This window comes from Oreochromis niloticus, unplaced genomic scaffold (genome assembly GCF_001858045.2).
Source record: "Oreochromis niloticus isolate F11D_XX unplaced genomic scaffold, O_niloticus_UMD_NMBU tig00000768_pilon, whole genome shotgun sequence".
Classification (NCBI taxonomy): domain Eukaryota; kingdom Metazoa; phylum Chordata; class Actinopteri; order Cichliformes; family Cichlidae; genus Oreochromis; species Oreochromis niloticus.
The window spans coordinates 121806-193894 of NW_020327243.1; the positions used below are offsets into that span (position 1 = coordinate 121806).

Below are 72089 nucleotides of genomic sequence, written 5' to 3' on the forward strand. Positions count from 1 at the left end.
CGCTTTTCTTTATTTGGTGTGTTTCGGATTTAACAGTGAATTTTGAGATTAAACTGACGTTTAAAATGTTTTTATACAAAGAGGAAAGAGAAGGCGCATTTCCACCGAGAGGAGCAGAGTTTGCAACTACATGTTCAAGATGAAGACTGCAACCTGGACAGAAATATTACATCATCTGTTTTTTAATAGTTATTCAACTGTATTCTAAGCACCAGCTGTCTGTTAGTTTTTAGAGTTTACTTAACTAAAAATAAATGAAGTTAACATATAATTTGTGTGATTTTTTTTCCTCTTTTTTTTTTTTTGCTTTTCCGGTCATGTTGTGTTTAACTGTCAAAGGTTTGTTACAAACTATGAAACACATCATGCATGAATGAGCCTAAAGGCAGGAAGGTGTCCTGTAAAACTGAACATGTTAGTAGGACCTCCACATGTATATATTAATGATATATATTAATATATCATTAAATAATTAATGAAATGTGTCAATAATTAATTAATTAATAATTAATAAATTACATGTGTCATAACTATTATTTAATTAATTATTTAATGGTGTATTTGATTAATTCATTAAGCAGTCCTGGCGTTCCATAGTTGTTCACACAAAGGTAAAAACAATATATGCAGTGTTATCTTCATTTTAATGTCAACAAGTATTTGCTGCTCCCAGAGTTTTCTTTAGTGTGGAAATCGCGTCTAAGTGTCTCTTTGGGTGTCAAAGGTTGCTGAGCCCTGGTGTAGGAGGACACCTGCTCTGTGTCTGCTTAAGTATAAGAGCCCTTTGCCTGGTGCACTTAGACGACATTTTAATGAATTACACATGCGTGAGTCCAACACTGTGCAGATTTCAGTATTGAACTACCTTACAATAGTCAGAACAAAGACTTTATAGGGGGGAGACTAGTACAGCCCCTTCTTCTGTTGCTGGGCAGATCCAGTACAGCATACGTCACTCCAAAACCACAAACGTTCAGTTAACTTTGAACACAGTTTTAAAGAACATTGTCTTCGGCTCGACCCCCAGGTGCTTCCCCCAGCTCGTCTTCGCTGTCGCTTATCTCTGGGACATCTGGTGTACTTCCTGGAACAGACTAACACGTACGCACCCCAACTTTGCAGTTATAGCAAAACATGATTAAACTCTTACCTATATAAATGAGTCTATCTAATATGTGTGTGTGTGTGGGTGTGTGTGTGCTGTGTACGTGTCATGACCTCTCCTGCACGCCGGCTCAACTTACACCTCTCGTCATCTTCAGACGTAAGGCCTGCGCACATACACAGCTGAACTATGTGTATCTGTATGTGTGTGTATGTGTGTCTCGTCCTTAAATGCTCTCTCTTCTCACCCGTTGCACTTCTGACCTTTCACCAGAACAGAGGCTCCTCCTTACATGTAATAACCCAACTGGAACTATATATGTAATCTACTGAATAAATGATTTAATCAAAAGCCTCTACTAAAAGCTTAATCCAAAGATATAAATGCATAATAAAATACTACAGTTTCATAACCTACTCACAGTACTTGCACTCAGACTCTGCTCTCGGTTTCACTTTTGCAAAGCCTGCAACTTCAAAAACATGTAACTTCCTGTCTTATTTTGGCAAAGAGTGTATTTCCTGTCCCTGCAGTCTACACAGAAACATTTAAGATTATTATATATGAGCATTGAAAAACATTTAAAATTATAGATTCAACTCCACAGTTTAAAGTGGTTCTTCTTGGACCTGTAATAAAAGCCCAATTGGGTGCCAATATGTTTAAACATCTGAATGCACTATCAATATTAATAATTAATGGAATAGTAATAATGATCATAAAAAATAGTAGCAAAATATCCTTTTAATCTCTACAGGGGACCGCTGGACTCTTAGCACCAGCTTTGGGGTCACAGGGTCACACACATACACACACACACATTCCTACACTATGCACAGACTGGTACTCTTTGTTCATACCTGTGTAAGACGTCATATGTTAATGAACTTATGCATATTCATGTAAGCTCAATAAAGAGCAGTGTTACGAGGGAGCAGACGAGAGTGACTGAGGTCAAGTGAAGGAACGGCGCTGTCACAGTTCTCTCCCTCATCAATTGTCTGGTTCCAGCGGTGGCTCTGTGCTAGACGACCCATCACCAGCTTTTTCCAGCTGTTTCCACTGGTTACCAGTACGTCGTAGAATCCACTTCCAGATCTTGTTGTCTTTAAATCTCTGAATGGATTAGCTCCATCTTATCTCTCTTTAACAAAAACAATCCAAGTCGAGCCCTCAGGTCTGCAGATAAGTAGCTTCTGACCAGAACTAGACGTACAAACAGAGGTGAGCTTTATCGATGGCTGCAGCCAAACTCTGGAACAGTCGCCCTTCACATCAGGTCGTCACCAACACTCGACATGTTTAAAACCCGGTTGGAAACACATTTGTACTCTGTAGCTTTCAATTCTGAAGAGTCTTTATAGTAATTACTGTGTATGTTTCCTATTTTATCTCTACTCTGTGCAGCACTTTGGCTCAACCTGTTTTAAATGTGCTGATAAATAAATGTAGATTTCTTTGAATAAAACAGTGGAGCCGAGCTTTGAGCTCAGTGTGTAACAGTGTGTGTATGAGAGCCATGTAATGTCCATGTGTGCATGCTGACTGTGCTGCTCTGACCCCTCCTCCTTTCAGGGTGGAGCCTGCTGGAGTCCGATGGTTGAGACCAGGTCTGAGGAAGTGTAAGTGTGTTTTTAATGGGATTCATGAAAACAAAGCAGCACACATTCAACCATCTTCATCATGTCAGGAGTCATCATCAAAGTGTCAATCAATGAACAGATGATGGATCAATAACTGCAGCTGGATTGTGTTTGTTCTCTCCATCAGATTCCTGTCAACTCACAATCGACACAAACACAGTGAACACAAAGCTCCAACTGTCTGACAACAACAGGAAGGTGACACATGTGGAGGAGGTTCAGTCATATCCTGATCATCCAGACAGATTTGATGGTTTTTATCCTCAGCTGCTGTGTAGAAATGGTCTGACTGGTCGCTGTTACTGGGAGGTCGAGTGGAGAGGAGACGTTTATATATCAGTGAGTTACAGAAGAATCAGAAGGAAAGGAGGCAGTGACTGTGTGTTTGGGTGGAATGATCAGTCCTGGAGTCTGTGGTGCTCTGATGGTGGTCCTCATTCTGTCAGGCACAATAACATTTCAACATCCATCATCTCCTCCTCCTCCTCCTCCTCCTCCTCCTCTGTCTCTAACAGAGCAGCAGTGTATGTGGACTGTCCTGCTGGCACTCTGTCCTTCTACAGAGTCTCCTCTGACACTCTGATCCACCTCCACACCTTCAACACCACATTCACTCAAACTCTTTATCCTGGGTTTAGGTTAGACTGGTCTCGTGGTGCCTCAGTGTCCCTGTGCTGAGTGTAAACAGTGTCTCCTGTTAGAGAAACACTCTGACTGTTGAACAGTTCAGTCTGTACATGTCTGTCTCTTTCACTCACAAACACGTTTTCAGATTCATGGATTCAATCAGTTGATGTTTGAAACTCTTCTAAATGATTCCTTGTAAACTTCTTCAGTCACAAACAAACAGGAAGTGATGTCACATGTGTTCCTGTCCACACAGCAGAATGAGTCTATTGCTGACAGTGATGTACAAACAGAGTGAGCATTTCTGAGGCCAAAATAAACTGAGTAGTTCACTGAATGAACACTGTGAGCTCAGTTCCTTCATCATTAGTATGGATTATATATGTATATGTATTATATTAGTATCATATATATCAGGTGCTGCTGGTTCCAGTCATTGTGCAAATGTGCTGTTTGTAAGGTTGTAAAGCTGCAGTCAGCTGAGACTGAAGAAGTCACCTGATCAGTGAGCAAAGGTGAAAACGTCCAGATGAACAGAATCAACCTTTTGGGATCAGCCAGCAATGCAGCATCATTGTTGTTCAGGTTCAGAGGTTTGCAGGAATGAACTGATGACCAGAAACAGCTGCAGAGTCCAATCAAATACCAGCTGGAGTTCAGCTGCATTTGAAGAAGTCAAAGAAAAGTAAGGATGGCAAAGGGCGATGTTTTCTTCCAAAGAACTGAAAACATGGTCGACGCCTCATTAGAAGAATCATCTGGACATTTGTGAGGAACTCTAACCAAGAAAGCAACACAAGAAAGCAACGTCACACAGATCCAACAGACAGTTTCCATGACTGGAAGTGTTCAGTGTAAAAATGCTACATTGCATTATTGCATCCTCTCACCACAGGAGGCGCTGTTGGCACCACTGATTGCTGATCAGCTGTTCTCTGATGATCTGATTGATCCTGTGAATAACGGGACTCACTGAACTCTGTGACACAGTGAAGATCACAGAGTTTAACATCTGACTGACGTCACACAGACAGAAGAATGAACCAGTGAGGCACAGAACACAGTTACTGGAGATACTGGATCAGCTCCATGTGAACCTCTGATGGAGAAGCTGCTGACCCAGAGAAACATCAGGACATGACAGGCAGCTGCACTGATCTAACAACATGTAGCAGAGCTGATCTATGTTAGAGGATCTATGACAGCAGCTGAAAGTCCAACACTGGATACCAGCTGAGCCTGTGCTGAGTGTTACAGGAAAAGAAACACTGACACTGGTAGACACAGTGATGCTGACTGGGGCACAGAGCTGAATGATGCAGCATCAGGACACTGTTTCAGTCTGACTGACAGAGAAACCTGTAGCTGCATCTACATGTGAGGCAGAGGCCACACAAGCAGCTTTCTATGTTTCACAGTGACTGAGATCTTCAGTGGGGGTGGACATGCTCCTGTACAGACCTCTGAGGAGAACCAAGGTGCAGTCAAAGAGTCCAGTCTGTCCTCACAGATGTCAACATGTGGTTTCATCAGGTCTGCTGTCAGCTAGCAGGCTCACATCAGAATCACTGTTCCTGAAAAACACAGTCTGTGTGACATCATCAGTCAGCTGATCGTCCCAGATCTGAATGGTTTCTGTCTCTACTGAGGAAGTCAGAGAATCTCACTGAGGTGTGGATCAGGTCTGAGTGAGCTGTGGGGGGACAGCTTTAAACAGTCCACAGGTCTCACGTCCTGCTCAGTCTGGTCGCAGATACCTCGTATTGTTCCAGATGTGCTGACATCACCAGCAGCAGCAGCAGCACAGCTGTGTGATACGATGAATCTCAGTTATTGATCCAACACACAGTAAATACAAAGATCAGGATTTATGAGAGTAATCATTATGAGTCTGAACACATGATCACTGAATGTTAGTCTCCACAATAATAAGCTAACACAAGCAAACACAGCTTTCAGCTCTTATTTTGAAACTTCTTTAGAGAGCTGTGATGTGAGCGTGCCTGGCTCTGAGGCACTTGGGTCAGCCTCTGTTGTTTAGAAGTGTTACAGACTGTGAATGACACAGACCTGTCAGTTTCATGTTTGTCTGTAACACAGCTCAGGGGCTCCATGCTGAACGCATCCATCCAGTGTTATTGATCCAGGACTAATACCAGCATTGGGATCAATACTACAATCACATGTGTCCACGTGATGGATTTGACCAGCTTTATTCATTAATGATCAATCAACTTATTTACTGCATCTGAGTCCAGCTTCATTTAAATGATCCAACCATGAAAATGACATCAGTCCTACAGAAGCACTTAATGCTAACAGGAAGTCATTGATTAAGGTGGAATAACACAGAGAGACACAACCACTCACAGTTAACCTGACCCCACTAACTGCATGTGTTTGGACTGTGGGAGGAAGCCGGAGTACCGGAGAGGACGCACACAAACACGGGAGAACATGAAGCACTGAAACAAAGATGGTGGATTTGACCGAGGGACCAGGCGCGTAATTTCCAGGGGGGTTACGGGGGTCATGACCCCCAATAATCAGATCCAGCCAATATAATTTCATCATTCCAGTTTATAAAATTATGAATTATCTTGATTTTCTTTAAACGTTTCAATTATTATCAGCAAAATAGTTTCATGTTTAATCATCTAGTAATGTAACCCCGCCTCCTTCGCTGCATACTTGGTATTACCCAACCAGCTTTCTCTACCAAACCTTCACTGTTTGCTGTATGTTTGTTAGCGCAGTCGCTGGTGCCAGAGGATGCCAGTGACTTCAGTCTGAGGGTTTGAAGTTTCCATGTCTGTGTGATGTGAAGGCTGCTGGTTAAACTGGGACTCACTGTTTAAAGCACTGAGTGCTCATAGAGAGATGCTCCATGAGTCCCAGTACAGACTACAAACATGGTGGAAACTTAGCTTTGATATCCACACACTCTGCACGTCTGTGAGTAACTGTGATGAAGATGTGCAGAGATCTGTGTACAAACAGGAGAAAGACTGTAAAGACTCTGTGCTTCTAACAGCCTCTGTTAACATATGTGAGGCTGTTTGTTGTTGTTGCCATGGAGCTTTTCACTGTTTGGGTCAGCAGGTCATGTGATCAGGTTTGTTCTGCTGGACGATGGTTCAGTGTCAGGGTTTGTTTGCATTCATCAATAAATATCTAAATAAATCAAAGACTCCATGTTTGTTCTTTCATCATGTGACCTCTGCTCATCCATCTCTGTGTGTATCAGGATACATTTAGTTCATAATACACAGAAAAATCAGAGTTATTACCTGTAATAAATGTGAAAGATTCCTGCAGTGATAACCAGGCAGGACTGAAACACATCCAAGCTCACAGCTGTCACCACGGTAACAGCAGCGTCCATCCACAGGTGAGGGGAGGAGCAAAAAGAGGGACTTTCACCATTTTATACTAAAAACACTCAACTAATGTTTCTAATATGAAACAAATAAGCCCACATTAATGTGAGCATTTATTAAATAATAATAATGATGATTTCCTCCTGATCTCATTTCCATAGCAGAGAAAACTGTGGTGTATATTGAGGTGGAGGGTGTGGTCTATGGCTCAGGTGTAGAGTGAGGGTGGGGTGCACCACAGCAGCATGCTGGGACTGCTGAGGGTGGAGGAGGGAGTGATGATGACATCAGAGCAAAGCAGTCAGCAGCACAGAGACGAGTGAACACACAGTCTGTTCATCTTTGCATAGATACAATATATAGCACAATATTGAATGACAGAGACACGCTGTGTGAGCTTCCACAGATACACTGACGTCAGCATCCAGAGTCCTCCTGCTGCTCCCCCCTCAGAGCCCCGTGATCAGCACCAACACATTCAGTTAGATGACAGAGTCCAGCTGCAGCTAGAATCAGCTCTGTGAACAACAGCACAGCGTCAGTGTTTCACACTCAGTGAAAGGAGGAAACACCAGAAGAACACCATGTGTGCTACGTTTCCCAGGACACACTACAAACTGCACAAATACAGCACGTGGAAGGACCTGGAGCTGCATTTAAAGAGAAAAGACAGCGTGATGTCCTGTATGGACAGGTGGAAGGAACCAAGTCCTCAGCTGAAACACTCGTGTTTGTCCACAGACAGGAAACACAGCAGGAAACAAAGAAGCTCATGGATAACACACTTCCTGTCAGTCACAATGAGGCTGGAGCCAAACACAGAAAGGTGTTTTTGTCCAGATGAGCCCAGAGAAGAAACACGAGTGTTCACAGACATCAGAAGCTCAGAGAGGTGAAACATGAGGTTGGAGTCCTCGTCAGCATCCAGAAGAGCTGCTGTGAAACCCTGAGTACTCATGACAGACTCTGATGGCACAAACACATCATGATTCAAACATGAAGACAAACATGGAGCTCCTGATCCTCCTGCATGAGAACAAGCTGACATGAGCGCTGTGTCTGAGAGTGTCTCCCTGTGACGGAAGGTCAGGAGGCGTGGTACATCCCCCATCACATGGTGAGCCATAATGGTAAGAACCGCTTGGTTTTCAACTGCTCATTTCAGTACAGAGGACAGAACCTGAACGACTACCTGCTGCCTGGGCCCACCTTAGGTGCGTCTCTTCTGGGAGTTCTATTACGCTTCAGAGAGCATGCAGTTGCAGTGAGTGGGGACATTAAAGGCATGTTCCACCAGGTTTGTCTCTTACCAGAAGATCGTGCCCTGCTCAGATTTGTCTGGCGCGACAGCAGTGACGAGAGCCCTCCAGCAGTCTACGAGTGGCAGGTGCTCCCGTTTGGAACCACGTGTAGCCCCTGCTGTGCCACATTCGCCCTGCAGCGTCACGTCATGGATAACAGCCAGCCAGATGATGACGTGAGACTCTCAGTCGAAAGGTGTTTTTATGTGGACAACTGCCTTCAGAGTTTCCCCACCGTGGAAGAGGCAAGGAACCTTGTAGACAAGTTACGGGCCATTCTAGCCTCAGCAGGGTTTGACCTACGACAGTGGGCCAGCAATGAACGTGACGTCATCAGTCATTTACCAGAAGAGAGCTGCTCTGCTAGTGTGGAGCTATGGCTGGCCCAGAACAAGGTAGATACCCCAGAATCTACCCTGGGATTGAGCTGGCTATTCCACACAGATGTCCTAGGCTACAAGCATCGTCAAGTTCCATATGCAGTCCCCACGATGCGCAATATCTACAAGGTCCTGGCCAGCCAGTACGACCCCCTAGGGTTCATCTTACCCTACACAACCAGAGCGAAGGTAATCATCCGCCATCTTTGGGACAAGCAAAGGGATTGGGACGACCCACATCTACCTCTGGAGCTTATGCAGCAGTGGACAGCCTGGGAGGAAGAGTTGCAGTTTCTGCCTGAAGTTACTCTTCCTCGACCATATGTGCCTAAGCAAGTGGACACCTTCAGCTGTCAGAGAGAGGTACACATATTTTGTGATGCCTCTGAGGAAGCTTATGGCTCAGTAGCTTACCTCCGGACCACTGGCAGAAATGGAGAAGTGCATCTGTCGTTCTTGGTGGCCCGGTCCAGGGTTGTCCCCAAGCGGTTTCACTCTATGCCCCGATTGGAGCTCTGTGCTGCACTCACTGGGGCCCAGCTCTCACAAGTGCTGGAAAGGGAGCTCACCCTTAGAATCGACCAGATGGTCCTATGGTCTGATTCTACAACAGTGCTGACATGGCTGAGGTCTGAATCCTGCCGATTCAAGGTCTTCGTTGGCACTCGTGTAGCCGAGATACAAGAGCTAACAGACAGGCACTCCTGGAGATACGTCGACTCTGGAAGGAATCCAGCCGATGATGTGACACGTGGGAAGAAGCTGAAAGAGCTCGCTGTACCGAATAGATGGAGCCAAGGACCATCCTTCCTCCTTCACAGTTCAGACTCCTGGCCAGAGGATCTCACGGTTGACCAAGCAGATGATGCCGCGGAGCTGCGCAAAGCTGTGTTCTGTGGGACCACTGCAGCTGCTCCATCAGGTCAGCCAACTTCAGATTTGAGCCGCTACAGAACCTGGAGTGAGATGTTAGAGGTTGCAGTGCGGGAGCTACATGGGGCGGCCCAACCAGATGTTCATCCCACTGCTGAGGACTATCGCGAGGCGGAGAGGCTGATCCTACAGAGGGCCCAGATGGATAGTTTTCCGGAGGAGTACAATCTGTTGAAAGTCGGTAAGCCAGTTCCCAGGAGCAGTCGTCTTCTCTCTCTGTCACCCGAGGTGGATGAGACCAGACAGCTCATTTGTGTTGGAGGACGACTTCGTCGATCTGAAGATTTGGCACTGGAGACACTCCATCCGATTATCCTGGACCCAGGCCACCCAGTGACCAAACTCCTGATCCAAGACTTTGACAGCCGCCTCCATCATCCTGGCCCGGAGCGGGTGTTCGCAGAGCTTCGGCGCTCCTACTGGATTCTGCGAGGGCGTGAAGCTGTCCGGCGCTACCAACACCTCTGTGCTGATTGTCAAAGGTGGAGAGCTAGACCTACAGTGCCGAAGATGGCAGACCTGCCAGCAGCCCGGCTACGTCTATATAAACCGGCTTTCTACTCTACGGGAATGGACTGCTTCGGGCCGTTTGAGGTCAAGGTTGGACGGTGTATTGAGAAGAGATGGGGAATCATATTCAAGTGCCTTACCACCAGGGCAGTCCACTTGGATGTTCTTAATACCATTGATGCAGATGCATTCCTGATGGCTCTTCGGCGATTTGTCGCTCGTAGAGGTGCACCTGCCGAGCTGTTTTCAGACCAGGGGACCAACTTCAGGGGAGGTGAGAGGGAACTGCGTGAGACCTTTCTGCAGATGTGCCCGGAACTACAACAGCTTCTAGCACCCCAGAAGATCAGCTTCCGCTTTAATCCTCCAGGTGCCCCACACTTTGGGGGAGCATGGGAAAGGGAGATTCGGTCGGTTAAGTATGCCCTCTATGCTACAGTTGGTGCTCAGTCAGTTCCAGAAGAAGTGCTTCGCACTGTACTCATTGAGGTGGAAGGGATACTCAATAGTAAACCACTGGGGTATGTGTCGTCCGATGCCAGAGATGCAGATCCAGTGACTCCCAATGTTCTTCTGATGGGGCGGCCGGATGGATCGCTACCTCAGATAGTATACCCAGAGAATGAGCTCCTCAGTCGCCGTCGCTGGAAGCATTCCCAGGTGTTGGCTGACCATTTCTGGTCACGTTTCTTCCGTCAGTACATTCCCAGTCTGCAGACTCGCCAGAAGTGGCAATCGACAGCAGCTGATTTGGCTGAGGACTCTGTGGTGATGATCGCTGATCCACAGCTTCCCAGGGCTCTCTGGCCTGTGGGGAGGGTGATTAAAACTCATCCCAGGTCGGTTGACGTGATGGTGAAGGAGAGAGTCTACACTCGGCCGGTTGCCAGACTGGTTGTCCTCCCTGCGCTGCCCTCTGGAGAAGATGAGGACAGCTCTGCGTCAAACTCACCACAACCCTAGAACTTTGTTGCCTTATTGATGAGCAAATGTCTTATATACAATTGGGGGCGGCTGTATAAAAGGCCCCAAAGTTCATAGAATAGTTTACTAGTTTAGTTTATATTTAGTTTATAAGTTTATATAAGTTCATTTAATATTCAGTCTTCTGTCAGTTTGGGCCAGCCCACCTTCTAGTGACATCATCCGGTTAGTAAGGTGGGCAGTTTAATGGCGGATGAGCAGTGTTGGTCTGGAGGGGTTGCGCTGATTCCTGGGGAATGTTATGTGTGCGTAAATGACAAGTGAGTATTGACCTGTGTTGTATCTTGCCTTTGTTTGTGTCAGTACTGTAGTCTGTTTACCATTTAGGAGCTAATGTAGTCCGTAGTCGGAGCGGCAGGCCACGCACGCAACGCGTGAGTTCACCCTCATTTCATATGCTAACCTATGTCGTTAGCTTATCCTGGTTTAGCTTTGTTGACGCACGGCCGCTCGTATGTCCATAACGTCATTCCTGTGTTATCAAACCTTCTCTATATGTTGTATGTGATGCTTGTGATTGTTTACTTTAAAGTAGCAGCGTTTGTAGCAACAATTAGGTACGAGGATTAATAAAATAGCGATCGTAGTTTGACCGGAAGTATGGTGTTCCCGCTTGCCCTTCACAATAAGAGCATTACGGCTGGTTATAATCGGGAAGCTTTTATTTTGTACAACTACCGGAAGTAGTTCCTGTGTACTGACAGTAACTTAACCTCGCACTAATGCGGTTTAGTTGTATAGTGTGAGTAGTTTGAAGTGTATTGTATTGTCTTATTTCTATATATGTGATTATGTTAACTATGTTGGATCATGTTTATATTTGAGTGTTTTACTTGTCTATTCTCTTTATTGATCTTGTATTTCCATTGTTTATTTCTTTTGTAGGAAACCACACACACACACACTCACACCTATGTACACTCGCTGTGTTTACAGCCCCAGGAATTGAGTGGCGACAATAAAGTGCCGCAAACTGAACCTCAAGCTCCCTTCTTCTTTCCTGCTCTGGGACAACTTGGCCTTAAGTGGTGTTCTGGCCGACACACCGGGGTGACCGTAGTGCTCAAAGTTTGAATCAGTGCCACAGCCGTGCCTATCTTTGATATCTCCACTACAAACTGACTGCAGCTACTTTTTGTCCTTTCTGTCAGAAACCTTCATGTGACTCATGAGAGACACGTTTCAGCTGTTTGTGACAGATCAGAGGCCAACAAGTCATTTATAACACTTTCCATCATTGTTTAGCACAAACACATGTTGACACAGCAGCGGGGCCGCAGTGAGAGTCAGAGCCAGGAGATAAAAACTCCTGTTTGACCACAGCCTCACTTTGTTCCTGCAAACACTTCCTGTTGTTGACTGGGTGGAGTCAGGAAGCCAGCGAGGCCCTGCAGGACTGAGACTGCAGACTGGGACGTGCTCTGTGATGGAGATCAACAGCATCACTGACTGTTTCTGTGAGGACACCATCATCCCAGCAGGGCTGTTTCCCAACAACAAGCCTGGACCATCAGAGAGCTGAAGCTGCTGCTGAATGAAAGAAGAGGATCTTCAGGTCTGGAACAAGGACGAGCTGAGAGTGTTAATAACGTTACTAATGTTCAGCTACACTTTACTAGGTCACATCTGTGACACACGTCACTTAAATAAAGAAGGAAATATTGGCTCTGTTTTATCTGCTGGGCCCAAAAGTGACTCCCCGTATTTAAACTGCTATGAATAACTTGTTGGTCTATAATATGTGAAACATAGGTCAAATGTCTCCATCATGAAAGATATCAGGTCATCTTGAGCCACAAAAACATTCCTATCATGAGGTAGAAGCTGGAATCAGTTTGTTGCAGACGTTTATATATCCCATATTTATCCAGTTAAAGTCACATTGAAGTTCAAAAATGTCTTTTCAAGAGTCGTCTGTCCAAGAGGAGCAGAAACAAATATAACAACAGTTATTTAAGCTGTTTTAAAGGCCACAAAGGAGCAGATTGGTTATAATGCAGCTGCTTCAGAGGAATAAAGATGAAACACTGTTTTTATTTCATGTGTAACACCTTTCAATCATGTGTTGACTAAAGTCTATTGACCAGTATAAGTAAAGACATCACACACACACACATGGAAACACTGAAACCTGTTTTTGGTGCAGCAGCGGTCCCAGCTGCTCGCCTTTATCTAGACTGGGTCGGCTGCTTATCTCAATATAATCAATGTTTAAAGTTCTCAGTGTTTCTGTGTTGCTTCGTATAGGATCTCCCAGCATCATCACTGTGCTGTCCAATCATTGTGTGCTAGGTTACCCTTATAGTGCGATGTGTGTTTGCACAAAGAGAAGCATGTGTGTCAAATATAAATAAGCACAGAACAGAAAAAGCTGCCAGTTTCTTCTATTTAGAGTCAAGTTAGTGTTTTGTGTCTTTGTTTGAGGCCTAATGTCAAGCAGAGGTGTGTAACTGCACTGCTCTGTTATATGTGTGAAATGTGTGCTTCAGCATCATCTTCGTCACTGCTGATTCCTTTGTGTCATCATGTGTTGAGAAGAGAGAACAGTTATAACGGAGGAGCAACAGGAAGCCCTGAAATCTGCATCAACAAGGAAGTGTTGGCTCACCAGTGATCCCAGCAGAGCCACTGGTTTGGCTCCAGTTGTTCTAGATTCAGTGATGTTGTTCCTACAGATACATGTTAGCATCTTTATTGTAGTAAAGTCTTGTAATGTGAAGCTAGAAACAAGGCAGGAAACAGCTCCATGATCTGATCTTAATGATGTTGTTTTTATTTCTGTCTTTCAGAACTGGATTGAAACTATCAAAGGTCTAAAAACAGCCTCAACCCTCCCAAAGACAAACTTTACACACGTCATCTTTCAGCTACAATCTTTGTTGCAGGGATCTTCTGCCAAACAAGGCTGAGAGAAGATTTCTTACAGCTGTCATGTTGATGCTGTTTCAATCTTTGGGCAAACACACTCATATATTAGGGCTGATATCAGGGCTGCACAAGTTCTTTGTGATCATGAATAATAGAAGTGTGCCTGTTGAAGATCATGTTTCTACATGATTATATGTCCTGTTATTGTTCTGTATTATATTCAGCTTTCAGCATCCTTTCCCAGCCCCTGTTACACCATCCATACAAAGCCAATCTGACTGTGAGCCAATGTGTTTGATAGTTTGTGTTGGATCAATAGATTTGACAGACTTGGTTCTCATCCAGAGGGAAACAGTCCAAATTCAGATCTAATGAAATGATGGAGGCTGTTTCCTACCACGGTGCTAATGTGTGACTAACAAGGCTCATGGTCTCCAGCAGACAAGCGCCTGGAATGAGGTGAGCTGAGTGTTGCTTTGGTGGGTCTGTGCCCACGTCATGCATCAGGATTCATATTGGCAATAGTTCATATCTCTGTTCTTTAGCCTTCATCACAAAGCTGTGAAGGAAAAACAAACATCTAACAGGATTTGATGGATGCAAAGTCCACTGAGCTCTTTGTCATTTACAAACTTGTCCAACCAACAAGAGCACAGATGAAAAACACAGTGACACTTAAAGGATTTTGCCATATATGAGCATAGATTACTTTCATATAGATTTGCAATGCAGGCTTTTGGTGAGCCGCTGGGTTCTGTCTAATAATCATCTCAGCATTTTACAATAGAATAGCTCTTTATTAGCTCTTCATTTATTGTTATTGGACATGAAACAAGGAAGCTGCGTTTCTCATTGGATGTTAGTTTCATGTTCATCAGGATCATTTTCTAAAGAGCTGATATTTAGACCATTTACTGCACTGGCTGCACATTCTGTCTACATTTCTCTGTATGTGCTGTGTTTGTCTTTCATATTTCTCCATATTGACACAAACAGTGAACAGCAGTAGATCTACTCTTCATCTGTTTTAGGCCCAGTGAAAGATCTGAAGCAGAAATGGTGTCATTAGGAGAAGAAGAACGGCGAGGAGGCAGCAGCTCTTAAAGATGAAACACAGCAACTTAGCCCTGAGCTCAGAGAGCTTCACATGAAAAAAAGGAGCCGCTGATGTTTTGGATTCAACAGCATTTGAAAGGTTGACACAGACACATTTGCACATAGAAAGCTGAATTTGTCATATGCCACAGTGAACTCACTGTTCAGTGTTTTTCAGGAAGCTTCTTAACTGCCTCTGCTGCCAAACAAGCAGCTGATGTCCTTGAGAAGAAGCTGAAGAAGTCTTCAACAACAAATACAGGAAGTGGACTTTCAAATACTAGATTCACTTTAGACTCACACAAGAAATGACTCAACTAGCTGTGTTTGATTGACTCCTTTGACTCTATGAAAGCTCAGTGTGTGTCTGTACACAGACTGTTGTGTTGGACTATTATTCAGTTGTTTTCAAATGTCTGCATCTCAGTGTAGATGAGGCTGGGGGTCATGGGAGGCCACCATAGCAGTCTCTTCAACATCATGACATCATCATAAATGCTGCTGGACTGTCTGATGGGCTGACGGTGAAAAAGCCGTCGGGAAGGAAACAGAAGACATTTCAGAGGCTGCAGCAGATTTCTTTGATTTGGGGCCTTTTTCAGCTTTATTGGACAGAGCAGTGAAGATAAGTGACAGCAAAGCAGAGGGAGAGAGAAAGGGGGCGTGGTCAGAATCAAAGCCAGGCCAGCTGCTCTCCACCTCGTGGCACATGGTCACCTGCTCATCCTAGTGAGCTCCACCAGCAGCCCTTTCACACAGTTTACACTGTCAAACACTGTGTGTGGACCTCAGCTAACAATAGGCTACATTTAAGTCTGGACTACATGCTTTTATATTGAGGCAGATTTTTACCTGTTTTTATTCCATCAGCAGCTCAACATCGTGAGCAGCTTTGACATAAAGACATCAAACTCAAGCTGACTTTAAACTGGATCTACTTTTAATACAGGGGCTCAAAAACAACTAACATCTTTATTATATATCAGGACAGAAAGTCATTTCATCTCAAATGGAAAACAGCTTTATTTGGAATAATCAGCACTATCAACTGGTTTGGGATCTCCACCAGTTTCATGTCTTTACAGCTTCTCCAACAAAGTTCCTGTAAAATCAGCATCTTTATTGGTTTGATAGTGATTGATTATTCAGTCCCAATCTGCTGTCATCTAAAGAACAAAATGATGTTTCTATGAGTCAAAAAGCTCCAGATGTTGTTCACAAAGAAAACAAAGATTAGGAACTTAAACACAAAGTGTTTGGAGCCAAAATGTTCCCAAGCTGCTCTTTTTGAAATGGCAGAGGTACAGTGGTGTCTAACAGCACACTGTGGAAGGCAAACATGTTCTTGTTGGATGAAACTTCATGAATCCTTTGTAGATTTGAGCTTTTGGAGCCTTTCTTTTCTCTTCAGGTGTACAGAGGCTGAGGAGGCAGGTGAAGCAGGTGGAGCTGTTGTAATGCTGGCAGAGGGTGTGTCTTAGTAACTCTGTGAGGTAGAACTGGATCCAACATTGTGGATGTGTTGATGTTGGAGCCATTAAGATTCTCTGCACACTGTAGGATTTCCCTGTGATTCACTGCGGGGGCATTTTGGAGTCTGTCAATGAAACTCTTCATATTTGTGTTTGACACCAGTTTATAGAAACAGACAAATGTGTCATGCTTTTGTTCGGCCTCCACAAATATACACATTTGTTCATTGGTTGGACTTTTTGGAAGGAGACACATTGAAAACCATGTTAATAAGATCTTGTTGTTTCCTGTGGATCCGACACAGAGAGTGGACTTCAGACAGAAAGCGTGGAAGAGATTTTAGAGGCCGTGTGTGGCAACAGGAAGTTTCTGTATGTTTGCTGATCTTACATGTGGAAAACAACACGTGATGTTTGTGAAGTTCTACAATGATCATTGTTCTGACAGCATTTTGAGTGGGAACAGTTCAAACTGAGAGTAGTGGGAGTTATTTACTGATTGAAACGAGCTGAATGTTTCTGTGCACGATGAAGATCAGCAGCTCAGCTGATCAATGAATTGACATCTATCAGTCATTTCATGAGATGAAGTCATCAGCAGACATTTGTTCTAACTGTGTGATAAATGTCAGAACGTCAGGGCTCTGCTTTAGTCACTACTTGATGATCATTGGCTCATTGTTGAATCACGTGGCCCAGTCTGACCTCTGACCCTTTGCTGCAGGTCTTCTGTGTTATCTCCACTTTCATGTCTGATCTTCTGCTGTATCGTCCAAAATAAACATCTGAATCATTTCCAACACTTCAGCAGATCTTTAGTTTGGGCAGTACAGTACAAAATAACACATATTGTACTATACTGCCCACTTCCTGATCTTATTGGATCTGTGTGTGAGGTTGGTGAAGGAAACACATGTTTACTGAGTGAATCGCTGCCATTAGGAACTAGTTTTTATATCACAGCCTAGAAATCACACAGGACCATTTCTGCAAGTGAAAAGTCCTAATTGGAGGAAAATAATTGTGTAGTTTGTGCGACTGTTGTTTGTAAATGAAGAATTGTCCCAACTACATGTGCTGCTGACCTTTGACCTTTTCTTTAGGTGCACAGAGGAGTCTGTGGAAACATCCTGAGGCAGTGCTACAGATGTCTTCAAATAAAGTGGTGTATTATCCATGTTTTCTATGGATCACATCAATATCCTGATCTAACAAGCCCCCTTTTTGTGGATTTTAGAGCCTCTGACTTTTGCTGCGTCTGCGTCTCATTTCAAGCACAAGAGCAAGAAGTGGATGAAGAAATGGGGCGAGTGGGGTCAGTGTGGTGCATGTCAGCTGTGCTCATGCTTTCACAAAGAACATGTGTATTCATTGGCAGCATTAAGCTGCACTTTAGTCTTCATAATAATAAAGTATTCTGACTTTATTATTGTGAATCCTCACAGTCATGTTGCAGCTCTGCTTTGCTTTAAGAAAATGTTCTACCAGGATGTTACTTTCCTAAACGTGTTCTCCAAATGTTCCCAAAGACTTTGTTCTAAGTAGTTCTACATGATGAAACATTCACACTAAGTTTAAGAAGGACACACAAACACCATCTGTCCTTTCATCATGTGTACAAACGTGTTCAGATGTCAAATGTACCGTGAATGGATGCAAATGTGGATCGTTCCAATAAAATGAGACAGTTTTGTAAGTGGATCCCAGTTTGAAGTTCATTGAAACCTATAAGAACATGTTATTCAAAGCAACTTTATCCAACAGGAAGAAGCATCAGGGGAACAGGAAACATTCAAACATGTTTACTGTAAGAACTGCACAAAGGAAGGAAACACAATCCTACACACGACCACTTTAAAATGGACATTTAGCTTTTCAAACATCAGGGAGTGCTGCAATAACAACACTGTGCCCATTCTGATCAGACTGAAAGATTTATAGAGATTTATCCATGTGCTGGAAAAGGATTTGATATCAACATATATGCAGATTAGTAGGAGCATTTTCTTCATATTGATTTAGAGTTCAGTACTAGGAATATGTAGAATTAACATCTGTGTACATGACGAGTGATGAAAACTTTCAAAGGACGTCAGAATTGGTGTCTCTATCTGTGACTGTCCCAGAGGAACCTACCTGAGGGATTATTAAAGATCTGTCTATCTAGAAAGACTTGCATTGATTCACAGTGTACAATTCTTTCTAATCTATTAACATCTTCCTCCAAATCCTGTTTCTGCTGCATCAGAAGGGCTCAAACCTCCTGCTGTTGTCTGCTGGACCATCAATTCTACTTTATGATGATCTTCAAAGATAAAAACGTGAGTTTCTTTGTGAACTCTGTGAAATGATGTTTAGTTTGAACCAATCCTGTGTCAGCTGCAGCCACATCATTGCCACGCATACAAATGGCTGCGTTCCTGTTTAGACCTGCTGGCTGTCAATGGGCTTCATTCCATTTCAGACTGCCGGTGGTCGCTGTGATCTAAACTCAACATGGCTCCTGTGTTAGAAGAGCCTCTGATTTTAAACTTTGCACATTGAATAGTTTCTTTGCAACACTATGGAGCTACCAGCCCAGTATATGTAGCCCACAGTAGATGGAGTTATCAAGCTGCACTGACAAACATCAGGACTCATGTGATCCCTACATGTGGACCTTTCACACATGGATCCAAGTGCAGATTCAACTCTGCATTACATTTGACTTCAGCTGTTACACACTTTCATTTTCTAGCTGTGTCACTTCCTGCTTTGTGGATCAGAGAGTTTATCCATGTCCACAAATGTTTGGCTGCATATTTGTATCATCTATATTTCCAGTCTTCATACAGCCGATATTTCATGTGGACTCCAATCTGCCACCTGCCATCACGTTTTCAGGGTTCATTCAGTGTTGAAATGTAGGACAAACAGCAGCACATGTTCTCTAAATGTTTGCAGTCATTTTAAATGAAGCTGATACTACATGAGACATTTTCCACATTTATTGTCTTTGAACAGAGAATAATAAAGCCATCAAACATATACAGGCTGTGCAAATACAAACTTCTGTGGTGCATTTGATGACCTGCAGAGGAGAACAAGTCGGGCTTTTCAGCCCTAACACAACCTCTTTGTTCTCAATACTACAAAACCTTCAAAGGCTGATATGCAAGTTTGCATGAATCACCAACACAGTTGTGTTTGTTTCTAGTATAGTTATAAATAAGCTGATCAAATATCTGCTGACTGATTAGATCCAGTATCTATTACAGATGAACTGGATATCACAGCATGTTGTTAATCCGTCATATCAAACTAAACAGTGTTGCTGCTGTAAATATCCTCCAATAAAGTCAGATGAGGGCTGCTGTTGCCAGGTAACGATGATGTCACACTGGATCTTCTGATCTTTAGCATCGTAGCGCTCGGAGTCTGATGTTGGCTCATGTGTTGTCAGACACCAACATGACGTTCTACTAGTCAAGGCCTCACCTTAACCCACTGATGCTGATCACACAGACCCACTAATAGAACTGTTTGATCAGGTTTATGCAGCGTCACCATTAATGTCACATTTAATCACATTTACACTACAAGCCCACTACAACCATTATCACCATGTTACATTACATTATACTTGTACATCTGCACTGATTTAAAGCACCATTAGCCTTCAGCTGATCCAAAATGCTGCAGCAAGAGTCCTGACAGGGACTAGAAAGAGAGAGCATATTTATCCCGTTTTGGCTTCTCTTCATTGGCTTCCTGTTAAATCCAGAATTGAATTCAAAATCCTGCTCCTCACATACAAGGTCTTAAATAATCAGGCCCCATCTTATCTTAATGACCTTGTAGTGCCATATCACCCTATTAGAGCACTTCGCTCTCGCTCTGCAGGCTTACTTGTTGTTTCTAGAGTATTTAAAAGTAGAATGGGAGGCAGAGCCTTCAGTTTTCAGGCCCCTCTTCTGTGGAACCAGCTTCCAGTTTGGATTCGGGAGACAGACACTATCTCTACTTTTAAGATTAGGCTTAAAACTTTCCTTTTTGCTAAAGCATATAGGTAGGGCTGGACCAGGTGACCCTGAATCCTCCCTTAGTTATGCTGCAATAGACGTAGGCTGCCGGGGATTCCCATGATGCATTGAGTTTTTCCTTTCCAGTCACCTTTCTCACTCACTATGTGTTAACAGACCTCTCTGCATCGAATCATATCTGTTATTAATCTCTGTCTCTCTTCCACAGCATGTCTTTATCCCGTCTTCCTTCTTTCACCCCAACCGGTCACAGCAGATGGCCCCGCCCCTCCTTGAGCCTGGTTCTGCCAGAGGTTTCTTCCTGTTAAAAGGGAGTTTTTCCTTCCCGCTGTCGCCAAAGTGCTTGCTCATACGGGGTCATGTGATTGTTGGGTTTTTCTCTGTACCTATGAAGCGCCTTGAGGCGACTTTTGTTGTGATTTGGCGCTATATAAATAAAATTGAAATTGAAATTAAAATTAAAATTGAAATATTTTAACCTGATTCATTTTTAACACCTTAACAGTTCATTCCTCAAATCAAACAAGATATCTGACCCTCAAAAAATGTACCAACAAATAATTTTGCAATAAAATATTTATTTTTCAGCTTTTCCAAGTGAAATCAAACAAGTGTATTTAACAGTGAAACCAGAGTGGAAGCAGCTCATATAGAGTCCAACCCAGGCTAAAGTAAGTTGAGCAGAGCAGCATCATCAAAGTGTCGGCTCTCTGAACACGTTGCAAGAACGCCATCTGCAGGACGCTGGAACATCATCATTGCATTATACAGTTTCCTCTCTAACTGGATGCTGCTGTGAACAGGAACAGCTGTGGAACCAGAGTCCTGAGTGTCATCTATTGATGAATGCAGGTCAGTGTGTTGCTGGTGGAGGTGATGAATCAGTGTCTATCTGACGTTGGAGTCACAGCTTTTCTTCAGCTGCTCTGCTCTTCAAATGTAAGACATCCACGGCTCTTCTCTTCAGCTCCGTTGGAATATCACCTTCTTCTGTCTGAAACATATTCATGACAAAAACCTGACAAAACACAAACAGCAGCAGTAACAGTAACTTGTACTTATAAACTCACTGAAAATCCACATTTGAACTCTACCTACTTGTTCATCAAGGCATGAGTACAAGTGCAAGGAGACGTGACAGACATGTTGAAATTGTCCTTATGATGTGAAGACGGTGGACTGTGGTGGCCACTGCAGACTGTTGGACTCCAACCAACTGCGGCTTGAATCACTGAATTTACACCAAGCACTGCAGATATATTTTAAGTCTTCTACGTTTTATAAATAGTGAAAAAAATGCTTTGTGTTGTCGATAGAGACACATTAAAGCAAAATTTGCTAGATGACAATGAACACAGTTAAATCAGTACAATAAGTGTGGAGCCCTTCCTTCAGAACGTGTCTGCGTAGGTTCTCAGTCATCCAAGTTATGGTAGTCTAAGAAGCAACCACAACCTCCCTGCAGAACATTTTGCAAAGTGAAATTTGTTTATTGTCCCATCAACAGTTTACCTGCAGAATCTTCTTTGCAGGAGTGCAATAGAAATATCTTTACTGTGAGGAAGAGACGCAGAAAATACAACGTTTCCCTCTCTGTGACAATGAAAACGTGCTTGTTAATATCAAAAGGCACATCATTATAATGGCCATAATGAATATAAATAACAGCTATAAAACAAGTACCAGGAGATTTTCTTTGAGATTGAGTCGAGCGATCCTTCTTCCTTGATTCATTTCCTGCTCACCGCATGAGCTGACCTCTGACTTCCTGGTCAAGGTCTCTCAGTGTTGACTGGAAAATCAAATCGAACTTGGCCTCAGCAGGCTGGTGACCTCCTCTTTGTCCCATCTCTGAAGGAGCTGCACTTCTATAACAGAAATATGTAGACCTAGATCTGATGACTTCCTCCTCCCAAGACCTGTTTTCTATGAGCCTGGGCCACATAACCCAAAGCACAATCAAGCCAGATATGGCATGCAATCACATAAACAGTGGCATCTATGCCAGGCCTGGCCTGTATCTGGATGACATACGTCTTATGGAAGATGGCTGCTAATGTGCAGACACACAGCTTGGCAGGTCCTGTGCTTTTGCCAAAAAAAACACCTAAAAAACCATCTAAAAACCCCTGGATCTTGACATCAACTTCTCTTTTTGTTTTTATACATTTTTATCTTCTGTGGAGTTCGACATGTCCAAGAAAGCTGGATAATTATACCACTTTCCCAGCCAAATGGAGTCAACATCTTTTGTTCACAAGATTCTTGGATTTTGGTCATGCTAGACCACCCCCAGGTAAACATGAACAATCAAATATACCACAACTGTCGCTGGAGATTCTGAAACTTGTTCTGATGCTACTTTTGGCTGGTGATATAGAACTAAATCCTGGACCTAATTCAAACATCAGTGATTTGGACTGGCTACAACTAATTAGCCTAATTAGCCTATGGGCACAGCTATCTCTGCATTGCTTTCCACCTCAACTAACTGTGCTCCAACCACCATCCCAGTTAGTAAGGCTACACCAGCAGCTAATAGTGTCTACGCCCCTGTTGTCCGGGGCTCCACTTCTGCTGTTTGGGTTTCCACCTCGGTTGCCTGGGCCTCGACCTCAGCTGCCTGGGTTTCAATCTTGGCTGCCTGGGCCTACTCCTCAGCTGCCTACTTCAATGCGGAACAAAGTAACAAGAAGTTTGAGACAGGCTAAAGCAAATTTTTTTATAAATATAATTGAAAGAGCCAAAGGTAATGGTAAAATTATCTGGCAACACATAAATAAATTACTTGGCCGTCATTCAAACAAAAGTAAAAATACAATTGAACTTTATGTAAATAACTCTATTGTTAGAGAGCCTCTATCTATTGCCAGTAACTTAAACACTTTCTTTATTTCATCTGTTAAGGAGATCAGTCAGCGCTTTGACTCAGTCGTATGCTCTGATAATGTGAATGATGTTGGTCAAAATTTGTTCACCATCACTCATATTTCAGACACTCAAGTTGCTAAACTAATTACAGGTTTAAAACAATCAAAAGCACTTGATGTATATGGTATTAACACAAATTTCCTAAAAGAACACATGGATTTGCTTGTACGTCCAACCACTCATGTTTTGAATATGTCTTTTGAACACTCCATTGTTCCAACAGATTGGAAAATTGCTGCAGTTACACCAATTTTCAAAGCAGGTGTGAAGACTGACATGGCTAATTATCGCCCCATAAGCATACTCCCGGTCGTATCTAAAATAGCTGAGAAGTGGGTGGTTAAACTCCTCACTGCTGACCTAGAAAACACCCAACCCTCATTACATCCATTGCAGTTTGGGTTTCGTGCACATCACTCCACAGATACTGCCCTTTGTATGTTAGTGGAGAACTTGAAGAGCTTGCTGGACAAGAGTCCCTGTGTTGGAGCTGTATTTTTAGATCTGAAGAAGGCTTTCGACTCTGTAAACCATCAGATATTATTGTCCAGATTGACTCAGTTTAATATCTCCAGTCAGGCTCTTCAGTGGTTTGCCTCATATCTCTCACACAGGAAACAGTGTGTGGTGTTGGACGGGGTTAAATCTCCCTATTTAGATTGTGATACAGGGGTTCCTCAAGGATCTGTTTGGGGCCCTTATTGTTCTCTCTTTTTATCAATAACTTACCTGAAGTCTGTCCAAATATATTTGCTCAAATGTATGCGGATGATGCAGTTATATATACGCAAGCAAACAGTGTCCAGCAGGTGGCAAAAGATCTTACAGCTGCTTTAGCATTAATGCATAGCTGGCTGGAGGACTCATGCCTAATGTTGAACACCTCAAAAACTGTCTGCATGTATTTTTCCAAACGCCCCTTAAACTTGAAGCAGTCAAACATATTCCTGGATGGAGTAGAGCTTGAATTAGCTCCAGAATTTAAATATCTTGGGGTCATTCTAGACCCAACATTATCCTTCAAGAGTCACATAAATAAAGTGTCCCAGGTGCTTAAATTTAATAATCGAAATTTTAATCATATACGTAATAATTTAAATATTAATGTTGCAAAACTCAATGATCATCTCTCATATGGACTATTGTTTGACGTCCTGGTCACTTGCTTGTCCAACAACACTTAAAACTATTCAAAACATTTATAAAAGAAGTTTAAAACTACTTGACAAAAAACCAACTTCCCACCACCACTGTCATGTGTTAAAAAAACATAAATTGCTGAACTTCAATAACTTAGTGAAACTTAAAAGAGTCTGTTTAATATATAAAGTCTTACACTCCCTTGCTCCACCACCACTAAAGCAGTTCATTAGGCATAAAGAAAGCTCAGACAGGACCACTCGAGCTACAACCCGAGGAGACTTGTTTATGCCTCACAGACGGACAGCATTTGGGCAGAATGTCCTCTCTGTCAAGGGCGGCCATCTGTGGAACAGTCTTCCTCAACCCATCAGAGAATGCTCGACTTTCAATTTGTTTAAGGCAAAGGTTAAAAACTGGTTATGGACAAATCAAGTGTGTGATCATGTATAAGTTGTATAGTTTTAATGTTTTATTTGGGAACAGAATGGTGTGTATGTGTAAGTTTGGTGATAGAGTTTTTATTATGAATGAATGATGAATTGTCATGAATTATTATGTCTATTTTTTATGTTTAAGGACTACAGATGGAAATTAGCCCTTGGCTATAATCTGGCATGTTTACATTCATGTAATTTTTTTTTTTTTTACGTTTATGTTCATTAACATGCACTGTCCTAAATAGAAAGTCAGCCAGCAGTGCCGGCTTGATACCAGATCTGGGCCAGACCTGCTTACTATGTGGGTGTTTGTCTGATAAACACCAAACAGTGTTTTATAAACAGGAAATGTTGTTCTTGTGCCATATAGTAAAAGAAGATACTGACATGTATATGTGAGGACAGCACACACACAGTGTCGTATTTGAAGTTCAGGCTGATGTTCTTGTCCTGGCATCTTTTCACCAGCTCACTCATGACATACACTGGATCTGCTCACCTGTTTTAAAATAAAGATCATGTCAATGGTTTCAAGTCGATAAGAGAAATAATATTTTTGGGACACAGCGCTGCGGCTCATGAATTGGTCGTAACGACCTACTGAGCCTGCTAGCAGGTGCAGGAGGGCCAATCTGAGCCACAGTTATGGGGCTGATAACTGTGTCACAATCGGCTGAGGCAGACTGTGCGGAGGTGTGTGTGTGTTGGACCCAGGTATGGACACAGGCACAGAGACAGAAATATCTATAACAAAAGGTGAGCCTATCTTATGGCTGATACAGAGCAACATAAAGCAGAAAGGGCAGTGGCGAAACTAAACTAGAACCTTGTGCACAGTGCAATACATGAATAACTTAAACATGAACTGCACAACAATGCTGAAAACACTTAACCTGACATGACACGAGGGATGTCACACAGACTACGAGACATGCCAGACGGTGGCCCGTTTCCATCCAACAGGAAAACAGATGTGAGCGCAGCATCAGTGAGAGTCACAGGGCGTCACACACTGATCCATCCTCCTCGTCTTCCACCTTCTGCTGGCCCTGAGGCTACTTTTGTTGTGATTTGGCGCTATATACATAAAATTGAAAGGAATTGAATTAAAGCAGCTGGACTGATGCTCGTGGACATCCATGGAGGAAGAAGCTGCTCCGACACAGATCCACATCTATTCTTTCATTTGAGACACCAAGCTAACAGATGTGATACTGGGAAGTCCACTGGTTCTTAAACATGTCGTTGTGTGGCTGTGGAGAAGGATGAAGGAGTCTGACCTGAGCCAGTGTTTGACATGAACACATCAGCACTGCTGTCAGTGAGCCTAACGACAGCCGTCAGCATCATTTCAGTGTTTCAGTCATAAAAACACTTCCTGTCTCTGTGGTGGTTACAGTGACATCATGCAGTTTGTGTTTTGACCTCCAGAGGGCGACAAATCAGCACAGACAGAGAGCTCCATTCAAACTTTGCTGCCATCAGTAATAATTCTTCAAATATAATCATCAGTGTTTGAACAGTTATGATATCAGGGACAATCTAGACACGTGTGACAATACTGAACATGTCACATGACACACCTTAAACATCATGTGATCCACTCTCAGTCTGCACTTTCATTCATGACTTCAACAGGTTGAAATGAGCTTTGAAGAAACATTCAGTGAAATAAATCTTTCATCACAGGATTCATGTGAGCAGCAGATGAACTTTGTACCAACAACATCTTCAATAACAGAGTCTGAATGAAGCTCAGGTGTTGATGCTGCTCTGGATCTGGAAAGTGTGACTGGATCTATAGACTGGAAACAGAGAAACATGCTGAACATTTGAAGCTTTGCAGCAGAAATGTTCATGTTACAAATACAGCTGATCTGGGATCAGTGTGTTCACACCTGCAGCTGGTTTCATGTCTCCACACGTCAGCATGTGAACTTTACTCTGACTCAGTCTGAGCAGTCAGACGGCAGATTTTTAAAGTTAACACATCAGCACACACAGATCTCTTATCTTTAATCTGTCACCAGTTAAGCACACAGACGGTAATGTGTTGGTTCATCCTCAGCGCTCAATGAAACTGGGACAGTTTTATAGCTAATAAAATCATACTAAACTTAAAAGTATGAGCAGAAAGTGATCAGTCATCAGTGATGGGACTCTGTTCTCCCCTTTAACTGGAAACAGCCAGCATGAGCAGATAAAACCTGTTTGTTCCAATGAAGTCAACATTCAGATTTTACTGAAGTGGAAAAAACAATAATGTTTATGTTTATGTTTATGTTTAAATAATGTTTAAATGTTTGATTTTTTTTGACATTAAATGACATTACAGTGTTTAGCTATTTAATTAATTTTGGTATAAATTCATCTATATGTGCAATCAAAAACATGAAGAGATTATCTAAATGCATTTTAAGATTAATTTGTATTAGTCAGCAGATTCAAATTCAGAACAACAGACTCAAATAACAAGAAGCAAACCTTCATTCAGGCTAAAAACAGTCTTTTTTTTTTGCCATCAGAATTATTGTCTAAAGAAAGAAGCAGTCAGAGCAACTCTCTGCCGAGGCAGCTAATTCTCTGGGGATTGTTTACTTTCACCAGAATACTCTTATATTTCTGATGTATTCTTTGGCTTTACAATACTGTCTTTGAAGAAATAACACATTTTGTGGCCAATGTCATATTTAGAATCTGTATTATTATTTCCTAATGAAAATGCAAACAAAGGCAGTAGAATTTTAAGCATAGTTTTAAATATGAAAAAGCATTTTATGAAAGTTTGACCTTATTTGACCTTAAGGAAGAGGTCAAAGGTCCACAGTAATGTGCCTGTCTTAATAACCTGTGCGTGGCAGTCAGAGTGAAGACCAAAAGTGCAGGACTCGGACACAAAGCGGGAATTACTAACACAATGGTTTAAACAAGGCAGGAACTACAGACTTACTAACTAGTAAGTTAGAAACGCTACTGTGAAAGCTCGTGTCACAGTAGCTTTCACAGTAGTTTGCTGCTACCTTTCAGGCTGCGTTCACACTGCAGGCGAAAGTGCATCAAATCCGATTTTTTTGACCCTATGCGACCCATCTATCTGATCATGGTGTGACAGTGTGAACGGCACAAATCCGATATTTTCAAATCTGATCTGGGTCACTTTCTCTTTTGAAGCAGCGCTCCTCTAAAACAGCAATAAGGATCATTATTAGGTTATTTACATTATTATGTAAATAACAAATTAACTTAAAGCAAAAATTGGGAAACGTAAAGTCTGAAGTCTTTATTTTAAGGCCATCAGTCATACAATATTGTTGCTCTGGGTCTAAACAGAGCGCGTTGTGTGTGCTCTAGCTGAACTTAGGCTACGTTCACACTGCAGGTCTTAATGCTCAATTCCGATTTTTTGATCAAATCCGATTTCTTTGTCTGCTCGTTCACACTACAAATAAAATGCGACAGCAAACGCGCTCTAGTGTGAACGCTCAAAGCGGCCCGCATGCACAAAAGAAGACGTCCTTCAGTCAAAGCTGACACTATCAATAACAGTCAGTCTAAAAAACTAGCAGACCTTCCACTCCACAATTAAAAACAGTAAGACTCCATAGTGTCAGGATAAAGCAACATTAAATTAATGCATAAAAATAACGTTTTTATGAAAACACTGAATAAAATGTTGCTTTCTTGAAAAAGATGATGTACATGTGAAAATAAAGTTATACAAAGTGTCTTTGAATGGCAGAGATGTGTGCACGTACCACAGAGCCATGGCTCACAGCCTGAGTGTCTAAATGAGTCTCACCGGCCTGAACGCTCGCTTGAAGTCGTTAATAATTCTTAACTTGTTGGATCTGCTGCTCACCACAAACCAGCACAAGCATGAATTTGGTCTTTTAACTGTGTTTTTATAAGTGTTACAGCTTCTCCTAGTAATAAAAACCTCCTTTATTTCCATTCATGCTACACAAAGTTGTCAAGCAAATAACAGTTAAATAACAGAAAAGTTTGTTTTTCACTTTTTGCTACAGAAATTTGTGGATTTTTCACGACTACAGTTTAAAAAGCAAAAGGAAAAAACTGCAGTCTGGGCAATGAGCTGTCAGGGCTTTTTTCTATATTTGTACACCTTTATTTCTTACGATTTAAGTACAAAGAGCCGTGCCAACAGATTTCTGTCACAGCAGCTTTTCCTTTATCATGTAGAAAAACAGTTAAATATGTCACTTACACTGACAGAAAGCAGCCCTGGCATTTTTGGTCTAGGTGGCCGATCATGATCGCTCCAAAAATATATCAAAAATAAAATAATACACCATAGTGTGAAAAAGTGTCACACTTAAATGTTTCAGACCATCACATCTAAATATTACACAACAACACAAGTAAACACAGAATGCACTTTGTAAATGAAAATGTTCATTATTAAGATAAATGAACTGTTTGTGTGTCACAGACCAGAAGCTCCTCCAAAGCCAGACTTCATGCCAGCATCCTAAGAAATTCAGCAACAAATGAATTGAGATCAGTGTGGACAGGGTTATAAAGCTACGGGACTCCACCAAACCACAGTGAGAGCCATTATCCACAGATGGAAACCTTCCTCGGAGCGGCCGGGCATCCAGCCACGACGCATCCAAAAGGTCCAAAACAGCCCAGAACAACAAAGAGCTGCACGACCCACTCGCCTCAGTTAAGGTTCATCACAAGGGATAAGTAACAAAGTACAAATACTTTGTACTCTACTGAACTAAAGTAGAATTTTCAGGTATCTGTGCTTTACTGGAGTACTTTTTACTTTTCCTCATTACATTCTGAAACAAATATCTGACATTTTGTTGTTACTTTTGGTTTAACACATTTGCAGGGGGTCATTGTTTCTGTCACTCTGAGCGTACCGTCCTCTTTGAAATAATCACCAGGGGATGTCACAGAACTTTACTATGGCACACATAGATGACGTGTGCCATAGTAAAGGGTCCAAGTGGGCCGCTGTGTGGTTTGGTTTTTTGGCACAGCTCTGCAACGACTGCAGGTGTCCATAAGTTGTGGCTGCAGTACTTCAGCATCTAATGAGCCCTGCAGAAGACGACCAAGCATAAAGGGAGTAACATGTTGTGGCAGGTAATTTCAAATGCAACGTTTCTATCAGCTCAACAAACATCAGCAAACACACAAACTGTTTTTGTGCAGTTTGTCTCACAGTGTGTTGCAGCTAAAGCTCCAGTTACTGTATTTCACAGGGACACACAGGGAAAAGAGTTTGAGATAACTTCACGCAGAGATGGAGAAAGAATACAAGACAGGAAGAGGAGAGCTTATATTTAAAGGTAAGGACGGCTCAGTGGGATATAAACTGAAAGCTTACATGGAAGTCTTCACGTTCTCATACTGTTAAACACGCTGCAAAGCAAACTAACTGTGTTATTTAAAGAGCACATGAAAGTCCTCTGCAGGTTAGTGCAGGATAATCAGGTTAGTTTACAGTAAAGAACTGATGCACAATGGCTGTGGTGCTCGTGGTCTGTTACATCAAGTGTAACAGAGCTGAATACAAATTTCAGCTGGTGATGCTTACATGTAGAAAAAAGACGGTGGAAACTGTCAGTGTTGAGGGTGGAAATCAGCCAGGACAGCTCATCAAATACCTGCTTACATCTTGTTGATTTCAGTTTCTACAAAGAGCCACTGCAGCTGATTTTAGGATTCCCCACCTGCTAAATCACACTGTAAGATGGAAACCCTGCTGAGCAAGAGGAACAAAGGCTGCTCTCAGTTATGCCAGAAAGCATCTTGATGATCCCCGAGACTTCTGGGAAAATACTCTGTGGCCTGTTGAACTGTCTCTGCTGCTCGTCTGCAGAGTGACGAGTGTCTTAGCCTTCCACACAGTGAGCCTTTTCTCTTCATTTCGATTGTATCATGGATCTGTTGTTTGATCTCTCCTGGTTTATTTCTCACAGATCTCACTCGCTACAGTGACTACAATAAAAACATCCTGTTTGTGGAACAGCACATCTGATCACTCTGCACTGCACGCTCAACACAAATGTCACCGCCAGTAAGGACCTCAGTCACAAAGAGAAAACCTCAACACATAATATACACACACATAAATCCCAGCTGTCATAATGTGCACCAAAAAGGGATTAATACTGTTTGTTCTCAGTCCTTGCAGCGCTTTCTGTCACCTAGAGCCAGTTAATGTGATACCAGCCCTAAAGCTCCCTGATCTTTGAAAATGAATCCACTGTGTGAACAAATGTCATTGTCTCTAAGCCCCACAGACACAATCACAGTCTAACTGTGTCCAAATAATCCAGCACATATACAGCAGTTAAGAGACAGAGGGGTCAGTGAGCAGGGACCTTTAACAATGAGAAATTTTATCTTTTGCCAGAATCACACTCTTACTTTTCTGTCTTCATGTATCTTAAGTGAAAGTAAAGCTAATTAGAGCTTAATGGCATGAAAGTGGAAAGTGCTAAAAATAGAGAATTATCCTTTTAAGTGAATCTAAATATTTTCCTTCCTCTGTCTAAAAGAAGCTTCCTCTCCTCTCTCTGTTTACACCAACTCTACTGTCTGACTGGCTTTTGGAGACTCAGATTTGAAGCCAAACAGAAAAATCGATATTGTTTTCACTGAATGTTTTCTAACAGTAAATATTTTTCTAACATTTGTTTCCAGTTTCCGTCCTTCCATGTGTTAATCTGAACTGGAACCAAATGAAGCAGAGTGTAATCACCTCCTACGAGCCATCCTGTCTCAGTGAGTGGAAGCTGCAGTATCATATACCGACTCTTTGTGACTTACAATGTGAGCTCTTCATGGTGGCCTAAACAAACTGTGTGCATGCTCTTGTTGTTAAAGGGAATCCTCCTGCGAAGCCACAAGTCAGCTGTTTCCTGCTCGTCCAAATTGAACAGTTGTGAAAAGATCAATTCATAAAGAAGTGAAGCAGCAGCATCAGTCATGGACGCACAGGTGTTTTTGCAGTCTGTTTTGTGGCACCACCAGCCTGGAGTGACTGGAGCTCCACTGGATCATCACCAGTAGGAAGAACAAAAACAACCACGTGGAACATTTTTGTAGAATCGCTGCACCAGCACACACTGGACGTGATCTGGGAATGCAGTTTCTTGCAACATGTACTCAGATATTTATGCAATACTTATGTAAGAATGCTGTTTGTTGACTTCAGATCAGCACAGGTAAAGTTCTTCCCTCCAAGCTGGTCACCAAACTTGTGGATCTTAGACTCAACAACTCCATCTGTACCTGGATCATGGACTTTCTGACCAACAGACCCCAGCATATTAGGCCAGGCCATAACAGCTCTACCACCATCACACTCACACTGGCACTCCACAGGGCTGTGTGCTGAGCCCGTTCCTCTATGACTGCAGACCTCGGTATGCATCCAACTCCATCATCAAGTCTGCAGATTCATTTCATTTCATTTCTTTATTTATTTCACACATGGTTCAACAGTGCCTCTCCTCCCACACACAGAACCCCCCTCCCATCAACATAACAGTGCATCCATGGGTGAAAAGGAACAGGAAGAAGAATAAATTCTTATTAGCACCTGCCCCCTATCTGCAATCCAAATATTCTTACACGAGGGCGCCAATAACCCCCAGAAAACCCTCTAACGTATCTTTATGTAACAATGCAAAACTAAACAACAAATCAATATAATCAGCAATATACAGCATTAAATGGCAATGAAAATGTTTTCTTCCACATTTAATCCTAATTACTTTCATGTTCTTCATATTGATTTATCCTTTTAAGTATGTAACACATTTTAAAACGGTGCATGTTTGTACAGCTCTTGAGATTATCTTCAAGAGAATTCCATATTCTTATACCTTTAACTGTCGGACACATTTGCCTTTGTGTGGTTCTAGCAAACTTATGCTTAAAGTCAAACTTCCTTCTACTGTCCCCACTTCCTGAACACAATACAAACAAACTTTGTAACTTAAGAGGTAATGTATTATTTTTTGCCTTGCACAAGAATAATAATGTCTGTAATTTCACTAAGTCTTCAAATTTCAACAATTTCGATTTTATAAACAGATTATTTGTATGTTCTCTATATTTAACATTATGAACCATTCGTACCACTTTCTTCTGTAACAAGTATAGAGGATGTATATAAGTCGCATATATATTCCCCCACACTTCAGCACAATAACTGAGATAGGGGAAAATTAGTGAGAAATATAAAATACGCATTGCCTTATAATCTAGTATATCTCTGACATTACCCAAAATATAAATATTTTTAACCATCTTTTTTCTAACATATTCAATGACACCACAGTGACTCTCTCATCAGTGACAACGATGAATCTGCTACAGGGAAGAGATAAAGCACCTATCTGTGTGGTGCTGACAATAACCTGCCCCTGAATACCAGCAAAACCAAAGAGCTCACTGTGGACTTCAGGAGAGAGGAGACAGACCCCCATGTCCCCTTCTACATAAATGGCACAGCTGTTGGATGGGTCTCCAGCTTCAAGTTCTTGGCGATCCACATCTCTGAGAATATGTCCTGGTCAACTGACAGCTCCAGCCTGGTCAAGAAGGCCCATCAGCTCCTCTCTTTCTTGAGGACACTGAAGAAGAACCACCTGTCTGCTGACATACTGGGTAACTTCCACCACTGTACGATAGAGAGCATCCTGAACAACTGTGTCACAGTCTGGTGTGGGAACTGCTCTGTTGCTGACCGCAAGGCACTGCAGCGGGTGGTGAAAGCCGGCCAAGGCATCACAGGGACTCCACTTCCTGCCATTGAGGATGTCCACAAGAAGAGATGTCTATGCCAAGCACGCATCATTCTCAGGGACTCCTCTCATCCTGCCAAGAAACTCCTCCAGCTCCTCCTCCCCTCCAGGAGGCGCTACAGGAGCCTTCAGACTAAAACCAGCAGGTTTAGGAAGAGCTTCTTCCTCACAGCTGAACTCAGCCTCCTGCTGAACCTTTCCATCCACACTCACTGAACCCTTCTACACGCCTCCTCCCAGTGACCATGATCATTCTCAACATTCACCACATGCTCACACTGGTTACTGCTGTAGATTTAGGACACTGACAGAGTCTCTGTTATAGTGTGTACACTGGTCACTAGTCTGTTCAGAGAGCTACACTTCCACTGCTCTAGATATATTCATAGCTCTGTAGATCTGTTTATCTCACACCGATACATCTGTACATATGTAGCACATCTGTATATTTGTTCATAGCACACCTGTAAATCTGCCCATCTGTACAGCAATATAAAACATCTGTATGCTATACATTTGTTCAGCTGTATGTTTGGTCTCTCTGTTCATGACTATTTCACCACTTATACTACCCTTATCTGTATGGACCAGTACATGTTGCTCTCTACTGAACTTACTGTATATAATCTGCTCTTATTGCACTTACTGATTAGATGCAAACTGTATTTTGTAACCCTGTATTTAGACATGTAAGTAAAGTTGAATTCTAAATGCTAAACATTTAAAGCTCCCAGCGCACATTTGTGATGCTTCTGTCTGTGGCAGAGGAGGTTTGGAGCTCTGCAGAGCCTTGGTGACTTTTACTGACTATGCAGCCCTACCCACATGTGTGATTTAGATTTATACTTATGTGGCAGCCACTCACTGACAAAGTTATTTTAAATGATGTCATGTAACAAGTTATTTTCCATGAAAAGTAAAAGTGGTGAAATTCTCAAAATGAGACGAGCATTTTGTTGTTTTGTGTGTGTGTTTGTCTGTGTGAAGTTTCCATGTGTATTGTTATGAAATAAATATATATTCTTAATGCTTATTTTCTGTTTATTTTGTTTTAATGAGGCCAGACTGGGAGAACACCAGTTTGAGCACAATGTCACAGAGTACTGACAGGAAACTGCATGCTGCTGCAGAGAACAGGAGGTTTTAGTGCAGAGCTGCACAGGCGTATAAAATACAGGAAACCAGACAAAAAGTAAACTGTGTGTCGGTGTGACGCAGTGCAGAAATATATATGCAGCTGGCAAAGAATTCAGACCTGAGCTTGTGTGTTCGTGTGGCGGGTCTCCATTTCTGCAAATGTAAAAATAAAGATCATTTTTTGAGTCCAGTCTTTCTCTGTCGCCAAAGAAATTCAAAAGAGCCGAATTTAATAATATCTGAAAAGCACAAAACACTGCAAAGACCTCACGACATTTTTTCTTTTGCTTTCTATGTAAACAAAATATGTAGAGAAAATACCTGTGCCAGGTTGTCTCCATCTAGTGGTGAACATGGCCTTACCACTACATCAGGTGAGTTTCTCTGTGCACAGTAACACAACAACAACACAAACTGTTTAAAAATGATGCAGGCAGATCAATGTTATAGATTCAGTAAGAACGGAGGTTTATCATAATCCTTCACATATGCAGGGCGTCACACTAACACTGTTGCATCGCTCTGTTATTATCAATTAGATTCAAAACGTGTCCAGTTTAATGTCTGAAACTAAACTGGCATTAAAGTTTCAATGAACTAAAGTCTGAGTCAGCACCCAGAAAGCTCGTCTCTCTGAACAATGTGGCCATAAATACGAGCGCTGCTGGGATCTTAAAACACTGGAGCTAAATCCAGACTTTGGAGGTTTCACTCAGTAACACCTTTCTAATATTATTGACTGTATGTTATAGTCACATTTATATGAAATGTCAAACGTTACACGTTAGCTAAAGGTTGAAGTCACAGAATTATACTGAACAACAATGCAATTTGAGTTCTTGTTTGTTCTTTATATTTGATTTATTGTAGGCAGCGGGACTAAAAGGAAAAATAGTAAAAATATGAATGAATCTCTGCTCTTACAGCTTTTATTGTGCCGTGATGTCTCCTATGAAACTGTCCTCTTGCTCGTCTTTTGGATGCTCACCTCTTCTTCACCTTCCACCAAACTGCTGCACTCTTGTTCTCTGCTCTCGCCTCCTGTTCTGTTCTAATTAGAAAGCAGTCAGCATGTGCCAAACAAATCTATCATGTTTGATATGATGATGAGGTTTTTAACATCATATTTAATGCACTGTATCGATCAATTAGTAAACAAATACCAGACTGTAGGAAAGCCAACAATAATGCACTGAGCAAGTTCATGCCATAAGAGCTAAATGTTCATCAAAGAAAATCCTGAATGGCTGATACAGGACAGGCCAACATTTAATGCAGCCACAGATGGACATCAGTCAGCTTCCTGCACTTTCCACCTGATCACACCTGTCCTCAAAGTCATGTCACTTCCTCTTTGGTTCATTTCTGTCTACTTTTACATTTGCAGTGACAATAACTTTAGTGACATAGTGCACACATTATGGACTGCTGGCTTATCTTGGTTTATTTAAGTTAGTATTTTTAAAGGTGCACTCAGTCATTTTTAGGTTACCTGATAGAAAAAAGGATCTTGTTCTCATAAACAAACATAGAATGACACAATGACACATTGTTAAACGTGTCACTGGTCACTGCTTAATCTCCTCATTATTTAAGCATTACTTAAGGATGTCATTTATAAATACACATATACATTCTTAGAACCACTTCTGAGCCTGATCTCATTACTCCAAGGAGCTTTTCTGAGTTATCATTGTACCAGAGGAGGAGGGTAATCCACTACTTCTTTCATTTCACCTGAGTTCACCTGTGGGAAAGCACAGCGCCGAGTCCCCTGAATATTTCTTTGAATTCAGGAGGACTTGGGAACTAATCTTGAGTAATTAGTGACTAACTGACTAAAGCTAATGAACCAGAGAAATTGTAAACTCTTAAACATCCAGGGATGTCTGAACTTATGTCTGCACCTTCACACTCCAGATATGAAGGATCATACCTGCTTCACCTCCAGTGTTGTGACAAAAAGTCATCGTCTGACAACAACTGATTTCCAGTGTCTTTACTTATGTTGGTAAACAGACTTTAGTGAACATGATTTACAAAAGGGGATATATCAAACTTAATAACGACCCATTTTTTCAAGTATATTTATAACTCTGTGTTATATTAAAACCAACCCAGTCCTTTTGGGAAACTTAAAATATGTTTAGAGAACTATTATTATATTAGTTGCAGTTTCTGCTCTTTAAAAAAGTCATTTTAATGTCAAATGAAAGAATAAGAAGTAAAAATCACTGCCAAAACATGGTTACAGCTTCTACCTTGTGACAGGAATGTTGTTTGTGGCACAAGATGACTCAATATCACTCATGAGGGATACATAAAAAGTTGTCTATAGCAGTTTAAATATGATCAACTGGTTTTGACAAATACTGGGAATGAGTTTATGGCAGACATGACTTTTTGACACAACACTGGCTAACTGACAAGACCTAGTTATAAACTAATATTACGGTTGAATATTATTGCACCTAACCTTGGACTCTAGTATTCTAAAACTTCCCCTCTGATAAACCATATGATTATGTGACAAATATGTCATCTTACCAAAGAACAGAGCACAGTTTATTCAGGGTGTGACAGCACTTTACCACCTGTGTCCAACATATTCATATTCTGGACTGCAGCACGTACGTGCTTAAAAACTCCAGGACTTCATCACAGCCTCTCTCACATCCACTTTACACTTCGTGGTCCCATATATCCCACAATTCATAGCGCAGTGCTGGGTGTGGATAATTTTGCCGAAAAATACGGTAGAGAGCTGAAGCGGAGCGGCCGAAGAGTGAACTTTCACACTTATTCATGTGCGAATGTTTAATAATGAGGAACATTAAAACATTACTGTTGGTCACATGTCGGCAAAGTTATGTGACATTAGTGATGTTTGTACTTTCAGCGTTTACTTGGTTTTAAAGCCTTTAAAATATAATAATACAATAGTTGACCTTAACCTTACAGAGAATGTGATGATTTTATGGATAATTAAAGTCAGTCATATATCCACAAACACAACAAGCTGAAAGTCAGTGATGCTGCTCGGTTTGCAGTCCTGAATATGACGGCACAAGCAGGATTCACTGCACTGTTAATGTTAGCTATGTTATATTGCTGCCTCTGTTCGGTGGTGTCGAGCCAAACGGACTTTAACGTGTGTTTGAACGAGCTGACGGTTCACTCGTTAAGCTGAAAGATGCTTTAATCACAGGAGTCACACATGTGTCCACTGGACCATCTGGAACTCTTCTTGTTCAGCACTCGTAATAACACAAACACTAAATCCTCCTTCTCTATATAACATTGGCCATATTATATTTACATTACCAAAGTTAAATGATTTTAGTCTCATGAACAACATGAGCTAATTGTTATTTACTAACTAATCTTAAAATGACTGTTGTACAGAATGAAGAACAACTCTCATGTTTTACAGTCACGTGGTCTCAGCCTCAGATACTCAAAGTGATGTCATGACAAAAATGAAGGACCAACAAAACATTTTTCTCCTTCATTTCTGTCACACAAAGCTGTATGACACGTTTGTCGCGGTTAGCATCATGGTTGCTAGGCAACCTGAGCAGCGTGACGATGGCTAGACCGTCCCGTTTCACAAGCCTCGCACTTCCGCACTTCTGGTACTTTGTGTTACTTTGTGTACGTGCGGTCGCTGGATTGGGACACAGCCCATGTGTGCTCATAGCCCCTAAACAACAACAGTGCAGTCTGCTAGTTCAAATGCACAACATGAAAGACAACTTACTGAACACACTCACTCACTGAGTTAGGTCCTTGCACCTTTTTAAAACACATCCCTTTAGCTTGCTTCTTAAAAGTAGTGCCAGCCATATTCCAAACAGTCACACACGAACTTGATCACCGAAGTCCGCTTAACATGGCTGCTAATTTTCAAGCTTACTAGCTGTTGTGGAAGTTTTTCCACTTAAATAAAGCCTGCAGATGAGCGGTAGCTAACATTCTTTAATCCAAACACACAGAGAACATACAAACAAGCTTGTGGAGAGCCTGCATGACCACGGGGCAGGTCAGCAGAGTCTCACTGAGCCTAGCATGGCTCTCAGTTAAATACCTTCTCCAGGAATAAAAGGCAGTACAGCTGTTTCACACCTTAAGGTTCACACTCCCTTGCTACCTCCCAGAGTCCTGGAAGAGACAAAAGACTGGTCCTCTGGAGTTCCTGTTTCCCCCAACATCCTTACTACACCCCCCACCATTTGTCTTAAGCATGAGTGTCAGACATGTTAAAATCCAGTGGCACCAAGGCATTATACAATAAAATAATGTGATTAGTACATAAGTAAAAGAAATTCCATTACACTAGCTTATTCACGATTAGCACACTAATAATCATCATTAACCACACATCATAACATAACCAAACGATAACATATAGAAAGAAACAATGTACGTATAAAACACCAATTCTTACCTAGCAGGAGAATAAATAATCAGCATTTTAAGGCTACTGCATGTACAGATGTCACTGCTGGCTCACATGAGCTACCTCTGAGAACCGCCACAGTTTACTCCCCAGCTGACTGTCGCGAAAGAGTCGTAAATCACTGTAAAACTTTACATTATTCCAGGGCATGTTAAAAACACCAGACAGATGGACTGGATATTAAACGGTATCAAACGACTAAATGAACACAGGGTTACAATTACATTCTACCATCGTCACATCGAGAGTTCATTAATCATCAGAGTTCAACAATGTGACATCCAGTTGAAAGCAGCTTCACTAACGCCAGCCAGAACAGGCTAACAACTCACCTCAGTACGGCTGCCATCGGCCACCTTTTAACTCTGTTTTACAGCCTCTTCCAGAAAATGAACGCTTACACTATACACATGTACAGTATATTGATTTTATTTGGTTTTAGAGTTTAACCTGAAATCTTTTGCTGCTGAGCTCCAAAGCGTCCCCTGTAACCATGGTTACGCAGAGGCGTAACAGTGTTCCAGCTGTGACGTCACATACTAGAACCTGGATCAGCCTGCAACGTTTATCGGCACTTTTCTGCTGAGACCCGGAGCTCGAGGCGCTGGCGCCCCGGGATGAGATGAGCTGCTGTGTTTTTCACGGAGAAAAATAATTAAGATGGAATAACGTCAGTCTCAGATGGAAAAAATACAAGATGCAGGCAAGAGGACAGCAGATTGAGAAGAGATTTCTTCAAACGGTAAGGAGCTTCTACCAAGTGATATTTGGTTAAAACTTCAAGCTTAAATCTAATGTCCAGATTCATGCTAAACTTTTCTGATTACTCAGTGAATCTGTTCATATGTTGCTGTTTTAAACTATTAATTTCATGGTGACAAATGTCTTTGACAAAAATGCAGGATTAATTAAAGGCTATATATGACTGCTAGGTTAGGACATGGTTAGAGAGAGAGATAATTTGCTCTGATAGAAATCTTTATTAATATTTATGGGAATTTTTTTCCTCCATGAGATTGTTTGTGGCCAATACAATAAATTGTCTCCTGGCTTTCAGGTCTCCCTGAGCCAAATTTGCAAAAATACCAGATTTTACACTCAAGGAACCTATTAAACAGTAATTTGGAGCAGAGGGGCAACTTCCTGAAGCCATTAAAATGATTTGAGAGTAAAGATCATGCATCATCATGGTAAGAAAAATTATATCCAATGTGTAGCAAAGATACAAGAGGGAGACATCGAAGTGACAAAAAAGATCATTCAAATGTTACAGTGAAACAAATGTTACAGTGAAACAAATGTTTCCAAATCATGGAAAGGTGATGACACTATCACTCATTCCATATTGTTCCTAAAGTCTGCAGTCTTTTTCTACTTTAACTTTTGAAGTTGCATGCACACATATGCTTTTACTCTGCACATGTGTACATGCATGTGAACTGATGTGTGCTTGTGTGGTGATTTGAAGTTGACAAATTATTCATAGTTCTTGAACTTTTACACATTTTGTCACCTTGAAACCACAAACAAAAGATGTTTTTATTGACCTTTTCTATGAAAGTAGCACATAATTGTGAAGTGGTATGAAAATAGTACATGCTTGTCAAAATTCTAGGCAAATGAATTTGGAAAAGTGTGGCTGCATTTCTGTTCACCCCCTGCTCTTCATAGAGCCACCTTTTGCTACAGTTACACCTGCAGTTTTTTTGGAGTATGTCTCTACCAGCTTTGCACATCTAGAGACTGAAATATTTGCCCATTCTTCAATGTAAACCAGCTCAAGCTCTATTTAGGGTCATTGTCTTGCTCGAAGGTAAATCTACATCCCAAGCTCGAGTCCTTTGCAGCCTCCAACAGGTTTTCTTCCAGAATTCCCATTTACTTAGCTCCATCCATCTTCCCATCATCTCTGACCAGCTTCTCTGTCCCTGCAGAAGGAAAACATTCCCACAGCATGATGTTGCCATGTTTCACAGTGGGGATGGCACGTTCAGGGTGATGATGATGTTATTTTTCCCACCACATGTAGCGCCTTTCATATAGGCCAGAAAGTGTAACTTTGGTCTCGTCTGATCAGAGTACCTTCTTCCACTGTTTGCTGTGTCCCCTACATGGTTCCAGGCAAACTGCAGACGGGACTTTTAATGACTTTTGGTCAACCTGCTTTAAACTTATCCCTGACCTGCCTGGTGAGTTCCTTGGTTTTCATGAAGCTGTTTGTTCATTAATGTTCTGTAACCAACTACTGAGGCCGTCACAGAGCTGTAGTATTTATAATGAGACTAAATTACACACAGGTAAACTTGTCTAATTTGGTTGGCTTCTAAAGGCAATTGATATCACTGGATTTTGTTTAGAGGTATCAGAGTACAGGGAACTGAAAGCTAATCAACATGACACTTTTCAGATTTTATTTGCTTAATATTCTGAAAACCATGTCCATCATTTTCACTTTACAGTTATCTGGTACTTTGTGTTTGTCTGTCACAGAAGATCTCAGAAACAATCCATTTACGTTTGTTGTTGTAAAGTGACAAAATGTGTGAAAGTTTTTCAAGGTACTGTAGGTCTACATTCTTCTTCTATGGTAGAGCAGCCTGGGCAGAGTAAGACCCAGCTTTAAAATGCTGCCATCTGTTAGCACAAATGACTGTAGAAAACATCGGTTATTGCAATAGCACTTATTTTTTTGGAGGGGGGGTGACAGAGATGGTAACTTTACTGATAAATGTCATGTGACAACCTATATATGTGATGTCATTATGGGATAATGACATCACATATATTTAGAATCTTACCACCACTTTGATCCTTTGATCCTTAAATCCATAACTAGGGGTGAAAAGTGACAACTTGTAGTCCATTAACTGCAGCAGTTATGTTCGCAGAATTGAAACAAGTATTTTGAAACATCTGGATCCTTTTCGGAGTAACTGTTTACAGATTCCAACATGTCTCAGAGAAAACAACCCTACAGATTTCTAAGGTAAGTTTTCTTTCTTTTTTATGTTGTTCTTGTGGTTTTTGTCCTCAGATGAGGTTTGATGACAGGGATTGAAACTTGATAAATTGTCCAATAAAAAGATACCGGCATCCACAAATGTCATGTGACACCCTAACTGGCTTACGGGATAATGACATCACATATATTTAGAATCTTACCACCAATTTGATCCTTTGAGGCTTAAATCCATAAAAAGGGGTGAAAAGTGACGACTTTAGTCCATTAATCGCAGCAATTATGTTCGCAGAATTGAAACAAGTATTTTGAAAAATCTGGATCCTTTTCTGAGTAACTGTTTACAGATTCCAGTTTTTTCTTTTTTCTGTGGTTCATTAACAGAAAAAAGACTCACACGTCTGCCATCTCCTGTAACCCAGCATGTTTCTAGGGTTTGTTTTCTTCTTTTTTTATGTTGTTCTTTCAGTTTTTGTCCTGAGATGAGGTTTGAAGTGTTTGTGGTGCAGCTGGTCTGTCTCGAGAAAGTGCAGGCTGCACCCACCTGTAACCAGTGTTGGGTTACTTTGAAAAGGTAATTCATTATAGTTACTAGTTACTTCTTCAAAAAAGTAACTGGGTTAGTAACTGAGTTACAATATTCTAAAAGTAATTAATTACTTGAAAAGTAACTATTGCGTTACTTAAAAAAAAGAGAAGTTTGGGTCCAGGGTATAATTGGCCATTTTTAACTACTTTTGATTTTCCCTCCACATTTTACCTTTAAAAACTATCTTCCTTTTCAGCACGACCTCACGTGTCTGATTTACAGTTATGTTTTCATTTTTACATACTGTATAAACACAATTGATCTACAACCAGACAAATAAACATAAAATCTGAGAATAAAAAGGGTTTTTTTTACTATTTCAACCACAAACATATTTAATGAATCATATTTCATAACTTTAAATGCAAATATAAATTGTCCATTTTAAAATCATATGCACAAGTTTTTCAAACAAAGTTATTTGCAGCCATTTACCTTTTACCCTTTTTAAATTAACCATTTCAAACTATTTACAGAACAATCAGCTGTTCTGTATCAAATCTGATGCCACACAAATTATTTGTGCCACTCCAAAAATTAATTTCTGTCCACTATGAGATAAAGGAGAACAACAGCCTGATACCTGCAGGCCTGACAACAGGAGATGTATCACTGCTGTAACACCTGTAACATTCAGCAGTCGCCTCATTGTTCTGACACACACAACACAACTATTGACTACACTACACACTAACTACACAAGATTTGTAGAGGGTTTCTCCGAGAAGGGGGAGGCAGTGAGGCCTGGGGGAGGTCAACCGATATAAAGCGTGGACCTCTGCTTTCTTTCACACGCCTGGTGGGCAGTGCCACCCCGTCATGAGGGCTGGCCAGACTTTCGGAGTCTGAGGGAGGGACACCCGTATAACGGGTGGAAAGGCATCCCGGACCAATGGTGAAGCTGGCCAATTGCGTAGTCAGAGCAGCTGGCCGGTCAGAGTGATCCCCCCCTCCAATCAGGACACGCGATTTTTGAAGGAAGTCAGACATGCGATTGTGAAGGAAGTCAGAGTTAACCCTCCCAAAATTAGTGTCCAGGCCTGGGCAGAAGAAAAAAAAAAGAAGCCTGGGCCTGGACAGAAGCATTAAGTCGCAGAGTTGCGCAGTTCGAACTTTTGTTTGGTTCGCCGTCTTAGTGGGGTGAAATGTAGACCACTTCGTGGGGTCCGCCGCTTTGTGGGGCATTGAGAAGTTCCGCGGGGTCCAGATGTGCTGGACAATAGGCCTATTTTGTGTTGTTGTTGTTGTTGTGTTGAGTGTGTTTGTCTGAGTAAGAGGTCTGTGACGCCGACTGTTGTTGTTATCATGGGTTCCCGAGCAAGTAAGACTGCCTCACAGGGAGACAACACATTTTTGCAAGAATTTACTCCCAACAGTGCGAGATATTTATATCCTCATAACTGTCATGAGCGTAAATTGGTTGCGGGAGAATCTCAAATGTTGGAAGTTTTCAGAAAACACAGCAGCCTTGAAGAGCGTGCAGAGAAGGCCAGCCCACATCAGCAGCAGTTAAGCTCTGGTGAATGGCTTTCACCCACCCATTGCTGATTTCATGCCCGTCAAAACTGCCAATACACACATGTTTAGATTTTTTTTTTAGCTTGCCCTGATCAACACTCGTCTTTCTTCTCTGGGCTCATCTGGACAAAAACACCTTTCTGTGTTTGGCTCCAGCCTCATTGTGACTGACAGGAAGTGTGTTATCCATGAGCTTCTTTGTTTCCTGCTGTGTTTCCTGTCTGTGGACAAACACGAGTGTTTCAGCTGAGGACTTGGTTCCTTCCACCTGTCCATACAGGACATCACGCTGTCTTTTCTCTTTAAATGCAGCTCCAGGTCCTTCCACGTGCTGTATTTGTGCAGTTTGTAGTGTGTCCTGGGAAACGTAGCACACATGGTGTTCTTCTGCTGTTTCCTCCTTTCACTGAGTGTGAAACACTGACGCTGTGCTGTTGTTCACAGAGCTGATTCTAGCTGCAGCTGGACTCTGTCATCTAACTGAATGTGTTGGTGCTGATCACGGGGCTCTGAGGGGGGAGCAGCAGGAGGACTCTGGATGCTGACGTCAGTGTATCTGTGGAAGCTCACACAGCGTCTCTGTCATTCAATATTGTGTATATATTGTATCTATGCAAAGATGAACAGACTGTGTGTTCACTGGTCTCTGTGCTGCTGACTGCTGCAGCTCTGATGTCATCATCACTCCCTCCTCCACCCTCAGCAGTCCCAGCATGCTGCTGTGGTGCACCCCACCCTCACTCTACACCTGAGCCATAGACCACACCCTCCACCTCAATATACACCACAGTTTTCTCTGCTATGGAAATGAGATCAGGAGGAAATCATTATTATTATTATTTAATAAATGCTCACATTAATGTGGGCTTATTTGTTTCATATTAGAAACATTAGTTGAGTGTTTTTAGTCTAAAATGGTGAAAGTCCCTCTTTTTGCTCCTCCCCTCACCTGCGGATGGACGGTGCTGTTACCGTGGTGACAGCTGTGATGTGTTTCAGTCCTGCCTGGTTATCACTGCAGGAATCTTTCACATTTATTACAGGTAATAACTCTGATTTTTCTGTGTATTATGAACTAAATGTATCCTGATACACACAGAGATGGATGAGCAGAGGTCACATGATGAAAGAACAAACATGGAGTCTTTGATTTATTTAGATATTTATTGATGAATGCAAACAAACCCTGACACTGAACCATCGTCCAGCAGAACAAACCTGATCACATGACCTGCTGACCCAAACAGTGAAAAGCTCCATGGCAACAACAACAAACAGCCTCACATATGTTAACAGAGGCTGTTAGAAGCACAGAGTCTTTACAGTCTTTCTCCTGTTTGGACACAGATCTCTGCACATCTTCATCACAGTTACTCACAGACGTGCAGAGTGTGTGGATATCAAAGCTAAGTTTCCACCATGTTTGTAGTCTGTACTGGGACTCATGGAGCATCTCTCTATGAGCACTCAGTGCTTTAAACAGTGAGTCCCAGTTTAACCAGCAGCCTTCACACCACACATCACACAGACATGGAAACTTCAAACCCTCAGACTGAAGTCACTGGCAGTCTCTGGCACCAGCGACTGCGCTAACAAACACACAGCAAACAGTGAAGGTTTGGTAGAGAAAGCTGGTTGGGTAATACCAAGTATGCAGCAGAGGAGGCGGGGTTACATTACTAGATGATTAAACATGGAACTATTTTGCTGATAATAATTGAAACAATTAAAGAAAATCAACAAGTTATTTATGCAAGATAATTCATAATTTTATAAACTGGAATGATGAAATTATATTGGCTGGATCTGATTATTGGGGGGTCATGACCCCCGTAACCCCCCTGGAAATGACGCGCCTGGTCCTGAGGTCAAATCCACCATCTTTGTTTCAGTGCTTCATGTTCTCCTGTGTTTGTGTGCGTCCTCTCCGGTACTCCGGCTTCCTCCCACAGTCCAAACACATGCAGTTAGTGGGGTCAGGTTAACTGTGAGTGGTTGTGTCTCTGTGTTATTCCACCTTAATCAATGACTTCCTGTTAGCATTAAGTGCTTCTGTAGGACTGATGTCATTTTCATGGTTGGATCATTTAAATGAAGCTGGACTCAGATGCAGTAAATAAGTTGATTGATCATTAATGAATAAAGCTGGTCAAATCCATCACGTGGACACATGTGATTGTGTAGTATTGATCCAATGCTGGTATTAGTCCTGGATCAATAACACTGGATGGATGCGTTCAGCATGGAGCCCTGAGCTGTGTTACAGACAAACATGAAACTGACAGGTCTGTGTCATTCACAGTCTGTAACACTTCTAAACAACAGAGGCTGACCCAAGTGCCTCAGAGCCAGGCACGCTCACATCACAGCTCTCTAAAGAAGTTTCAAAATAAGAGCTGAAAGCTGTGTTTGCTTGTGTTAGCTTATTATTGTGGAGACTAACATTCAGTGATCATGTGTTCAGACTCATAATGATTACTCTCAGAAATCCTGATCTTTGTATTTACTGTGTGTTGGATCAATAACTGAGATTCATCGTATCACACAGCTGTGCTGCTGCTGCTGCTGCTGGTGATGTCAGCACATCTGGAACAATACGAGGTATCTGCTACCAGACTGAGCAGGACGTGAGACCTGTGGACTGTTTAAAGCTGTCCCTCCACAGGTCACTCAGACCTGATCCACACCTCAGTGAGATTCTCTGACTTCCTCAGTAGAGACAGAAACCATTCAGATCTGGGACCATCAGCTGACTGATGATGTCACACAGACTGTGTTTTTCAGGAACAGTGATTCTGATGTGAGCCTGCTAGCTGACAGCAGACCTGATGAAACCACATGTTGACATCTGTGAGGACAGACTGGACTCTTTGACTGCACCTTGGTTCTCCTCAGAGGTCTGTACAGGAGCATGTCCACCCCCACTGAAGATCTCAGTCACTGTGAAACATAGAAAGCTGCTTGTGTGGCCTCTGCCTCACATGTAGATGCAGCTACAGGTTTCTCTGTCAGTCAGACTGAAACAGTGTCCTGCTGCTGCATCATTCAGCTCTGTGCCCCAGTCAGCATCACTGTGTCTCCCAGTGTCAGTGTTTCTTTTCCTGTAACACTCAGCACAGGCTCAGCTGGTATCCAGTGTTGGACTTTCAGCTGCTGTCATAGATCCTCTAACATAGATCAGCTCTGCTACAAGTTGTTAGATCAGTGCAGCTGCCTGTCATGTCCTGATGTTTCTCTGGGTCAGCAGCTTCTCCATCAGAGGTTCACATGGAGCTGATCCAGTATCTCCAGTAACTGTGTTCTGTGCCTCACTGGTTCATCCTTCTGTCTGTGTGACGTCAGTCAGATGTTAAACTCTGTAATCTTCACTGTGTCACAGAGTTCAGTGAGTCCCGTTATTCACAGGATCAATCAGATCATCAGAGAACAGCTGATCAGCAATCAGTGGTGCCAACAGCGCCTCCTGTGGTGAGAGGATGCAATAATGCAATGGAGCATTTTTACACTCAACACTTCCAGTCATGGAAACTGTCTGTTGGATCTGAGTGACGTTGCTTTCTTGTGTTGCTTTCTTGGTTAGAGTTCCTCACAAATGTCCAGATGATTCTTCTAATGAGGCGTCGACCATGTTTTCAGTTCTTTGGAAGAAAACATCGCCCTTTGCCATCCTTACTTTTCTTTGACTTCTTCAAATGCAGCTGAACTCCAGCTGGTATTTGATTGGACTCTGCAGCTGTTTCTGGTCATCAGTTCATTCCTGCAAACCTCTGAACCTGAACAACAATGATGCTGCATTGCTGGCTGATCCCAAAAGCTTGATTCTGTTCATCTGGACGTTTTCACCTTTGCTCACTGATCAGGTGACTTCTTCAGTCTCAGCTGACTGCAGCTTTACAACCTTACAAACAGCACATTTGCACAATGACTGAAACCAGCAGCACCTGATATATATGATACTAATATAATACATATACATATATAATCCATACTAATGATGAAGGAACTGAGCTCACAGTGTTCATTCAGTGAACTACTCAGTTTATTTTGGCCTCAGAAATGCTCTGTTTGTACATCACTGTCAGCAATAGACTCATTCTGCTGTGTGGACAGGAACACATGTGACATCACTTCCTGTTTGTCTGTGACTGAAGAGGAAGAAGTTTACAAGGAATCATTTAGAAGAGTTTCAAACATCAACTGATTGAATCCATGAATGTGAAAATGTGTTTGTGAGTGAAAGAGACAGACATGTACAGACTGAACTGTTCAACAGTCAGAGTGTTTCTCTAACAGGAGACACTCTTTACACTCAGCACAGGGACACTGAGGAACCAGGAGACCAGACTGTAAACCCAGGATAAAGAGTTTGAGTGAATGTGGTGTTGAAGGTGTGGAGGTGGATCAGAGTGTCAGAGGAGACTCTGTAGAAGGACAGAGTACCAGCAGGACAGTCCACATACACTGCTGCTCTGTTAGAGACAGAGGAGGAGGAGGAGGAGGAGGAGGAGGAGATGGGTGTGTGTCTGTTATTGTGCCAGACAGAATGAGGAGCACCATTATAGCAGTTCAGACTCCAGGACTGATCATTGAATCCAAACACACAGTCTCTGCGTCCTTTCCTTCTGATTCTTCTGTAACTCACTGATATAAAAATGTCTCCTCTCCACTCGACCTCCCAGTAACAGCGACCAGTCAGACCATTTCTACACAGCAGCTGAGGCTCAACATCAAATCTGTCTGGATGATCAGGATATGACTGAACCTCCTCCACATGTGTCACCTTCCTGTTGTTGTCAGACAGTTGGAGCTTTGTGTGCACTGTGTTTGTGTCGATTGTGAGTTGACAGGAATCTGATGGAGAGAACAAACACAATCCAGCTGCAGTTATTGATCCATCATCTGTTCATTGATTAACACTTTGATGATGACTCCTGACATGATGAAGATGGTTGAATGTGTGCTGCTTTGTTTTCATGAATCACATTAAAAACACACTTACACTTCCTCAGACCTGGTCTCAACCATCGGACTCCAGCAGGCTCCGCCCTGAAAGGAGGAGGGGTCAGAGCAGTCAGCATGCACACATGGACATTACATGGCTCTCACACACACACTGTTACACACTGAGCTCAAAGCTCGGCTCCACTGTTTGATTCAAAGAAATCTACATTTATTTATCAGCACATTTAAAAACAGGTTGAGCCAAAGTGCTGCACAGAGTAGAGATAAAATAGGAAACATACACAGTAATTACTATAAAGACTCGTCAGGATTGAAAGCTACAGAGTACAAATGTGTTTCCAACCGGGTTTTAAACATGTCGAGTGTTGGTGACGACCTGATGTGAAGGGCGACTGTTCCAGAGTTTGGCTGCAGCCATCGATAAAGCTCACCTCTGTTTTTACGGCTAGTTCTGGTCAGAAGCTGCTTATCTGCAGACCTGAGGGCTCTGCTTGGATTATTTTTGTTAAAGAGAGATAAGATGGAGCCAATCCACTCAGAGATTTAAAGACAAACAACAAGATCTGGAAGTGGATTCTAGGATGTACTGGTAACCAGTGGAAAAAGCTGGTGATGGGTCATCTAGCACAGAGCCACCGCTGGAACCAGACAATTCATGAGGGAGAGAACTGTGACAGCGCCGTTCCTTCACTTGACCTCAGTCGCTCTTGTCTGCTCCCTCGTAACACTGCTCTTTATTGAGGTTACATGAATATACATAAGTTCATTAACATATGACGTCTTACACAGGAACAAAGAGTACCAGTCTGTGCATAGTGTAGGTATGTGTGTGTGTGTGTGTGTTAAGGTTCTGATATTGAGGAGGAATCCAAAAATAATAACCACAGATCCGGCCGGGTGCAATTAGACGAAGATTTTAATGTGCACACATGTGGAGTCCAACACTTGCGCAGATTTCAGCGTTGAACTGTCTTACAATAGTCAGAACAAAGACTTTATAGGGTTGGCAGTCTGCCTGTTGCCAGGCAGACTCAATACAGCATACGTCAATCCAAAACCACAAACGTTCAGTTAACTTTGAACACAGTTTAAAAAAGAACATTGTCTTCGGCTCGAACCCAGGTGCTTCCTGTCACCATCCTGCCCAGGCTTATCTTCTGGAACATCAGGCCCACGTTCTGCACAAACTGTCACTCATGCAGGCACAATTTTGCAGTTGCAAGCAAAACATAATTAAACTCTTACCTATATAAATGAGTCTAATACTGTGTGTGTGTGGGTGTGTGTGTACATGTGTGATCCTCACGCTGCACCTTAATTGACCTCAGCTTAAGCAACCAGGCTAAGGCCATCCTGTGTGTACCGATCTTGACTTATATGTAAAATATATACAACAAATGTTTCAATCTAATACCACTACTTAAAGCTTAATCAAAGCTTAATCAAAGATAAATGCATAATAAAACAACCTGCTCAAAATACTTGCACTCAGACTCTGCTTTCAGTTTCACTTCAGCAAGCCTTGCAGAAGTGTTTCCTGTCTCCTTTTGGCACAGAGTATATTTCCTGTCCCTGCAGCTCAGTTTCTCACCCACTGAAGACTTCAGTGTAAGAATATAAAAACATTCAAAAGCCTTTAAAATTATGGATTCAACTCAACAGTTTAAACCTGTAATAAAAGCTTAATTGGGCGCCAATATGTTTAAACATCTAAATGCACTATCAATATTAATAATTAATGGAATAGTAATAATGATCATAAAAAATAGCAGCAAATAATAGCAGCATAACACGTTACTCCCACCTGACAGTGTGTATGTGTGTGTGTGTTCCAGATGTGACCCTGTGACCCCAAAGCTGGTGCTAAGAGTCCAGCGGTCCCCCTAAACAAAGGGCTCTTATACTTAACCAGACACAGAGTAGGTGTCCTCCTATACCATAAATCAGTAAGAGAAGGTACGACCTCTCTCATGACCCCAAGTTGTGTTTGCATGCCAGAGCACTCTGGAAGGCACACAGAGTCTTTACAGACTACTAAGGATCAAACCTCTATCATTATACAATCGATTATAAAACTCTAAGCATATATGAGTAAATATTTCTAAGCATAAATGACAATCAACAATATAAACCTTACAGCTGGTTTTAATAACAGAATTTATTTGTTTCTCAAATGAGAAAGAGCTATCGAGAAACATTCCTAAATCTTTACTTCTGAACTTTTCCAGTGGGCCAAGGTCAACATTATTCGATAATGCTAATTCTTTTCCCTTGCATTATAACGATGTGAGAAGTTAATGCTAAGTATACAGCCATTAGCTGCTAATTCTAATTGGGGTGAATAATTATTACCAGCTAATGCTAATATCGTTTTCTCTTCCCTTTTAACAATGTGAGCAGCTAGTGCTAGGTAGGCTGATGCTAGCAGCTAATGCTAATTTGACGTGAATTAGCATTATATTAGTGAGGAGTTAATGCTAAGTAGACTGCCATTAGTGGCTAATGCTAATACCATATTTTCTTGTTTTATAACAGTGGTTCCCAAACTTTTTTTGCTAGGCGCCCCCCCCCCCCCCCCTGAGCGTGCGCGCACACGCACATGCACATCCTCCAACCACACACACCCATATTTTGCTCCATTGCATTTATTTCACACCTCAAACATTTATTAAACAATTAAGCAAATACAAGTAATCTGGAATAAATTACAGGTAATAATAAAATAAACTACTAACTCTTTTACGCTACGTCCGCACCTACACGGGTATTTTTGAAAACCCAGCTGTTTCGTCTACACGTAAACGGCGTTTCGAATCGCCGAAAACTGAGATTTTTTTTTAAACTCCTTTTTGCGTTTACGTGTGGACGAGGAATACAGAGTTCGTCACGCAATGTCAAAGGTATGTGGCTTTTTTCACGTTACGTTATTATTTACATGAGATGAATTGCAGAATGGCAGATAGAGACGAAATACTGTTAATCTGACTGTCTGCAGGTTTTACATGCTTACATTTACACACGCAGTTACTGTCCCTCCATTTACAAAGGCAGAGGCGTCACGGTGTAATTACTTTACGTGTAGTTGTTTTTTTCCTGTGTAATAATATTCAACATTGCTATCAATACATTTTTCAAAAAATGTCTCTCTGTGCAACATGTGTTTAAACACATAAACAGCTGTGGGATACTGTTTGTCCGTGATTTAGACAGGGGGAACAAATCGTGGCAGGATCAGCCTGATGTTATTTGTATCCCACTGTAACTTTACTGTATAAAGAGCTAACATCTCCAAAATGTCAGGAGTAGTTAGTCATTACAACAAGTGTTTGTGAACTAAAAATCAAGAATGTGGGATACTGTTAGTCCGTGATTTGGAGAGCCCAGCGCTGCTCCCGACGTAGGGAAAACCAATTCTGTCGCAGAGACCTACCTTGGCACTTGTGCAGATGAAACCAAAGGGAAGATATGCTTCACCATATTTTCTAGTCTTTGGCTTAGAATGAAGTTGGTTTGGAAACATATTCAGCCATGCTTCATCTCCTGCTTTGCGTTTCTGTGGGCACACCGTGCAAGCAGTGTCCAAGCGTTTTTGGGGTTTTTTCCCTTTTCATCCCGCGCCCCCCCTGCCATGGCTCTGCGCCCCCCCTAGGGGACGGGCCCCACACTTTGGGAAGGTCTGCTCTATAACAATGTGACCAGCTAATGCTAAGTAGATTGCCGTTATTAGCTAATACTAATTTGAGGTGAATTACCATTTTCTGCTTATGCTAACAATGTTTTTTCTTACTTTTTAACAATATGAGTAGCTAATGTGAACACTATTTTTCATTCAATTTTAACTTTTCCCCTGCGATGTGTAGAGTTAATGCTAAATAAGATGCCATTAGTGGCTAATTCTAATTTTAGATGAAAAAGCATTAGCAGCTAATACTCATAATGTTTTCCTTTGCTTTGTAAGAATGACAGCAGCTAATGATACGAAGTCTACCGTTATTAACTAATGCTAATTTGAAGTGAATAAGCATTAGTAGCTAATGCTAATACCATATTTTCTTGCTTTATAACAATATCAGTAGCTAATGCTAACACTACTTTAACCTCCTAGTACCTGGTGTCCACATATGTGGACATCACATTTTGGGTTATTTAGACCAAAATACTCTATTTTGCTCTACAAGGGCCTGATATCCACTGACGAGGACATCATACTGCTACTGTTCTATCAAAATTTTAGACGAATATCCTTATATGTGGCTCTTATTTTTCTTAAAAACAAAAATAAGGTAAAAAAAAACAAACTGGTAATTCTTCTTTGTTTTTACATTCATCGGGCCCCAATATGCCCAAATATCAAAGAAAAATTAAAAATGCATGCCGTGGAAGAGTTCGGGTCTCAGGAGGTTAATTTCCGTTAAGCCTATTTAGCATTAATTAACTTCATTTAGCATTAAGAAGTTTATGCTAAATAGGGTACCATTAGTGGCTTATGCTAATTTTAGGCGAATAAGCATTGGCAACTAATGCTAATACCATATTCTCTTGATTTATAACAATGTGAGGGGTTAACGCTAAGTACGTTGCCGTTACTAGCTAATGCTAATTTATCCGCTAATGCTAACAATGTTTTTTCTTACTTTTTATTAATATGAGTAGCTAATGCTTATACTATTTTTCCTTCAATTTTAACAATGTGAGCAGCTAATACTGAGTAGGTTACCTTTAATAACTCTTGCTAATTTGATGTGAATTAGCATCATCCGTTAATGCTAAATCTTTTCCCTTGAATTATAACAATGTGAGCAGCTAATGCTAAGAAGGCTGCTGCTATTAGGTAATGCTAATGTGATGCGAGTTAGCATTATCCGATAATGATGTCCCTTTTCACTTGCTTTATAACAATGTGAGGGGTTAATGCTAAGTACGCTGCCATTAGCGGTTAATTCTAATTAGGGGTGAATAATTATTACCGGCTAATGCTAATATCGTTTTCCCTTTCACTATATCAATGTGAGCAGCTAGTGCTATGTAGGCTGATGTTAGCAGCTAATGCTAATTTGATGTGAATTAAAATGATATGCTAATGCTAACACTGTTTTCCCTTACTTTTTAACAATGTGAGTAGCTAAAGCTAACACTCTTTCCCTTTACTTCATAACAATGTGAACGGCTAATGCTAACACTCTTTTGCCCAGCATTACAACAATCTGAGCTGCTAATGCTAAGAAGGCCCCCATTAGCACCTACGTCTAATTCAAGGCAAATACACATTAGAACGTAATGCTCGTATCGTTTTCGTTTGCTATATAACAATGTGAGTAACTACTGCTAAGTAGACTGCAGTTAGTCGCTAATAATAATCTAATGCGAGTTAGCATTATCCGATAATGCTAACACTTTTCACTTGCATTATAACAATGTCAGGAGTTAATGCTAAGTAGGCTGCCTAAAAAGTAAGGAAAAACAGTATTAGCATTAGCACATAATGCTAATTCACGTCAAAGTAGCATTAGTTAATAACGGCAGCCTACTTAGCATTAACTGCTCACTAATATAATGCTAATTCACATCAAATTAGCATTAGCTGCTCACATGGTTAAAAGGGAAGGGAAAACGATATTAGCATTAGCTGCTAATAATTATTCACCTAATTAGAGTTAGCCCCTAATATGTGAGCAGCTAATTGTAAGTATGCTGTTGTAAATAGCTAATGCTAATTTAATGTGCATTAGCATTATTCAATAATGCTAACACTGTTTTCTCTTACTTATTAAAAATGACAGTAGCTAATACTAATACTCTTTTCCGTTGGGTAACAACGATGTGAGGAGTTAATGCTAAGTGGGCTGCTTTTAGCGGCTTATTCTAATTAGGGGTGAATAATTATTAGCAGCTAATGCTAATACCGTTTTCTCTTTCCTTATAACAATATGAGCAGCTAATGCTAATTTGATGTGAATTAGCATTATATTAGTGAGGAGTTAATGCTAAGTAGGGTACCATTAGCAGTTAAGTAGCCAATTTGAGGTGAATAAGCATTAGTAGCTAAAGCTAAATACCCTTTTCTCTTGTGTTATAATGATGTGAGACGTTAATGCTAAATAGGCTGCCATGAGTGACTCCTTTCCCTTGCATTATAAAGATGTGAAGAGTTTACGCCATTAGCAGCTATTGCTGCTAATGTTTTCCCTTGCTTTCTACAACTTGAGCAGCTATTGCTAAGTAGGCCACTTTGCTCTGCTAAGGATTTATGTGACCATGATGGAAACTGATAAGCTAATGCTGCTAAGCTAATGCTGTTTATGGGCTGTTAGAATCAATATTTCATTCTCATTCTGGTGTTTGAGAACAATAACAGAAAAATGTGTACTTGAGAACAAATTTATTGTGAATTCAGCTGTGAATGTAGAGTTTGTCATTATTTAAGCGTCCATTTCCAAATGTTAGCTGACACTTTATTAGGTACACTGGCATCTATCTCAGGTACACCTGTGACCTAGATGTTCCTGTAAACAGACTACTTGGAGACCGCAAACATAAATATCCATGTACTATTCAGCTAGACTAGTGTGTCTGTCCCTGAAAATATTCCTGCATGTGTGATTGTTCATGTCTCATCTGCAGGAAACAAACATGAAGTGAGTGAAAGACACAGGAAATGTTTCCAGCTCTTCCTCCTCTGTGAGACATTCTCTCCATACCTGAGAGTGTCCAGTCTCCAGCCTGGATCCTTCAGTCCAGCTGACAGCAGCTTCATTCCTGAGTCTCCTGGATGATTGTAGCTCAGGTCCAGCTCTCTCAGATGGGAGGGGTTGGAGCTCAGAGCTGAGGCCAGAGAAGTACAGCCTTCCTCTGTGATCAGACAGCCTGACAGACTGCAGACACACAAAACAACAATCAATCTTTTAACAATCGTTTTCTCTTTGTCAAAATAACATCTATCCATTTACATCCATTCAATGTAACTTTATTTATAAGTGACAATACCCAACAGACAACAACAGTCATCTGAAGCTGTTTAACAGTGTAAGGCAGGCATGTCCAAAGTTCGGCCCGCGGGCCGTGTCAGATTTCATGTGGCCCACAGCTTCAGTTTAATTATGTATAATTTATGGCTCACTTTCTAAGTCTGAATAAATAAATCCTGGCTTTAAAGGTGTAATTCATTTTTTCACCACATGGTGGCAGCACATTTTTCAGCTACCTGCACCTGTGCTGCGAGCCCGCCCTTCTCTGCTCATTTCTGCCATGGCGACTGTACAAAAAAAGAGAAAGGTGAGTTCCGCCGCTTTCAGGAGCGGTGGGAATTGCAGTATTTTTTTTAATGAAATTTGAGGCAATTGTGTTTGCCTGATTTGTAAAGAGACTGTTGCCTTGTTTAAGGATTTTAACATTAGGAGACACTACGAGACTAAACATGCTGCAACATATGACAAGCTAACAGGGAGTGAGAGCGCTGAAAAAATGAAGCAACTCCAAGCTGCTCTGGCTTCGCAACAGCGATTTTTCACGCGGGCCTGTGAGACACATGAAAATATCACGAAAGCCAGCTACGAAGTGGCTATGTTAATTGCTAAACATGGCAAACCTTTCACTGAAGGTACGTTTGTCAAAGACTGTGTCATGAAAATGGTGGAGAACATTTGCCCCGAGAAGGAGCAAGAATTTCTTAATGCTTGCTTGGCACGCAACACTGTGGCACGAAGAGTTGAGGATATATCGTCAGACATTCACAGACAGCTGCGGGACAGAGGAGTGGATTTTGATTATTTCTCATTAGCCTGCAATGAAAGCACCGATGCATCTGACACCGCGCAACTGCTGATTTATTTACGAGGAGTCGACAACAAGATGAACGTGACAGAGGAGCTGCTGGATCTCAAAAGCCTTAACCCTCTGGGGTCGCTGGACGCGGCGGCGCGTCAAAATCACATGACCAATTTAAGACAACACAGCTACAAGATGCAGCGAGCCAGAGTCTCCATTTCAACTTGGGTCGAAAGTGCGGACTTCAAACTATATACCAGTTTTTGAATTGTGTCGATAGGCCACGTAAAACCAGAGTTATGATAAAAAATACACGTGATGTTTTTTTCTGAACAAAACAGCGGTGTTTACAGCGGGAAGAACGGTAAAAACGGCGTTTTCCACAGACAGCGCTAGCAAACAGTCTCCCTTTGCGAGTGAAAAAAGAAAAAGAAAAAACACCTCTTCCCTATTGGGTGTTAGTTTACCATGTCAGCCAATCAAAACAATGATATGGCCACATGTGACATTTGGTTGTTTAGGGAGAAGGGGAAGTTTTTAGGAGCGACACCCGCGACGGAAAGCGGGCGAGCGAAAGAAAGAGAGAGAGCGAGTTTTCATATCTGAGACATTAGTGATGTTTAGCGTGTTTGGAGGCTGTAGTTAGTGTGTTGTGTAGTTATTGTTTTGTATTGTGTGTCAGTTAGACTGCTGAATTTCATATTTTCTCCAAAAAAAGGCGTCAAAGGCAGATTCCAGTGTAAACGCTGTCTCCACATGGGAAACTGGACTGATGCACCTCCTGCTGTCAGACCTGCAGGGTTTAGGCCTTTGGTGTTCTCCTCTGTCTTATACTGAACACAAACTACATTTTTTGGACTGGCACAAATAATTTGTGTGCCTTCTTATTTGATGCAGCACACCTGATTGGTCTGTAAATAGATTTAAATGGTTATATAAAAAACGCCTGAGGCCTTGGCTGCATTTTTAGGTAAATTGTACCATATAACTTTATTGTTTGCAAAAGTTGTGCATAATTTTTAGAAATGTACAATTTCTATTTGCATTTCAAGTTATGAAAGTGATTCGTTAAACATGTCTGTGGGTTTTACAGTAAAAGATATAACTTTTTTCTACTCGGATTTTGAATTTTTTGTCTGAACTTAGATCAACTGTGCTAATATAGTATACCAAAATGAAAAACTAACTCAAATTTCAGATATTTGAGGTTGTGCTGAAAATAATGATACCAAACAAGGCAAGAAAAACACATTTTAAAGGTGAAATATAGAGGTAAAATCAAAAGTAGTCAAAAACGGCCAATTATGCCCTGGACCCCAGAGGGTTAAGGGTCAAACCAGAAGAATGGATTTATTCATTTCTGTTTGTGAAGCTGTTGATGATATGAAGCTACCATGGAGTAAAGTTTCTGGGATCATTACTGATGGTGCACCTGCCATGGCTGGTGAGCGAAGCGGATTGTCGACACTGATCTGCAATAAAGTCAGCGAAGAAGCAGGTAACGCTGTTAAACTTCACTGTATCATTCATCAGCAGGCTCTCTGTGCCAAACATCTCAAATTTGATGATGTTAGTAGTAAACCAGTAAACCAGTAGCAAAGACAATCAACTGTATTTGCTCTAAAGCTCTGTACCACCGACAGTTTCTGCATGACATCCAGGCTGAATATAGTGACGTAATTTATTACAATGATGTGAGGTGGCTAAGTCGGGGGTCTTCACTACAGCGATTTTTCTCTCTCAGAGAGGAAATCAGAAAATTTTTAGATGAGAAGGGACAACCAATGGAAGAACTGTCTGATCCTGTATGGCTGGCAAATCTGGCTTTTTTGGTTGACATTACGAAGCATCTGAATGCGCTGAATGTTAATCTTCAAGGAAAAGACGCAGTGGTGAGCCAACTATACGCTCACATCAAGGCCTTTGGAACCAAACTGCAACTTTTCCAAAGACACTTGTCCCTAACAGAGCCCTGTACCGCACACTTCCCAGCTTTGAAAGAGGTTATTGACAGTTTCCCAGAGGACATTAATGTCCAAATGAAGAGGTACGCAACAGCTATCGCGTCTCTTTCTGGGGAATTTAATAAACGCTTTCAGGACTTTGCAGCTATTGAAAAAGACATGCTGCTTTTCTCATCTCCTTTCTCCGTGGATCCTGATGATGCTCCTCTGCAGCTTCAGCTGGAGCTCATTGAGCTGCAGTGTGACAATGAGTGCTGCGGAAAACACCGGCAGTGTTCTCTTGTTGACTTTTATTGGCAGCTAGACAAAGACAGGTTTCCTGAAGTGCGATCTCTTGCTTGAGCTTATTTGGTTCCACATATTTGTGTGAGCAAACATTCTCTGTCATGAACTTAAACAAAAACCGATTGAGATCAAGGATGAGTGACTCCCACTTGCGTGATATTTTACGCATCTCGACCACTGCCCTCAAACCAGACCTAATTGCTTTACTAAAATCTAGATCTCAGTATCACCCCTCTCATTAGTCCAGGGATGCCGAATTCTGTACTGGAGAGCTGCTATGCATGTTTCAGTTCTTTCTGGTTTAGCACAGTTGAATCAAATGAAGAGCAGGCCTTCAGGAGTGACATCCCTGCATTACTCATGTGTTTCTGAACAGTAAAAAGCATAAAGTACGCTAACGCAATCCACAAAAGGAAACGTATTTTGTTAAACTCTTAAGATTCGGTTTTAACTGTTGATGTTATGCTCTTAATTCATAGTTGAGTGTGTTGTGTACATATTGTGTAAATTTACAAATGTGTTTATGTCTTGCGGCAAGTGAACTTCCAGTTGTGCAATCTTCCAGTAGATGTGAAAAACTTTGGCTTCCTGAAAGGTCTTGTAAAAGTCAAAGGGTGAAATTCACTTTAAAAAAAAAACCTTTATTGATAACAGAACACTTTTCATTACTTATAACTCCTGTTTAAATGTTCATTAGGCAAAGATATTGCAAACTCATGGAAATTTAGGGTATTCTATACATCAGAATCAGAATACTTTATTGATCCCTAGGGGAAATTATTTTTTTGTTACAGTGCTCCATAATAAAGACATTAACAAGACAGACAATACACTAACTAAGAATAGTACAATATATACAGGCATATATATACACATAAGTCGTTTATTAATAAATAGCTAAAAAAGAAAAAGAAAGAAAAAGAAACGTGTATGTTAAGTGGATAAGTTATAGAGGGAGATGGCCACAGGCAGGAATGATTTCCTGTGTCATTCAGTGGTGCTTTTCGGTAATCTCAGTCTCTCACTGAACGCGCTCCTGTGACTGACCAGCATGTCATGGAGTGGGTGGGAGGTGTTATCCAACATTGTCTTTATTTTGGACAACATCCGCCTCTCCGACACCGCCTTGAGGGAGTCCAGCTCCATCCCCACAACACTACTGGCCTTACGGATCAGTTTATCGAGTCTGTTGGCATCTGCGACCCTCAGCCTGCTCCCCCAGCATGCAACAGCATAGAGGATCGCACTGGCCACAACAGACTCATAGAAAATCCTGAGCATTTTCTGGCAGATGTTGAAGGACCTCAGTCGCCTCAAAAAATAGAGACGACTCTGGCCCTTTCTGTAAAGTGCTGTGGTGTTTTTTGTCCAGTTTAGTTTATTGTCAATGTGTACTCCAAGGTATTTATAGTCCTCCACAATGTCAACACTGACCCCCTGGATTGAAACAAGGGTCAAGTGTTTCCTGGTCTTCCTGAAGTCCACTATTAATTCCTTGGTCTTTGCCACATTGAGCTGCAGATGATTCTGCTCACACCATGTGACAAAGGAGTCGACCACAGCCCGGTACTCCGTCTCATTATCCCTGCTGATGCATCCAACCACCGCAGAGTCATCAGAAAACTTCTGAAGATGGCAGGTCTCTGTGCAGTGGCTGAAGTCTGTGGTGTAGAGGGTGAAGAGGAAGGGGGAGAGGTGCCCCTGTGTTGCTGATCACCTTGTCAGACACACACTGTGGAAGACGTACATATTGTGGTCTTCCTGTCAGGTAATCAACAATCCAGGACACCAGAGAAGCATCCACCTGCATTGCTGTTAACTTATCACCCAGCCGGGTCGGCCTGATGGTATTGAAAGCACTGGAAAAGTCAAAAAACATGACCCTCACAGTGCTCGCTGGCTGGTCCAGGTGGGTGTAGACGCGATTGAGCAGGTAGATGATGGCGTCCTCTGTTCCGAGACGAGGCTGATAGGCAAATTGCAGGGGATCCAGATGTGGTCTTACAATGGGTCGCAGCTGGTCCAGGATGAGCCTTTCCAGGGTCTTCATGATGTGGGAGGTCAGTGCCACGGGCCTGTAATCCTGGGGGCCACTGGGACGTGGCGTCTTTGGTACAGGGACGAGGCATGATGTCTTCCACAACACTGGTACCCTCTGCAGACTCAGACTCAGCATAAACAGTTTATGAAAGACTCCACACAGCTGGGGGGCACAGGTCTTGAGGACGCGGGGACTCACTCCGTCTGGTCCAGCAGACTTGCCTGAGTGCAGTCTCCTCATTTGCATCTCAACCTGGTATTGAGTGAAGGTGATGGGTGGGGGAGGGGTCTCAGGAATCCCACAGGAGGCAACAGTGCTATGGGAAGAGAGAGGCTGGCACAGTGGTGTGGCTCTGGGTTCCAGGCTGACTACAGGTGAGGTTGTGGGGGTGTGAGCAGACACTGTGGTGTCGAATCTATTGAAAAACAGATTCAACTCGTTAGCTCTATCCTCACCTCCCTCAGCTCCCCTGCTGTTGGTTGGCCTGAATCCAGTGATGGTCTTCATGCCCCTTGTTACGGGTTCGAAATTGAGGATGAGAGCAAAACAATGATAGTCCAGAAGAGGTCGTTCAAACAATTGATTTTAATGAATGCACGCAGCGTGGAGAGGTGCAAACTGCAAAACAGTTGTACATCTCTGCCCAAAATACACTCTAGATTGCTTTTATAACATCAGGGTATTGTAACGCCCCTTCTTGCGTTTACAAGCACATAATTTGCATGTACAGAACATTCATGTATTTTAAGAATTAAATGCAAACACAGAAGTTCCTCCTTGTGGCATACTCTTCCAAATATGGTGATAATCTCGGGCCTTGAGGTCACAATGGACTGGACATCCTTCCGTCACCTGTAACTAAGCAAACTCAAATACCACAAGAAGCTGAATACATTCAGGCCTTTGCTCAGCTACTATTTTACTGTAACAATATACTCAGCATATGAGTTATGATACATATATATTTAACTCACTCATTTTAAAGTAGTTATAACTGCACCTATAATAAAAATGTTAATATTTGATTATGATAACCCCTATAATATAAATTATAACATAATGCCAGCAGCTTCAATAAACACTTTGATGAAATGATAATTAATGCAATGATAAGATGATGGTTATGTAAAATAATCCATGTAATTCCACACCCTCCACACCTCTCTCATGCTGTTCTGCTGGAGTTTCCACTCCAGCTTCTTCCTGTAATTTTCCTTAGACTCTCTGATCTTGTCCTTTAGTGACACCTGGACCTTCCTCACCTCCTCTTTATTGCCCCCTCTGAAAGCCCTCTTCTTGTCATTGAGGAGGGCTTTGATGTCCTTAGTCACCCACGGCTTGTTATTTGGGTAACAATGAACAGTCTGAGTTGGAACAATGGAGTCGGTGCAGAAAGTTATGTAGTCTGTGATACACTCAGTTAGCCCATTGATGTCCTCAGCGTGAGGCTCAGAGTGTTTCCCAGTCGGTCACCTCGAAACAGTCCTGTAGTTCTGCTAAGGCCTCCTCTGACCACCTCCTAACGCTCCTCGTGGTCACAGGTTCCCTCCTCACAATTGGCACATAGCGGGGGGTGAGATGAATCAGGTTATGATCTGACCTACCAAGTGGGGGGAGGGAGGAGGAGCTGTATGCATCCTTGACATTAGCATACAGCAGATCTAGAATTTTCTCTCCCCTGGTCGGACAGTCCACATATTGTCTAAATGTTGGTAGTGTATTGTCCAGTGATACATGGTTGAAGTCACCCGAGATCACAATAAAGGCACTCGGGTGCTGAGTCTGTAACCGGGCTATGGCAGAGTGGATAGTGTCACAGGCAGCTGTGGGGTTAGCAGAGGGAGGAACATAAACAGCCACCAAGATGACGTGAGAGAATTCCCTTGGTAAATAATACAGCCTGAGTCCAACAGCACACAGTTCAATGTCCGGGCAACAGATCCTTTCTTTGATTGTTATGTTGGCAGGGTTACACCACCGGTTGTTAACTAAAACAGCAAGCCCACCTCCTTTCCGCTTACCGCTAGCGATGCTGTCCCTGTCCGCCCGAACAGTGTGGAAGCCTTCCACGGAAGCATTTTCATCGGGAATGTCCTGGTGCATCCATGATTCAGTGAAACACATCATGCTACACACTCGATATAGAGTTTGTTCAATGTTGTCTGACTCTCCAGATATAAATGAAAGGCGGAATTGTGTCTTTAGAGTTGTAAATGCTTGCCTGAGTGTCTTTTATTTAGGTACATTTCTATTTTAAAAATAAAGGTAATTGTGACTATTAAAATTGTTCTTCATTATATTTTCATGTAACTTTGTTATGAAAAAAAAAAAGTCAAAAGGAACCATTGGCCCCCAGGCATCTTCACGTTATAAAATTTGGCCCTCTTTGCAAAAAATTTTGGACACCCCTGGTGTAAGGTAACAGCCTCCAATATTAGAGAGAAAGCCCCAACCATCAGACAATCGACTGTGAGCAGCACTTGGTGATGGTGGGAAGAAGAACTCCCTTTGCAACAAAGATCCTCCCAGAAAACAGGCTCCAGGAGGAGCATCTACCATGACTGGTTGCAGGGTGAGGGGAAAGAGAAGAGATGAGCTCAGAGAGACAAGAACAAAACACAAACTAAGGAGAGAGAAGACAAAAGTTAAGGACATGCAGTAGTGACATATAAAAGCATCAGGAGTGAAAAGAGGGGAGTGGAGAAGACAGCAGAGCATCATGGGAAGTCCATCAACAGCCTGAGCCTATAGCAGCATAACTAAGGGATGGTTCAGGGTCACCTGATCCAGCTGTAACTATAAGCTTTATCAAAAAGGAAAGTTTGAAGCTGATCTTCAAAGTAGAGAGGGTGTCTGTCTCCTGAACTCAAACTGGGAGCTGCTTCCACACCCAGTCCAACATAGCCAGGCTTTCTTTGTGTTTGCTGGTTTGACAAAACCTCAAATCCCAGTCAGAGATGATGAGCATCATCACAGTGAGGATCATTTCTCTGTTGACCCAGGCTTTCTGCTTCAGGATCTGTGCTCGCTCACAGAACAAGGAGACCTTTAAACTTCATTTCACTAAATGGATGGACTGAGCTCAGCCTACAGATGAACTGGTGCCAGAGATCATAAAGAACATCAAACAGTCAAATTCAACACTTTAGATGGAAATATGAGATTAATGCTGCAGACAATCATGAACCTGCTGAATTCATGAACATCAAGAATGCAGCGAGTGGTAAAATAAAGACTTGACCTCAGTGTTTCTGTCTATTCCTAACATATTCCTAACATGATAGCTGCACTTTAGAGCTCTAAAACTGGAACTGACGCATATTTAAACTCTACATGTTACTCAGTACATTCAGTTCTGACACTCGCCCACAGTCAAACAAAGGAAACATGGAGATCACATCAGTTTGTCACCAAAGTCTAATTATTAGTGCAATTTAACCTGTTATTATAACGTTAACTCATTAATTGATTAATGTCAGCAATTATTTTAATCACAGTTTTTAAAATCATGATTATTGTGAAAGTGCTCACTGGCTCTGAATATAAAAGCCATGGGTCACAGGAGGGATGTTGATCAGTGCTGGCTTGAAATGGGCGTTATTATGCGTCTCAGCCAATGAGAGCATTGAGGGTGGGCCTAATACTACTGCAGTGCTCACATGACCCAGGACAGAAAGAAAGAGGCGGGGACAGAAACATGGAGACAGGTACAGATCTTTGACATGTTCATTTTAAACTGTTCCAGAGGGCCGTGTTGATACAACTAAAGTTATCTGGAAGCAAAGTTGACTTTTCTTATCATCGTAGTACTTCAAGTCTGAAGTATCACTTAAATGCATTACATGCTGTTGATGGCAGCAAATAAACCACCCAAACAAACAGCGGTGGGAGGCTTGGGCAGACTACGTTGGATCAGCTTGTGGGAGGAGTCTAGATAAACCAAAGAAAGACAAGCTAACAAACACCACAGTGAAGTGAGTAGCTACAAACTGCAGGCCGATTAGTGTTGTTGAAGAAGTCGGTCTGAGGAACGTTCTTAGGATCAACAAATGACGGCATGTATGAGCCTCAAGACGCAGCATCACAAGAAGAACACATGAGCTGTAGAAAAAGGAGAGACTACGAAAGCCACGGCGCTACAACGTGCACCAGGTGTTGGTCTCTCTGGAGACTACTGGACGTAGCTGGGTAACCATGGTTACCTGGGAGTTACAGAAACGTGCTGAACATGTGATTCATGTTGCACAGCAGTGGGACATTTGAAATAAAGTCAGTACACTCAGTACAGATAGTGCATCAAATATGATGCTGCTGCCAGACGTCTGCCTTTGAACACGTCCCTGCATCGCGCACAACACCAAGGTTGCCATGGCAATCACAGCTAACAGGGACAACGTGCACAGCTGGAACCCTGCAGGTATATTTAACATGATGTATTTCTCAGTGTCCTGTCTGTGTGTGTGTGAGAGACAAACAGCCTCTGTATGTGTGTAAATACAGCATGAATATGTAGAGGACATGTTTGTGTATATAAGTACATGAATGCTCTGCGTCATTTGAATCTCTGATTCTTGTTTCTGTTGCAGGTCTGTGACTGAACTTCTGGGAGGAGAAAAGTTGGTTTCATGCTCTGTGATTCTGTGTTTTGTCATCTCTCTCAGGTGATGGAGAGCTCAGTTGATGACCCCGCCTACGTGGTCAAATTCAAGTCTACATTCAGAACAGACCTGGAGACACGCAAGCAAAATGCCAACATTGTATATGTGAAACTGCTGCTGCACTGGAGCCAGATTCAAGGAGCTCAAGTGTTTACCCAGATCTTACTGAACTTACTGAAGGAACAGAGGGTTGTTGGAGGGAAACCTGTGGAAGCAGCAACATCCGAGCCACCAGAGAAAAAGTTGCCCTATTGGTGCTTCATCAGAGTGTGAACAGGAGGAAGACTCAGCTGAGAACAGTGTGGTGGATACAGAGCAGAGCCCACCATCAGTACAGTCCATTAGAGTGCTGCTCCAAACATGCAGCACAAGTACTTGGCCACAGCTGCAACATCTGTACCTGTGAAAGCTTGTTCTCTGTTGCTGCTCATATTATACAGAAGAAGAGAGTTTCTTTATCATCAGAAAATGTCAGTGAGCTTGTGAGTCTTAGCAGCTGGCTCGGTGCAGAGGAGGAAGAACATGTCAAGTCAGAGGAAGATAAATGCAGCTCATGTTGTCAACTCAACCTGGACGACTGAAAGAGTTTTCCTTTGTCTTGTTTCTGACTGAGATTCTCCAAAGGAAATCCAGCACAAACACACTTCACACACTTATAGTCCCTGCACAGTAAATGAGCTGATGAGCGTTTGTGCTGCTACCTGATAACAGAAAAATAGTTCTGCTGGTTCCTGTTCTGAAAACACACATTTATAAACGTTCACTTGCTGTTGATCAAAGGTGCCTGTTATAATGTTATGATGGTGGCTCTGGACTCTGACGGGAACTTTGTAAAAAAGTAGATCAAATGTTAACGTCCTGGCAGAGGCAAAAAACTTTGATTTGATATTTGATTAGATTCATGTTTCAGCTCAGAGTGACAGAAATATTTGAACTGCTGCTGTGTTAAAGGGAACACTGCTGTTAGAAAGCACCTGATTTGTTTCACATCTGCACACTGAATGTTGCACTTCTCATACTGCAGTACTATTAAAATAAGGACACATTACACTACTTTTGAACTCATGATTGAATGTTGCTGTAACAAAGCCATTAATGGTGATTCAAAGTGTTCATGGTTTCCCAGCACAACAAATGATTGTACAAGTGTGACTGGTCCACTTTCTAATGTGTGTGTAGCCCACACTGTGTGTCACTGTGTCACAGGTGAGTCTGTGTATCCAGGTTCTATGAGGAGAACAGGATATAGTGACTGAGTCCAGCAGCTTAAAGTCTGACTCCATCCTCCATGTAAATAACTCACACCAACAACTGAATAGCTTTGCCTTTGTGTAGCTGACACTTCATTTTAATGTCCTTCTATTCTGGTTCATCTGGTTTCAGTTTCTATAAGCACACAGGTTTCATCAGGGACTCTGTGACCTCAGTAATCTTTGCTGGGCCTTAATGCTCTGAACAAAGCTGCACATCACAAGACTAAATAGAAATGAATCAGTCTTTCATTTCTCACTGCTGTTTGACTTCAGCTCTCAATGTCCCACCATAAGAAAGAATTACTGTCCATCCAGGCTCCTGAACATGAAGCTGATGAAGGTGGAGTATTGTGAGGGCTGATGGAGATGATGATGAAGATAATAATCCAGGAGCAGTGGGTGGATGGCAGCATCAGCATGGAGGATCAGTGTGAGAATACATCATCATCCACAAAGAAAACCAGTCTGAGTGTCTGACGCTCTTGTTAGAAAGATGCAGTCCCAGCAGTTAGCTTGTCTGCTAGTTAGCTTGGAGCTAACTCACTAGAACATTCGATGCTAAACTGTGTAAACCAGGGGTGTCAAACATATGGCCCGTGGGCCAAATCCAGCCCTTGAGATAATTTGATATTTCAAATATTGATGAATTTTCAGGCTTGCTGATAATCAATGTGAGCACGGCTGAGATTTTATTCTGATGAGCAAACCATGTGGCCAAACACTTTAAGAGACAGACTGGGATCATACCATTATGTGTAAGAAGACGGAAATGTCCCATAGACAGCAAGTGCAGTGGTATAGACCAGGTACACAGAGAAACAGGGAGCTGTAATTAAATGCAAACAAAGGGTTTCAAACTCATCCAGGCCTTAAACCTCACGTGTTCTTCCTAATAGCAGTAAATGGATAAAAATAAGGCTTTTATGAAAACACTGAATAAAAATTGCTGCCTTTAAAAAGACCAAAAGTACAGTTCAGTATTGAATACTACATAAAAGAAACTATATATAAAGTGTGTCTGAATGGCAGAGATGCAGAAATATATGCATATAGCACAGAGCCACGGCTCAGTGTCTGAATGAGTCTCACAAACCTGAATGTGCTGTTGAAGCCATTTATAATTATAACCTAATTCTTTACTCGTTTGATCTGCTCCTTACCACAAGCGACAAGACGTAGAAGGTTTTGGACTTTTAACTATATTTTCTTAAGTTTTACAACTTTTCTTACTGTTAAAAACCTCGTTATGGCCATTCATGCTATGCAAAGTAATTAGACATGTGTGGTATCTACAAAAATATCAGAATATCAGCTAAAAGTTCACAAAACCATCTCAACAACCACCAAACAGCTAAAACAGCAAGTGAACAGATTACACATAAAAGATGTAAACACAAATCCCCCTGATCATCTGTTTTTTTAAACATGAAGTGTAGTTTTGGACGTTCATTTACTGCTGGTTCAGTGAATTTTGGTTGGACAGTGATGAAACCTGCAGTCTCAGAATCTGTGAGAAGTCTGCTTTCAGCACAAAACAGCATTGTTGTGTTGTGTGCTGTGGATTCACCTCTGCAAACTCATCACTGTTTTACCATCATGTTTCTACTTAGACAATAACAAAGGAAGCAGTTCCCAGGAACTACTTCCTGTCTTGTTAACATAAGAGTATGTTGCTCTTCAAAACACCTCCACTTCTCCTCTTATTAGAGGACTGCCTTATTATTAATCTGCTAATTCTGTCAGTTGATGAAAGAAAAATGCTTGATCTCACCTGAGAGTTTCCAGTGTACAGTGTGGACTCTTCAGTCCTTCAGACAGAAGCTTCACGCCTGAATCCTTCAGGTCAATGTTACTCAGGTCCAGCTGTCTCAGGTTAGAGGTCTGAGAGCTGAGAGCTGAGGACAGAGCTTCACAGCTTCTCTCTGACAGGTCACAGTGACTCAGTCTGAAAAACAACAGATAAACAATTACAAAAATAAAACACTTATGTTGAAGTGTAATGAGATATTATTATATTTAGCAATATTTAATCTTGTTTTTGTCAGGAAACTGAGCACTGATGCAGAGCAACATGTGGAGAGAACCAGAGGAGAAGAAGTGAAGAGAGAATAGCAGTAAAACAACACTGAATTGTTCAGTGTGCTTTTGATATCAACAAAATGTGTCAAATTTCTTTATTTTGTATTTGTTTTAGTAGAAATGATGATTATCACTTAGATAACAACCACAGGCCAGGTCTAAATTGCACTTAGGTAACAGTTACACTCAGAAATATTTCAGAAATGTGGACAATTTGTGCTCCAATGTATTCAGTATTGAACAATATCTGTACTGATGACCACTTAATATTTTTGATATTTTATTTGAGTTGTTCCCACCTGATTTGTGTTAACTAGAATAAACATTTAAAAACCAAAGCTATGATCACATATTTACTTACAGAGCTTTGTTGGAGGCTTTGACCACTGGCAGCAGCCTCAGAAGAGCCTTTTTAAAGGCTCACGTTCTCACTTAGATCATTTATTTCTACTTACATTTCTTTCTGGGAAAAATGGGGATTACTTTGAAAACAGAAACTATTTCCCCCCAAAATCAGCCCTGGATTAGTAAATCACTCAAACATCTTCTCAGTCAGAAGAAGCTGTCTTGTTATGAGGGAGAGAAGAAAAAGATTGAGGCACAGAAACTTGTTGAAAGAGAGATAAAGCAGCTAAAATCAGGTGTAAAAGTAAAGCAGAGGATGAGCTGAATAAAGTACACTCAAGGCTGGCTTGGAAAGGAATGAAGTCCATGGTGTGGATGCAGAACAAGGACAAAAGATGAATGTGATGCTGAATCAGCAGAAGACTTGGACTCATTTAATTCCAGCTTTGATATCATTGATTTCAATGAAGAGCTTTGTGATTGTAGCAAAGGGCTGGTAGCTCTGAGAGTCACACTGATGAGGTGTCTGTGAAGGTTCTCAGTCATCTAAAGAGCTTAGAAAAAGGGCATCTGGACTTCTTTAAGTTTCTTGAAGACGTTTCACCTCTCATCCAAGAAGCTTCTATATTTCTAGGGTCAAATGGTGGAGAGTCCCAGATTTAAGCCCTGTGGGAGAGTCCGCCAAGGGGGTCATGAACCCCCTGTTGATCCTCTACCTAATCACATGAGCCAAGGTGTGAAAATGGGTGTAGGTCACAATCAGCCAAGGTTGCGGAGAGCTCATTGTGAAACCTAGCCCCACCCTATCATGTGATTTCTTGAGGTTAGCCTCTGTACAAACAGACTTCAGCCATATGAGAGTGAATGAGAGCACACAGAGGACACTCTGATCTTTGAATGTGTGTGACTCAGTGAAAAAGAGGATTGTACTGGATATACTGTGACTGACAGAGTTTAAAGAGAAAGGTGTTTGGATTAACCCTTTAAGACCTACCATAGAACCAAGTCCGCTAGAGCTATTTTCACATGCTGTAGTGCCATGTTTGGGAGCATTTCAAGTTGCTATACATCAATACAACCATTATAGCCCAAATGTTAATAATATGTATGCATTAAGTTCATAGTAACTACATAAATTGCAAAAAAGTGCAATAAATTACAAAAAATTGAAAATCGTTTTTGTTTTTTTAGATATATTTCTAGTTAGAGAAATTTAAGAGGTTTATCCCTCAAAACTGTTAATACAAAAAAGTTGCACAAAATAGTTTCCAACTACAGGAAACTTATTTTGAGTGTCTTCATAGTTTTATTTTTGAAATACACCAATTTCTATATACTGCAGAAAAAATGGAAATAAATATTATAATCCAAATTTGCAAAAAAACAGCATATGCATCAAAATAAACTATTTCCAGCAGTACAGTTTGAGTTCTAAGCATCCCAGAAACGATACAGAAAGTCATAAAGTAAAAAAAAACTTTTAAAAACACCAGTATAGGCTTATAAGGCCCTGGAGGTAAAAAAAAAAAAAAAAAACCTACATTTTCCACAAAAATGACATCACTTCCGGTTTCGGGCAGGTCATGGCAGTCATGCGATAGTTCGCACTGACGTCTACTCCAACACAGGAAGTGTTACGAACAGCTGATCGGATCGGCAAAGCGTGTTTCTGGAGGGTTATTATGTTTTTGTTGCTGCAAGTGCTTTTTATGCAGTTTTTACAAAGCTATATGTGGAAGGAAACTGTTAAGGTTCATTTTAAGGAGAGAGAGATGGTGGAGATCGGAATAACACACTGACCCTGTCAGGTGGAGTCAAACGATGATTTTAATGAACACATGCAGCGTGGAATGTCATGTAAACACCTAATTGGTTGACTAGATATCAGATCGACAGTTTCACAGTTTTCCCTGTGGATTATAACTTTAGGAAGATGTGACATTCATCAAGGAATCCTTCTCTCTGGGTTATTTCCATGAACACTGAGCTGGAACACATCTACAGTGCTGGAAGTGCCCATCTCACCACCAACCTCTCTGTGTACATTCACTTTTTAACCCTTTGTGAGACAATAAAGATGTAAATCTTAGTATTAATCTGTGTCAGTGCAAACACCTCTAATAGGTATTACTTTCCAAGTAATATCTTCCCTTGGAGTCTGCGGTCCAGGCTTCTAAAACCATCCTAGTTTAACAAGCACTACAATCTAGAGGAGAGCTGCACTAACAGGTGTGACTGATGAGATCTGACCTGCAAGGATACTCAGGTTTATTTGTATCAGGACAAGCAGGGAAGACATGGACATCAACTCTGTCAGGCTGCCTGAGTCCCCTCACCCACATCAGCTCAGAACTCTGCATAATCTACTGCGTAAGACTCAGATGATCAGGGATCAGAAGTTCTACAAAGAGTAGAACCAGACTTCCTGTATAGAGGTGTGTGGGCCTACT

General features: G+C 41.7%; 1 long non-coding RNA gene across 17 annotated transcripts; it reads right to left on the reverse strand.

Annotated features, from left to right (window-relative positions):
- Nucleotides 1–21347: 21347 nt before the first annotated feature.
- On the reverse strand, nucleotides 21348–40046 carry LOC106097038 (uncharacterized). Of its 17 annotated transcripts, XR_002061663.2 has the most exons (7): nucleotides 39211–39540; nucleotides 35688–35809; nucleotides 35085–35147; nucleotides 34882–34916; nucleotides 25219–25330; nucleotides 22004–22188; nucleotides 21348–21913 (listed from the first exon to the last, which is right to left on the reverse strand). It is a non-coding gene; the product is annotated as an uncharacterized LOC106097038 (long non-coding RNA). The 17 variants fall into 17 exon arrangements; XR_003217431.1 differs by lacking the exon at nucleotides 25219–25330 and adding an exon at nucleotides 39555–39666 and having other exon boundaries at nucleotides 21348–22188; nucleotides 35752–35809; nucleotides 39211–39319; XR_002061671.2 differs by having other exon boundaries at nucleotides 21348–22188; nucleotides 35752–35814.
- Between the last annotated feature and the right edge of the window lie 32043 nt (nucleotides 40047–72089).